General features: G+C 37.3%; 1 protein-coding gene across 1 annotated transcript; it reads left to right on the top strand.

Annotated features, from left to right (window-relative positions):
• The first annotated feature begins 27,082 nt into the window (after positions 1-27,082).
• Positions 27,083-66,386, top strand: PPP1R3A (protein phosphatase 1 regulatory subunit 3A). Its single transcript, NM_001082303.1, is given in 4 exon segments — positions 27,083-27,882; positions 61,272-61,330; positions 61,430-61,554; positions 63,495-66,386. Coding segments are annotated over 4 exon segments (3,330 nt in total). The 5' UTR covers positions 27,083-27,094; the 3' UTR covers positions 65,853-66,386.
• Positions 66,387-72,089: the final 5,703 nt, after the last annotated feature.

Raw genomic sequence — 72,089 nt, 5'->3', positions numbered from 1 at the left:
CATTCCTCAAATGCATGCAACACTTGGGATTGGGACATAGGAAGCTGAACCGGGAACTCAATCCAGATCTCCAACATGGGTGGCAGGGATCCAGATACTTGAGCTATTACTGCTGCCTATAGGGGTCTGCATTAGCCAGAATCAGGAATGGAATGCAGGTATTCCAGTTGGGACACAGGTGTCCCAGTTTCATTTTAATGTTTAGGCCAAATACCTACTTCTGGTATGGGTAAATGACCTAAAAAATATATGGAATGTAGCTGGCGCCGTGGCTCATTAGGCTAATCCTCCGCCTTGCAGCGCCGGCACACCGGGTTCTAGTCCCGGTCGGGGCGCCGGATTCTGTCCCCATTGCCCCTCTTCCAGGCCAGCTCTCTGCTGTGGCCAGGGAGTGCAGTGGAGGATGGCCCAAGTGCTTGGGTCCTGCACCCCATGGGAGACCAGGATAAGTACCTGGCTCCTGCCATCAGATCAGCGCGGTGCGCCGGCCGCAGCACACCGGCCGTGGTGGCCATTGGAGGGTGAACCAATGGCAGGGGAAGACTTTTCTCTCTGTCTCTCTCTCTCTCACTGTCCACTCTGCCTGTCAAAAAATAAAAAAAAAATATGGAATGTTATCAACTAAAATTTTGGAGAAGTAAAAAAAAATTTGCATAGTGATAAACTTTAAGGAAGTAAAGGAAAGACCTATAATTACTAAAAGATATTTGTCTAATTCAGAATAGAGAAGTCAAACAAATTATATTTTCCATGACAGATGGTAGTCCCCTTGAGGGATGGAAAACCTAAAAATTTGCAGAATCAAATTTCATAAAATGGAAGTTTGAGAAGGTTCAATCAATACCGCCTGTCCCAACACACAGGCACACCTATGCACATAGGCATACATGTACATACACTGGCATATATGTGCATACACACTGAATTCAATACAAATGCTCAATGACAGCAGAATACATTGCATTTGCTGGGTCACTATTACAGAAATTATAAAAGTCATTAGAGATCTTCTAATTGATTTATGACAGTGAAATTTTGTTATGAGAGAACATAACTGGGAGTCGTATCCTTATTGAGTGGGAGCTGGATTTAAGAAACAATTTATGCTTAATTTTTCTGGATGAATTGATAACTAAGTTTATCATTTTTATTCATTTATTTTAAAGGCACGTGCACACACACACATGCAGAGGGAGAGAGAGAGAAAGAAAAATCTCCTACCTGCTGGGTCACTTCCCAAATGCCTCAATATCCTGAGCTGGGGCAGGTGGAAGCCTGGCTTGAACTCAGTTTGGATCGTTTATGCAGGTGGTAGGAATGCAAGGACTTAGCCATCACCTGCTATCTCTTAAGGTGCGCATTAGAAGGAAACTGGATTTGAGAGCAGAGCCAGGTCTCAAACCCAGGTACTCTGACATGCAATGCAAGCATTCCAAGTGGCATCTTTTCTGATCTTCCCCAAATGCATGCCCTTAGTCACATGTGTAAATTCCAGAAGTTGTGAGGGTCATCTTTTTCCCTCCTTCTCTCCCTCTCTCCCTCTCTTCCTCTCTCCCTCTCTTTCTCTCCTTTCAAACAAAAGATTAAACATTAAAACATAACTCCAGAAGTGTAGAAGTGATAGTATCAGACCTTCCACATCCTATCTCTACTCATTAGACCTAGGGTCTTTTGTTTATAGGTTATTTTGTTGTGGTTTGGGAGTACAGGTGAAAGTTTGTTCAGGATTAGCTGATGTAATTTAGGGGGAGAAATAGGGAATTGACAGTTTATGGTCTTTACTAGAATAAGATATAATAATTATAATAATTCCTAAAAATTATCTTTCTCTTTACCCTTTCAAGCACAAATCAAACACCACCAACTACTATCTTTAAAGGAAAGTTACAGAAATAGAAGAAAATTTTATTTCATGGATATAATGCTTTACAAAATTGTAATTTAAAAATTATTAACACAAAAAGAACAGATTTTATGCATTTCAACAGTACAGGTCCAAGAAGACAGCCATACTTACCTCACTCCCCTGTTCTCCAATCCATCTCCTTCCCTCTCTCTATCAGTTTTTATAAAGCCATAATTTTAATACACTTTATATTCATAGACTTAATTCACCACTAATCATAATATTCAACAAGTAGACAGTAGGAAGACCAAGGAGCATAAAAAGGACTAAAAATGACAATCATATCCCAAAATGACTATTTCATCCTTACACATTTTTTGGTATTTTATTTTAACTGCCATATATCAGAGAAAACATATACATTGGTCTGAGACTGGCTTATTTCACTAAGCATAAAAGTTTTCAACTGCATCAATTTTGTTTAAAACACGGGATTGCATTCTTTTTTATGGCTGAGTAGTATTCCATAGTGTACATATATCGTATTTTCTTTATCCAGTCATCAGATAATGGGCATCTGGGTTGATTACATATCTTAGCTGTCATGAATTGAGCTGCAATAAACATGGGGGCAGAATTAACTCTTTCATATGCTGGTTTCATTTTGTTTAAGTAAATTCCCAGGAGTGAGGTGGCCTGGTCATATAGGAGACCTGTTTTCAGTTCTCTGAGGAATCTGTACTTCTTCCATAATGGTTGTACTAGTATACATTCCCACTAGCAATGAATTAGAGTACTTCTTTCCCCACATCTTCACCATCATTTTTTAAAATTTTAGGGTGATAGCCATGCTTGCTGGGGTGAGGTGATACCTCATTATGGTTTTTATTTGCATTTCCCTGATGGTTAATGATCCTGAGCATGTTTTTTTCAATAACATAATGTTTTACAAGTTTAAGCATTAAATTATCTTATCTTTAATTTCAGTATAGGCATTGCTAATTTTTGAAAAGTTATCTTGAGACACCAGCGGGGAGAGGAGGGACGCCCAGGGCTCCGAGTCCACACATCGGCGCTGGAAGGGGAGGTGAGCTCAGTAACAGGAGACATTGGCGGGGAAACGGCAGACAGAATTTCAGAGGGAAGCGGGCTTTGAAGCGGGAAAGTTCACCAGACTGACTACAGGAGAGAAGGAAAAAAAAAAAAGGTTGGGGGGGTACTGGTACAGACAAGTTTCTCTCTCCTCCAACCTTGCAAAGGCAAGCAAGAGACAAAGAGCAAGCCCCACTTGGGATATACATAATAAAAGGGGAGAGTTAAGGTTACAATTCAGTAGCCTAGGCAACCCAGTGGGAGTCCGCAGGAGAAACCAAACCTGCACAGACTCTTTGGGTAGAAGCCAGAGATCGGAAGCTAAATACCATCAATTCTGCTCAGCCTTGCAGTATTACTTACCTCCTGAATAAAAAATAAAATAAAATAAATAAATGAATAAATAAATAAATAAAGAGAGATTTACCACGCATAACCTGAGGGTGTCACCTTTGCACATCCGTAACCCTGAAGAACCAAGCAGAGCTCTCAGGCCACACCCATCTCAAGCCTCCAAGGCTCCTCCAACAGCAGGCAGTCCACTTAACACAGACATAGTATTAAAAAAAAAAAAAAAAAACACCTCATAGTGAGGGAAAAAGAATTAACCATGCCAAGCAATAAACACAGAAATTGAGGGAACAAGATCAACGATGACACTATGATGCCTCCAAATAAACAAAACACCCCAAGCCAAGATTATGAAAATGATGAGACAGAAGAAATGCAAGATACGGACTTCAAAAAATTTATGATAAGAACATTTAGAAGTTTTCAAAAGCAAATCCTTGAACTACAGAAATCCTTATTAGACAGGATTGAAAATCTCTCTCGTGAAAATGAAATTTTAAGGAAGAATCAAAATGAAACGCAGAAACTAGTAGAACAGGAAAGTGTGATAGTGAAGAGAAATCAAAATGAAATGAAGAGCTCAATAGATCAAATGACAAACACATTAGAGAGCCTTAAATGGGTGAAGCAGAAGAGAGAATATCGGACTTAGAAGACAGAGAACAGGAAAGGATACAGTCAAACCAAAGAAAAGAAGAGGAAATTAGAAATCTAAAAAATATTGTTGGGATTCTACAGGATACTATTAAAAAAACCAACATTCGGGTTCTAGGAGTTCCTGAAGGCATGGAGAGAGAGAAAGGATTAGAAGGCCTTTTTAGTGAGATACTAGCAGAGAACTTTCCGGGTTTGGAGAAGGACAGAGATATCCTAGTACAGGAAGCTCATAGAACCCCCAGTAAACATGACCAAAAGAGATCCTCACCACGACACGTGGTAATTAAACTCACCACAGTGAAACATAAAGAAAAGATCCTAAAATGTGCAAGAGAGAAACGTCAGATTACTCTCAGAGGATCTCCAATTAGACTCACAGCAGACTTCTCATCAGAAACACTACAGGCTAGGAGGGAATGGCGAGACACAGCACAGGTGCTAAGAGAGAAAAATTGCCAGCCCAGAATATTATATCCTGCTAAGCTCTCATTTGTGAATGAAGGTGAAATAAAGACCTTTCATAGCAAACAGAAATTGAAAGACTTTGCTGCCACTCGTCCAGCCCTGCAAAAGATACTTAAAGATGTGCTACACTCAGAAACACAGAAACACAGCCATAAATATGAAAGAAGGTAAGGGAAGAACACCTACCAGTAAAAGAACATGGGAAGCTCAAAGCATATACTAGAAAATATCTCCGGGAAAATGGCAGGGCAAAGTCACTATGTATCAATAGTCACATTAAACGTTAATAGACTTAACTCTTCAGTTAAAAGACACCGATTGGCTGACTGGCTTAAGGAACAGCACCCAATTATTTGTTGCCTACAAGAAACACATCTCTCTAACAAAGATGCATGCAGACTGAAAGTGAAAGGTTGGAAAAAGATATTCCACGCCAACAAAAAACAAAAAAAAAAGCAGGTGTAGCCATATTAATATCAGACAAAATAAACTTTAATACAAAAACTGTTAAGAGGGGCACTATATAATGATTAAGGGTTCAATTCAACAGGAAGATGTAACTATTATAAATGTATATGCACCTAATTACAGGGCACCGGTCTATTTAAAAGATATGTTAAGGGACTTAAAGGGAGACTTAGATTCCAATACAATAGTACTGGGGGACTTCAATACTCCACTCTCAGAAATAGATAGATCATCCGGACAGAAAATCAACAAGGAAACAGCAGATTTAATCGACACTATTGCCCAAATGGATCAAATAGATATCTACAGAACTTTCAATCCTACATCTAAAGACTTTACATTCTTCTCAGCAGTGCATGGAACCTTCTCTAGGATTGATCACATACTAGGTCATAAAGCAAGTCTCAGCAAATTTAAAAGAATTAGAATCATACCATGCAGCTTCTCTGACCACAGCGGAATGAAGCTGGAAATTAGCAACTCAGGAAATCCCAGAAAGTATGCAAACACATGGAGACTGAACAACATGCTCCTGAATGAACACTGGGTTATTCAAGAAATCAAAAGAGAAATCAGAAACTTTCTGGAAGTAAATGAGGATAACAACAGAACATATCAAAACTTATGGGATACAGCAAAAGCAGTATTGAGAGGCAAATTTATAGCAATAGGGGCCTATATTAAGAAATTGGAAAGACACCAAATAAATGAGCTTTCAGTGCATCTCAAGGACCTAGAAAAACTGCAGCAAACCAGACCCAAATCTAGTAGGAGAAGAGAAATAATTACAATCAAAGAAAAAATTAACAGGATTGAATAAAAAAAAACATTACAAAAAATCAGCCAAGCGAAGAGCTGGTTTTTTGAAAAAAATAAACAAAATTAACACCCCATTGGCCCAACTAACTAAAAAAAGAAGAGAAAAGACCCAAATCAATAAAATCAGAGATGAAAAAGGAAACATAACAACAGACACCACAGAAATAAAAAGAATCATCAGAAATTACTACAAGGACTTGTATGCCAGCAAACAAGAAAATCTATCAGAAATGGATAGATTCCTGGACACATGCAGTCTACCTAAATTGAACCAGGAAGACATCGAAAACCTAAACAGACCCATAACTGAGACAGAAATTGAAACAGTAATAAAGGCCCTCCCAACAAAGGAAAGCCCAGGACCAGATGGATTCACTGCTGAATTCTACCAGACATTTAAAGAAGAACTAATTCCATTTCTTCTCAAACTATTCAGAACAATCGAAAAAGATGGAATGCTCCAAAATTCTTTCTATGAAGCCAGCATCACCTTAATCCCTAAGCCAGAGAAAGATGCAGCACTGAAAGAGAATTATAGACCAATATCCCTGATGAACATAGATGCAAAAATCCTCAATAAAATTCTGGCCAATAGAATACAACAACACATCAGGAAAATCATCCACCCAGACCAAGTGGGATTTATCCCTGGTATGCAGGGATGGTTCAACATTCGCAAATCAATCAATGTGATTCACCACATTAACAGACTGCAGAAGAAAAACCATATGATTATCTCAATAGGTGCAGAGAAAGCATTCAATAAAATTCAACACCCTTTCATGATGAAAGCTCTAAGCAAATTGGGTATAGAAGGAACATTCCTCAATATAATCAAAGCAATTTATGAAAAACCCACGGCCAGCATCCTATTGAATGGGGAAAAGTTGGAAGCATTTCCACTGAGATCTGGTACCAGACAGGGATGCCCACTCTCACCACTGCTATTTAACATAGTTCTGGAAGTTTTAGCCAGAGCCATCAGACAAGAAAAAGAAATTAAAGGAATACAAATTGAGAAGGAAGAAGTCAAACTATCCCTCTTTGCAGATGATATGATTCTTTACTTAGAGGATCCAAAGAACTCTACTCAGAGACTATTAGAACTCATATAGAGGAGTTTGGCAAAGTGGCAGGATATAAAATCAATGCACAAAAATCAACAGCCTTTGTATACACAAGCAATGCCATGGGTGAGAAAGAACTTCTAAGATCAATCCCATTCACAATAGCTACAAAAACAATCAAATACCTTGGAATAAACTTAACCAAGGACGTTAAAGATCTCTACGATGAGAATTACAAAATCTTAAAGAAAGAAATAGAAGAGGATACCAAGAAATGGAAAAATCTTCCATGTTCATGGATTGGAAGAATCAACATCATCAAAATGTCCATTCTCCCAAAAGCAATTTAGAGATTAAATGCAATCCCAATCAAGATACAAAGACATTTTTCTCAGATCTAGAAAAAATGATGCTGAAATTCATATGGAGGCACAAGAGACCTCGAATAGCTAAAGCAATCTTGTACAACAAAAACAAAGCCAGAGGCATCACAATACCAGATTTCAGGACATACTACAGGGCAGTTGTAATCAAAACAGCATGGTACTGGTACAGAAACAGATGGATAGACCAATGGAACAGAATTGAAACACCAGAAATCAACCCAAACATTTACAGCCAACTTATATTTGATCAAGGATCTAAAACCAATTCCTGGAGCAAGGACAGTCTATTCAATAAATGGTGCTGGGAAAACTGGATTTCCACGTGCAGAAGCATGAAGCAAGACCCCTACCTTACACCTTACACAAAAATCCACTCAACATGGGTTAAAGACCTAAACCTACGACCTGACACCATCAAGTTATTAGAGAACATTGGAGAAACCCTTCAAGATATTGGCACAGGCAAAGAGTTTCTGGAAAAGACCTGGGAGGCACAGGCAGTCAAAGCCAAAATCAACTACTGGGATTGCATCAAATTGAGAAGTTTCTGTACTGCAAAAGAAACAGTCAGGAGAGTGAAGAGACAACCGACAGAATGGGAAAAAATATTTGCAAACTATGCAACAGATAAAGGGTTAATAACAGAATCTACAAAGAGATCAAGAAACTCCACAAAAACAAAACCAACAACCCACTTAAGAGATGGGCCAAGGACCTCAATAGACATTTTTCAAAAGAGGAAATCCAAATGGCCAACAGGCACATGAAAAAATGTTCAAGGTCATTAGCAATCAGGGAAATGCAAATCAAAACCACAATGAGGTTTCACCTCACCCCGGTTAGAATGGCTCACATACAGAAATCTACCAATAACAGATGCTGGCGAGGATGTGGGGAAAAAGGGACACTAACCCACTGTTGGTGGGAATGCAAACTGGTCAAGTCACTATGGAAGTCAGTCTGGAGATTCCTCAGAAACCTGAATATAACCCTACCGTTTGACCCAGCCATCCCACTCCTTGGGATTTACCCTAAGGAATTTAAATTGGCAAACAAAAAAATGGTCTGCACCCTAATGTTTATCGCAGCACAATTCACAATAGCCAAGACCTGGAACCAACCTAAATGCCCATCAACGGTAGACTGGATAAAGAAATTATGGGATATGTACTCTTTAGAATACTATACCGCAGTTAGAAACAACAAAATCCAGTCATTTGCAACAAAATGGAGGAATCTGGAACACATCATGCTGAGTGAAATAAGCCAGTCCCAAAGGGACAAATACCATATGTTCTCCCTGATCGGTGACAACTGACTGAACACCAAAAAGGAAACCTGTTGAAGTGAAATGGACACTATGAGAAACGGTGACTTGATCAGCATAGCCCTGACTGTTAATGAACAACTTAATACATTATCCCTCTTAGTAGTTTTTTTTGTCTGTTCTACTTAATATGACTGGTTTAATTCTATAATTAATACACAGTTATTCTTAAGTGTTGAAATTTAACTGAAATGTGATCCCTGTTAAACATAAGAGTGGGAATAAGAGAGGGAAGAGATGTACAATTTGGGACATGCTCAGGCTGACTTGCCCCAAATGGTAGAGTTAGAAACATACCAGGGGACTCCAATTCAATCCCATCAAGGTGGCATGTACCAATGCCATCTCACTATTCCAAGTGATCAATTTCAGTTCACAATTGATCATAATGAAAGGACTAAGAGTCAAAGGGAGCACATAAACAAGTCTAGTACCTGGTAATACTAACCAATAGAATACATAAAGGGGAGAGTGATCCAACATGGGAAGCGAGATACTCAGCAGACTCATAGAATGGAAGATGTCCTAAACAGCACTCTGGCCTCAGAATCAGCCCTAAAGGCATTCGGATCTGGCTGAAAAGCCCATGAGAGTATTTCAAGCATGGAAAGCCAAGACACTCTGGCAAAACAAAACAAAACAAAACAAAACAACAACAACAAAAAAACACCTAAATGAAAGATCTCTGTGAGTGAGATCCCAATGGAAAGAATGGGTCTTCAAAGAAGGAGGTACCTTTCTCTGAAGGGAGGAGAGAACCTCCACTTTGACTATGACCTTGTCTAAACAAGATAAGAGTCAGAGAACTCAAGGGGCTTCCATAGCCTTGGAAACTCATGACTGGAGCATAGGGAAATTACTGATGCCATAAACAGGAGTGTCAATTTGTAAAGTCAACAACAGGAGTCACTGTGCACTTACTCCTCATGTAGGATCTCTGTCCTTAGCGTGCTGTGCATTGTGATTTAATGCTATAACTAGTACTCAAGCGGTATTTTTCACTTTGTGTTTCTGTGTGGGAGCAAACTGTTGAAATCTTTACTTAATGTATGCTAAACTGATCTTCTGTAAAAAAAAAAAAAGAAGAAATTATCAATTCCCAACTTGACTCTCACTGGGATTAAACATGACAATAGGTCTGATCTTATTTCATCATCATTTAAAAAATCATCTATTATTTTTCACTTTATGTTTCTGTGTGGGAGCAAACTGTTGAAATCTTTACTTAATGTATGCTAAACTGATCTTCTGTATATAAAGAGAATCGAAAATGAATCTTGATGTGAATGGAAAGGGAGAGGGAGTGGGAAAGGGGAGGGTTGCGGGTGGGAGGGGCGTTATGGGGGGGAAGCCATTGTAATCCATAAGCTGTACTTTGGAAATTTATATTCATTAAATAAAAGTTAAAAAAGATAAATAAATAAGATCAGAGTGATCAATTTAATATGTAGTTAATTTAAACTAATTACTGCTACTCTATCAAATACATAAATATTTTGCCAAAATGACTATCAAATAATAAAAATAAATATCTGAATTTCAAAAAAAAAAAAGAAAAGTTATCTTTTTGAAATGCAAAGCAACACAGAGATAGATAGATGACAGACAGAGATCTTCCATCCACTGGTCCACTCCCCAGATGCCTGAAAACAGCCTGGGACTGGACCAGGACAAAGCCAAGACCCAGGAACTCATTCTTTCTCCCAGTGATTCAAGTCTTTGAACCATCATGTGTTTCCTCCCAGGGTGTGCATTAGTGGGAAACTGGGTCAAAAGTGGAGATGGGATTGGATCCCAGGCATTCTAATATGGAATGTGAACATATTGAGTGGCAGTTTAACCTGCTGTGCCATAATACCTGTTCTACTTTTGTTAACTGAACACTTGCTATGTTCGTAACATTATGCTTAACCTTTAAAATGTGATTTATTGTTCATAATAGTCCTGTTATCACCTTTCTCTTACAAATGAATAAAGTGAGGAAACTTTAGAACAAATACTCCCCTAGGGTTACAAAGCTGCTAATGTATGAACCATAGCCTGAACAGAATTTTTTTTGCCTTGAATGCTCTTTCCATATTCCCTATATTTTTCAGTGGATTTGAATTTATTGTACAGGAATGATAGACAAAAGGTACTAAACTCTGGGATTAATGCTCTTCTCTTATTACCTGTCTGTGATCGAGTCAAGGTCCTCTCTCCTTTTAATATCTACAACTTAAACAAAAAGGAGATTTTAGCTATGTTCCTAATTGCCCTATAAATATGTTCTATTTTATTTTTTTCAAATACTTTCTCTCTTGCAACCACCTAAAAGATAACATCTTTTCATTTTTTTATTATATCAGCATGTTTCTTTGTAATCAACTGTGAAACAATTTTTCTTGGCATTCAATCTCATAGATTATCCATTACACAATCACTAGAAGTTCATACAGATGAGGCAGTTTGAAACTATTATGTGTAAAAGTCAATAAAGAATTGAAATTTTAAAATTATATTCTATTTAATAACATTTTTCATAACAAAGCAGAGTGCTGTAACTAATATGAAAGCTGGGTGAAATAGATGATTTGGGCTGGCACCATGGCTCACTAGGCTAATCCTCCACCTGCGGCGCTGGCATCCCTTGGTTCTAGTCCTGGTTGGGGCACCGGATTCTATCCTGGTTGCTCCTCTTCCAGTCCAGCTTTCTGCTGTGGCCCGGGGAGTGCAGTGGAGGATGGCCCAGGTGCTTGGGCCCTGCACCTCCATGGGAGACCTGGAGGAAGCACCTGGCTTCAGGCTTCTGATCGATGCAGCACGCCAGCCACAACGCTTTGGACGTAGTGGCCACCTGTGGGGTGAGCCAACGGAAAAAGGAAGAATTTTCTCTCTGTCTCTCTCTCTCTCACTGTCTAACTCTGCCTGTCAAAAAAAAAAAAAAAGAAATAGATAATTTGACAAGAGCAATATCATCCTACAATTATGTTCAGACAAGTAAGTCCACAAACACAGAGAAAGGACAGAGAATCTAACTTCTACTTCCTTTTATAATGTCATAGGTTGTGGCAGGTTAATAAACCTTTCAAGAAAACTAGAAAAGACAGAAGCGTGGTTATTAGAAATGGATGATGAAATCCCTATGATCAGTAAATTCAAGAAAGTAGTGCAAAATGGAGAATTTCATCAGAAAATTTAATTTTTTAATCTAAGAATCATGTGCAACCTCATCACTATTTAATTGTCATACATTTCCCTAACTCCAAAAAGAAACCCTGAGATCATTAGCAGCCACTTTCTATTCTCCCCTTCCTTCATTCCCTGAAAAACCACTATGCAGTTTATGTCTTAGTATGTGTGCCTATTCTGGACATTTCATATAAATGGAACAATATAACATGTGGCCTTTTCCATCCAACTTCTTTTCCTCGGCATAATGTTGTTAAAGTTCCTTCATGCTAGAATGTGCATTATTCCTAATCCATTGCTAAATTGCATTTACTTGTATACATTCAACCACACTTTGTTTATCTACTCATCAGAGGACTCATGTTTGAGTTCATTCCAGTTTAGGATTATTGTGAATATGCTGTGATATGCATCATGGATGAATTCTTGTGTGGAGATTTTCTATTTCTCTTATGCATTAGATCCAAAGTGAAATTTCTGGCTCATGTGATAACTTATTTTTTAAAAAGATTCATTTAATTTATTTGAAAGACAGAGCTACAGAGAGGTTGAGACAAAAGGAGAGGTCTTCCATCTGCTGCGCCACTCCCTAGATGGCTGCAATGGCTGAAGTTGTGCCAGTCCGAAGCCAGGAGCCAGGAGCTTCTTCCAGGTCTCCCACGTGGGTGCAGGGACCCAAGGACTTGAGTCATCTTTTACTGCTTTCCCAGGCCATAACAGAGAGCTGGATACGAAGAGGAGCAGCCAGGACTAGAACCGGTGCCATATGGGAAGCCAGCGCTTCAGGCCAAGGCTTTAACCCACTGTGCCACAGCACCAGCCCCTATATGGTAACTATGTAACTATTTGGGGAATATCCAAACTGTTGACATTCCTACCAGCAATGCATGAGCCTTCTCAGTTCTCTGAAACCTCATTCTCACTGGTTTCTAACTCCTGAAGTGTGTGGAGTGGGAATTCATTGTGGTCTTGATTCACATACCTTAATTATTGAAAGTCGAGCACATCTTTGTTTATTTATTGGCCATTCATAAATCTTTAGAGACCATCTATTCAAAGTTTTTGCTCATCTTTGAATTGGTTCATTTATGTTTGGGCCAATGAGTTGTAAGTGGTCTTTACAGATTCTAGGTATATGTTCTTTGGTATCTGCAAATATTTTCCCTAATTTCATAGGGGATACTTTTGTTTTCTTCATAGTGTCTCTTACATCACAAAAGTTGTAAATTTTGTTGAAGTCTAGTTTATTTTTTTGTTACTTGTGGTCTTGCTGTTATATCTAAGCAAATAGTTTAATCCAAACATAAACATTTATGGATATTGTTCTTTCTAAAAGTTTTATAGTTTGAGCTCTTACATTTGTGTTTTTGTTTCTATTTTGAGTTAAATTTTTATATATGTTAAGAGGTAAATCCGACTTAATTTCTCTGCCTGTGGATATCTGGGTTAACTAAAACTAAATGCCACACTTAATGTTGAAAACTTTTGAAGTGTTTGACATGTAGACTAGACTTTAGACAAGAGTACTTGTTTACATACACTACTATTGATCATTGTAGTAGAATATCTTGTTAGTGCAATAAAATGAGGAAAATATCCAAACAGTATAAAGATGAGAAACTAAGAAACTCATTATTCATATATGACATGCCATTGTAGATGTAAGACACAATGCACTGTAAATACTGAAATTAATAAGTGAATTTAGTAAGATCACTGAATTCAAAATCAGTATACAAAAATCAATTAGATTTTCATATTCCAACAAAAGGAAAAATAGAGAATGTTGGTTTAAAAGTATACTGTTTGCACCAACATAACAAATTAAATATCAAGAAATGGATCAAATAATAGGTGTTCAAGGGCCCCACACTGCAGACTACAAAATTTTATTGAAAGTAGCAACAATAAGCAAAGTGTGGAGGGATAACAACGTAAACAAATTGGAAAGCTCAATAATGTAAATATGTGAATTTTCTCAAGATAAAAATTCTCTTCAAATATTCTATAGACTCAGTATATTCTGAATAAAATAATAGTAGATTTTTCTGGTAAAAATTAACAGCATGGGATCTGGTGTTATGGCTCAGAAGGCTGGGTTGCCATGCGCATTGCCAGCATCCCATATGGGCACCAGTTTGAGTCTGACTGCTCTGCTTCCATTCCAGCTTCCTGCTAATGCACTTGGGAAGGCAGTGAAAGATGGCCCAAGTCCTTGGGCCCCAATACCCACGTGGGAGACTCAGAAGAGGCTCCTGGCTCTGCCCTGACCTAGCCCTGGCCTTTGAAGCCATTTGGGGAGTGTACCAGCAGATACATAGAAGATTCATTCTCTCTCTCTCTCTCTTTCTCTCACTCTCTCTAACTTTCAAATAGATAAATAAATCTTTTTAAAAATTAACAGCATGATTCTCAAATTTTAAAGGTTAGTAAATGATCCAAGAAATATTGAAAATGAAAAAAAAAATCCGGGACTAACTTCACAGGATATGAAAACTTACTATAATGCTACAGTAACTTTTTTTTTTGAGATTTATTTACTTCACAACAGAGTTACAGAGAGGCAGATACAGAGAGAGAGAGAGAGAGAGAGAGAGATCTTCCATCCACTGGTTCTTTCCCCAAATAACTGCAACAGCTAGAGCTGTGCTGAACTGAAGCCAGGAGCCTCTTCCAGGTCTCCCAAGCTGGTGCAGGGGCCCAAGGACTTGGGACATCTTCCACAGCTTTCCCAGGCCACAGCAGAGAGCTTGATCGGAAGTAGAGTAGCTGGTACTCAAACCGGCGCCCACATGAGATGCTGGCATTGTAGATGGTTGCCTCACACATCATACCCACAAATCAATTCCATATCAACTGTAATCTAAATGTGAAAGGTAAATCAGAATGGATTCACACCAAAAACTTGGCAAATGGACTATATTTAAAATAAATACACTTTTCACCCAGATGCTGCTAAAGGGGAAGAAGGAAGCTCTTGCCCCTCCTAAAGCTGAAGCCAAAGCAAAGGCTTTGAAACGCAAGAAGGTGGTGCTGAAAGGTGTCCACAGCCACAAAAAAAAAAAAAAAAAAAAATCTGCATATCACCCATGTTCCAGTGGCCCAAGACGCTATGCCTCCAACAGGAACCAAAATATCCGTGGAAGAGCACCACCCCACCCCGCCGGAGAAAAAACTTGACCACCATGCCATCATCAGGTTCCCCCGTCCACTGAGTCTGCCATGAAGAAGATAGAAGACAACATCACACTGGTGTTCATTGTGGATGTCAAGGCCAATAAGCACCAGATCAAACAAGCGGTGAAGGAACTCTATGACATTGCTGTGGCCGAAGTCAACACCAGATGAAGTCAGACCAGACGGAGAGGAGAAGGCATATGTTCAGCTGGCTCCTGATTATGATGCTTTGGATATTGCCAACAAAATTGGGGTCATCTGAACTGAGTCCAGCTGGCTAATTCTAAATATATGCTTTTCACTATTAAAAATAAAATAAATACTATTTATCAAAAGACATTACAATAAGAGAAGATGAAAGGAAGTCACATAATGGATGAAATAATACACAGACTGCTGTACACACATGTATTCATGACTTAAACTGAATTATCTACCATCTATCATCTGAGATGAATGTTCACTTTGCTAAGAGACATCCGAAAGGCCAAAAAATGAAAAGGTACTTAACTTTGTTAGACACCAGGAAAACTCAAGTTGGGAATCACAAGGAAGAACCATAATACACTTAGCAGAGTGACAACTAAAAATCCAACAATATCAACTGCTTACAAGCATATGAAGCAACTCCAATTCTAAAACATTGCTGTTTGGGTTTGTAAAATTGTTCTGCCACATCAGGAAACGTTTGATGGAATCTACTAAAGCTGAATGCACACAAATTCATGATCTGGCAAATTCACACCTTGGCACAATCCTGAAAGAAACACATATTTCTATAAATTAAACTGTCTTTGGGGTGATTCAAACTAAGAAATACAACAAACAAAAAACAGATGTCTATTACCAGCAGAATGAATGTTATGATCTATTTTATAGATGGATCTCATAAAAAGTAACAAGAAGCTAGACACCAAAGAGTGATTCAACTTATATTAAGTAGAAAAACCGATAAAACTAATATTTTCTATTTATTATGGATGTAAAGATAGTAGTTACCTTTAGAGGTAGCTATTGGGCCATATTTTTTCCTGGAGTGATGGTAATGTGTATTTTGAAGTATCTTGGGGTTTGATGGCTTAAGTTCACATTGGAAAAAAATTCACTGAGTTGCATAGTTATGATTTATGAGCTCTTTCCTATGAACATACTATTTAAAAACTTTTACTTCAGTCAGCACAATAAATTTTTATGGATGCTTCATTGACAAATAAACTCAAGAGAATATCAAATGTTTATTCTAAAACAAAAATGAATAAAGTAATGTGAATCAAAATGTAGCACAAAATAAAAGCTTTCCGGGCCGGCGCCATGGCTCAATAGGCTACTCCTCTGCCTGCGGCGCCGGCACACCAGGTTCTAGTCCCAGTCGGGGCACCGGATTCTGTCCCGGTTGCCCCTCTTCCAGTCCAGCTCTCTGCTATGGCCCGGGAAGGCAGTGGAGGATGGCCCAAGTGCTTGGGCCCTGCACCCCATGGGAGACCAGGAGAAGCACCTGGCTCCTGGCTTTGGATCAACGCAGTGCACCGGCCACAGCGCGCTGGCCTTGGCGGCCATTGGAGGGTGAACCAACGGCAAAAGGAAGACCTTTCTCTCTGTCTCTCTCTCTCTCTCACTGTCCACTCTGCCTGTCAAAATAAATAAATAAATAAATAAATAAATAAAAGCTTTCCATTGAATTTTTCCAAGATAAAATATTCTGCTCTATGTAACAGTGATTTTCTAGAAATGGATGCATCCAAGCTGAAGATTGAAGCATTCCTATCAATATATCTTAAACGGGAGTCTTTCAAGGGTAGATCTTGGACAAAATGACTTCCAAGCAATTTTCAACTCTAGGACAATATAATGTTAACTTGTAGCCACACAGTACAAACTCCTGGTTATATCACATGATTTGCCAAACTGTTCATGAGTCAGAAAATCATTTAAATTTTCTGATTCCACTTAACAAAAATGTACTTGCATTTCTATTTTCAACCACTTTATGTTTTAGTATTTAAAAAAATTTATGACTAAGTCACTGGTATAAGCAAGATTATTTCTTGATTTTTTAAAAAAAATTTGCTGTCTTCTTAAGGAAAACCCAAAATAATTTAGAGATAATTGATGACTCTATTGGTGAAAGATAAGTTGCCATAGAAAAATTTAGGATGATGCTAAATTTATCTATTCACTGTACCAGGAAGTGCCTTATGAAAAAATAAGCAAGTTCTATTTATTCCTCACCTAAATATTCATATTAGATATTCATAATGTGTATATGTATTCATATAAACATTGTCATGTATTTTCACTTTACATAAAAACACATTTTTATAGTAAATACTGATTCAGTTTCGGATAAACTAAAATTTTAGGTGCATAAAAGAACAGACTGGCATATATTTTGCATTTAATTCATTAGATCGACTCCTTTTGATGGTCAAATAATTATTTTCAGAGACCAGTAACAATAATCACTTATATATTCTTTAAATTTTGGAACCTAAGATACAATTTTTATATACATTTTATGGTATAATATAGACATGGAAAACTTTAACAAAATTTTGGAGGATTTTCGAACTGTTTTCCTTCTACAAACCCTGTTGATTGCAAACTTCAATCCCAAATTACAAACCTCTGACCTGATAAAGTAATCAAAATAAATAGCAGTGTGTTACCGATCGTTAAACATTGCTAGGCATCCTTCCTTGCATGGTAAATTTAGCTGATTCTTTAAATTGCTGCAGAGACATTAAGTATTCCTTACCATCCAAAACTGTGCCAGGCACTTGCCTAAAGCACATGCAAAATCTTTGAAACTTTTGGAGAAACCCAGTTATTGCTGATTTTTTACCCATATTAAATAACTTAAATGACAGAAGAGCCACAAAAAGTTAAGTCACATATCTTACTTACCACACCATAAGCAAAGTGGCAAAAATGTAATTTTTTCATGCTAGTTATGCATGCTCCCATAATAAAATCCTACAAACTCTTAATTTTCCAAAATCAAATTTTATTTCCCCCACACCTTATGTTGTTTCATCTAGTATTATTTATTGACTTCAATGACACCAAGGAAGTACTAGTATGGAATGGGGAGGAAGGAAAACATTTGCAAGACATTTGCAACTAGAGTGATGGTGAGAAAAGACATACACCTGTAGAACAAAGTAAGAAACAACTAAAGCAACTGTTTTCTTCTGCTCTTGTTTAGATTTATACATAATAGAGAATCACCAATTGCAATCATTAGTATTTACTCTGTTTACCGTGGAAACTATATGGCCAGAACAAAGAATACAGTGTTCAATTTAATAAAATATTTTGACAGATGGAGAATTTGGTACATTTTCCACATGTAAATAATCATTTGTGATGATTTGTTAGCTACTTCAGTTTCTTATATTATAACCATGCATTTTTACTATAGAATTACAGAAATTGCAACAAAAGATATCATTAATAGAATACTAGGAAGATGAAGACATATGTGAAATTCATTCATTCTACCTACCACCCATTCATTCATTCATTCATCCATCCTTTCAATTACATAATGTGGAGTGCATGAGGATATAATTGCAGATGCAACAGATATTTTTTCTCATGGGTTTTTTCACAAAAAAATACACAATGGCTGCACTAGATGTGATTAAAATTATCTTTTTCCTTGTGAATTTTAATTAATTAATGTTATTTGTTTCAAAGGAAAAGAGAGAGACAGAAAAACTGAAAGAGATCTTCCATTTGTTAATTCACTCTCCAAATGCCTGGGATAGCTGGGGCTGGACCATACCTAAGCCAGGAGCCAGGAACTGAATCAGGTCTGCTGTGTGGCTGGCAGGGACCCAATTATTTGAGCCATCACCTGTTGTCTCTAAGGGTGTGTATTAGCAGGAAGCTGGATCAGAAGTAGAGATGAGACTTGATCCTAGGCATTCTGATGTGGGATTTTACCATCTCAAGTGGTAAGATAACCATTGTACCAAATGTCTGCCACTTCTTTATAAATTTTTAATCATCGTAATTTGAACTGATATTTATAATCTCATTGTTTCAAAAGCTTTTAATGAATTAACGCAATTGATCCTTCTTATCACCATTTCAGGTAGGAACTCCTATTAGTCCTGCTTCACAGATGGGGAAATAAATGCACAAAAAGGCAAAGCAATGACCTCTGGCCACTCAGCTAATAAACAGTAGCAGCAGGATTACAGATATGCAGTACATCTCCAGACACTGTGTTCTCAAACTCCACAGCCGTGTTGTCTCTCAATAACAGACGTATGTTAACAAAATCAACAATATTGCAAGAATAACAATAAAACAGTTTTTAAAATGCTTTTAATTGATTTGTCACTATCAACAATGGCCTGCAGACATGTTCTAGTTTAATCCTCACAACGACTAAATAAATCAAGCATGATTGTACTCATTCATAAAATGACCAAGATCAATCAGCTAAAAAAAAAGGAAACAGGTATATTTTATTTTAAACACCCATACTTTATCAAACTTCTCCCAATTAAATAATTTGAAACATATGAATAAAATAAAAACCACGAATGTGTCCAAAAATGAATCCAAATAAGCAGTCTAAAATTTATTAGAGGTTATAATTTCAAGTATTATGTTAGAATTTAAAACAATATTTTGATAATTTATATTAATATTAATAGAAAAATCCTTGAATTTTCTTTTCCTTAATTCGATAAAGCAGTGATTTCAGGCAAGCTATATCATACCAAGGGATATTGCATTCTGGCTTGGACTTCAAACTCTTTCTTGACTGATACCATCACCTTAAGTCAAAGGGTCAGGTGAAAAATTACCAGAGCATTGTTGGTTAGATTTCTAACACTGGAGTCCCTGCAGTTGAATACTTAATACAATTAACAAAGTAAATAGCAGCTACAAGAGTCAATATTTTTGCAGGATTTAGAGTCCAAAGTTATTTGAAATGGGGACAGATAGGCCCTGGCTGCTGATAAAGCACTTAAAAAATCTGCCTTTAAAAGGAAAATCTAATCTAACATGATAATGAGAAGCATATGGGAAGAATCCATGAAATCAAGCTTATAAGGGTTATTCCCAAGATACTGAAATGGATGAGTAAGACTGCAAGGACAAGGAAGCGACATACATCACAATGGAGAATTCCCATTGTTGCGTACCTCTCCACTAGGTGAGAACAGATTCTCTATCTTATATTTATTTTTGCAGACTTAGTTGCTAACACAGTGCCTGACATGGAGTAAAATGCCAATAGAGATTTGCTTTACAATTAAATGACAATTTTGTTGTATTTACAAACGTTTCGGTTTTGAAGAGATCACAATTAAAATCCACACATTTTGGCTAACAGTTGAGTGGTTTCCCAGGTCATACAGTTTCTTCATGATAAACATGACTATAGAATTCTGGCCTCCTTACTCATAATACAGTGTGATTGGCTATACCTTTAATATCTATAAGTACATACTGTGAGTATGTATTTTATGGGTCAACAAACAATTTAAAAGATATTATCAGATGACATATATATATATATTAAGTTTATAATGCGTTTTCCTTTTATTGATAACACTTGCAACACTCACAATTCACAGTAAGAACCCTATTGACAATGCAGATTTCAATTTCCTTCCATGTCATAGAACTCGTGTTTATATGCTAGGCATCACCAGACCTCTACATTGCTATAACTCTGCTTTATATTGATGTACCTTTATTTTGGCCAAAGGAATTTAACAGTCCATATAATATGTGCATAAATAGGAATAAAATAAAATGTTAACAGTCCATATGAAGTAAGCATTTGGTGCTTGAGTATTATATTAGTTTTTCTCTAATGCTGCCCTCAATGGCAAAACTCTTCTGTAATAACATGATATATACTGAATCATTAAATGTTCCAAGGAAGTTTGCCACTGGTGGGCATTTGGCTCAGTGATAAAGCACAACTTGGGACAACTGCAAGCCCATATTGGAGTGCCTGGGTTTGCAGCACAGATCTGCTTCTGACTAGTGTCCTGTTATTGTGCACGCTGAGAAGCAGCAAGTGATGGTCCAAGTGTGTGAGTCCCTGTTACCCACAGTAAAGACCCAGATTGGTATCCTGGCTCCAGGTGCTGGTCTGGTTCAGCTCCAGTTGTTGTGGGTACTTGGAGAGTGAACCATCAGATAGAGAATCTCTGTCTCTATATCTCTTTTTCTTTCTCTCTCTCCTTTTCAAATAAATAAATAAATGATTTACCTTTACCTGGAAACGCCTATACTTTCTACTGACTTATCTGTGCATGCTCTATTGTGAACAATTCTGAAAGATTTTTTTCAATAATTTTCATCTGATGAAGAAATTTGTATCTCATATTATATCTGAAGTGTGTCCCTTAAGTAATTGTCTTTTAAAATGCAAAGAAGATATATTAGCTCTAAAGAGATTACATAATTAATTTTTATAACTTAGATCAGTCATTCCCAAACAGAAATACAGCAGAGTCTCTGAGGGAGAGAAAGTACAGTATAGGATATTATATTCATCAAAAGGGGCATAGGTTGAAAAGAGTGGAAAGACCTTGTCACAAAGAAAAATTGTCAGGACCCCCCTGGAGAGCTTTCATCAAATGGAAAAGAAAAAGTTCACCAAAGTTAATTGATTAAGAAAATAAACTAAATCTAGAACAAATGAATTTTAATGACTATTTTCAAAGATTGATTAATTTGTTAATTATGAATTCTAAAACAAAATGATGGCATATGTGTCATTTAATGTAGAGAATACAAGACTGAAAGCAAGAGAGAACTGAGTTCAAGTCCACACTCTTCCTGAATTATAAGGTCTTTTGCTGTTCTGGAGGATTTTTATGTGAAAATACTAGACTTGAGGGTTGCTAATTGTCTTTAAAAGTTCTGCTGCTCTACAATTCTACTGAACTTTAGTTCCATTAAAAAAAATGATTTATTTAATTATTTGAAAGGCAGAGATACAGAGCCAAGGAGAGAGATCGAGAGAGAGAGAGAGAGAGAGAGAGAGAGAGAGAATCTTCCATCTACTGGTTCACTTGCCAAATGGCTGCAAAGGCCAGGCCTGTGTCAGACCTAAGCCAGGAGCTAGGAGTTTCATCCGGGAGTCCCACGTGGATGCAGGGGCCCGAGTACTTGGACCATCCTCTGCTGATTTTCCCAAGCCATTAGCAGGGAGTTGGATTAGCAGTGGAGTAGCTGGGACTTGAACCAGCACCTATATGGGATGCTGATAGTGTAGGCAGAGTGCCAGCCTCATAATGCCATTTTTTTTGGTAAAGATGTTTTATAGTTGGGGCCAGCACTGTGGTGTAGTGGGTAAAGCAGCTGCCTGCAGTGCCAGCACCCCATATGGGTACTCTCAGCTGTTCCACTTCTCATCTAGCTCCCCGCTAATACGCCTGAGAAAACAGCAGAAAATGGTCCAAGTGCTTGGGCCCTTGCTCCCACATGGGAGACCTGGAAGAAGCTCCTGGTTCTTGGCTTGGGATCAGCTCAGCTCTAGCCATTGTGGCTATTTGGAGAGTGAACCAGTGGAAGAAAGATATTCTTTCTCTCTCTCTCCCTCCCTCTCTTTCTCTATAACTCTGCCTTTCAAATAAATCAATAAATCTTTAAAATATTTTATAGTATCCATGGTAAAAAGAGCATATATGCTTCAGGTATGATAGCTATCATTGTTTCCATATCTAGAATGCCAGTGACTTACTGCACATCCAACAGGCCAACTGACTGTGAAGTTTCACCAGATCTGTGTGCCAGAATTATTCTGTAGATCAGATAGTGCATCTGTGCCTATGCAGTTTGAACACTTACAGTGATTTTGACACATATTTCATTAAGAATCACTCTTCCACATACTCTTTTTTCATGTTTCTGGAGTTTAGGTTGCAAAGAACTAAGCTAATTAGGGAAAGAAATGTAAAGTTATGACTAATATCAAAGAAGATAATTTATTTCTTACACATTTGTTGATAAACTTCTTTCTTATTTGTAATTTCCACCAACTAAGAGCCTACAGACCTTAAACATTTTGACTTTTTTTGCAAAACTCAGTGACAATGAAAGATCAGGTAAAAGAAATTCAGTTGACAATGAGATGGATTACATATAAACAGGGACATGCACACATATTTTAAGTTATATAAGTATGTCAATATATATGTATATATGTGTACAGATTATATTAGAGAATGGTAATTAAGTAACAAATATGTTATGTAAATGCATATCACATATATATGGTCTAATCTCTGATATTTTCTGTTTGCTACTTCAAATTTGCCCATTACCCTTCTTTCCTTTTTGCACCCTGTTCTCTGCTCCAGGATTTGAGTGAGCTAGGTCCCCATGGCCTCTGGCCGATCCTGGTGGGATATTAGTGAAAGAGGAAGAATGAATCCTTTTGTATGTATTATTGCTTCTGGATCACACCTGGCAAGGTGTTTTTTGTTCCTTGACCGGGTTTCCAACCTGTAAATTTTTTACGGCATGACTTACTTCCAAGTTTTGATAATTTCTCTATTCCCTGACTCTGAGGAATGGTAACAGCTCTGTTGTCATTGGCCTCAGTCTGTCACACTAGTCCTTGTGGCTTTTCTGCATTTGTACTTCATAAATAAACTTGTGAATAACTCCCCCACCCCAGAATTATATTATTTGTATGTGCCATCTACTTCCTAAATACTGGGATCCTGACTGACACTGTTTTTATGGAAAAGGTAACTTTAAAGGATTTCTTTGCTTAACACAAAAAATAGTAGAATGGGTGAAGACTTGAACTGTAGCTTTTGAAAAAAAAAAAGTTCTCAGTTTGCTAAAACCAGTAATCTTAATCAGTTGAGTAAAATTGTGTTTATAGCCCGGTTGCAGTAGAGGCAACAGTCGAATGAGAAAATAGAATGCTGGTTTGATCTATGATACAGAAGTGAAGCAAGGAAATGAGAATTTTAACTAAATGCAAACACCAAGGCACAAAACTGAGCCTGCAAGTGTGTTTTCCCATGCTCCCGAGACTTGATCTGTGATATTGCCGTCACCTTGGGGCAACTCATTAATAGAAAAATAAAGAAAGGCTGGAAGGAGTTCATGGAGGAGTAACAAATTGATAAAAAGCACTGGAGGATTGACATGTGAGAAGGGATTAAAAGGATGAAATCGTTCTGCTTTAGCTAAGTGGTGACTAAGGGGGGATATGTCAATTGTCTACAATTATGTGAAGGTTATAAACTCCAAAAGAAAGACAGTGATTACTACAAATCAAGGGAACAGTGCTCTGTGTAAAGAGGCATATTTAAAAGCTAAAAGTTTAGATCAAATAACAGGACCATTTTCTAATGTAGAGCTATTTCATGTTTTGTAAAGATGTGTGTTACATACAATAGCCTTTAAAAAGCAAAACAAAAGAAACATTACAAATCATTTATTAATGTTATATGTAGGGATTTCTTTAGAGTTTATTCATCTATCTGTTTATCTAGCAAATCATCTATCTATTGTACCTTAGAAATAGCTTTTATAAAGACATGTGGGAATAAATGTGATTGCTACAATTACTGTAGGCTTTGTGATAGATATATTTAAAATATTCTACTTAATGGTTAATATTACATTTTATTTGATTTTTTAAAAAATAATTATTTTCTTTATTTGAAAGAGCTACAGAGAGGTAGAGACAGAGAGAAAGGTCTTCCATCCGCTGGCTCACACTCCAGATGGCCACAACAGACGGAGCTGAGCTGATCCGGAGCCAGGAGCCAGGAGCATCTTATGGGTCTCCCACATGGGTGCAGGGGCCCAAGGACCTGGGCCATCTTCTACTGCTTTCCCAGGCTACAACAGAGAGACGGATTGGAAGAGGAGCAGCCAGGACTTGAACTGGCCAGCACTTCAGGCCAGGGCATTAACCCACTGCACCACAGCGCCAGTCCCAGTATTGCATTTTAACAATTAAGGAAAGTTATGGTCAGAAAGTTTGAGCAGCATTCAGAAGGTCATCCAACCAGCAAGTGACAGAGCCAGGATATAGACTCAAAACCACTAGCTAGTTAAAATACTTTAGTCTAGTACTGCATCCCAAATTTTCACTATTCTATCACTGACATGACTATATACATTACTTTTATCAAGTACTTTGTTACTAATTTCCTTGAGTAGGTAATGATATATTTTAGGTACCTTGCCTTATTTCTACTTATGATGTCAAGAACGCAAAGAATAGCTATTTCCACAGCCATTTCCTATTCTCAAAGAATCCATGTGGTCAACACTCATTTTAGCTGGGTGGATCAGAAAAAGCTTATATAATTTATTTCCTTATCTTTATAGACATCACTTATTTCGCATATTGGAATATAATTTGTTTACTACTTTACACAAAGCAAATTATTGAGTAAGTTATAACATATTTATGAAGTTGTCATTTGAAAGAAGCAATGGTCTGGAGCTCTCTTTTTTAAAAAAAATTAGTCACCTTTCAGACTTTATATTTTAAAAATTTACTTTCTATTTAATTTGTAAAGCAATTATGACAGAGAGAAAGAAAGACAGAGAGTGAGCTCTCATCTTCTGGTTTGCTCCCCAAGTGGTGCCAGGATGAGGCTGAAGCTGGGACCCAGGAACTCCATACAGATCTCCTAGGTGGGTGGCAGGAACTCCACTACTTGAGCCACCACTGCTGCCTCCCAGGGTTCACATTATTAGGAAGATGGAGTAAAGAGCCAGAGCCAGAGTCAGAGCCAGGGACAGAATGCTTGGGTGTGGTATTCTAATTGACATCTTAACTGCAAGGCTAAATATCTGACTCTAGTTTTAAATTAATTTATAGATATTTTAACACATACAATGATAAGGTCTAACATATCAAACAGTACAGAAGACTATAAAATGAAATAAATTAAGAGCCCCCTTTCCCTGCAACCTGCAACCTCTGGGTTAGAGGTAAGTATTGCTATCATTTTCTTATATATATTTCCAGGAATACTCTATGCACATATTTGTGTACATTTTCTTTTTTCCATTTAGTCATTTATCTTGGTTATCTATCTATATCAAACACAATGCTAGTTGTCCTTTTTAATGACTCTAAACATTCTATTTCAAAAGTGCAACATCATTTATCCAGTCCCTTGTTGATTGACATTTAGTTTCTAGAGATATATTTGTAAGTAAAAAATTCTGCATGAACATATATTTATGTTTATCTTTGCTATTTTTCCACATTGATAGGATTTCTTTTTATCTAAGGCATTTCTTGGCCAAAGAATATGTGCATTTCAAATTTTGAACAGGTTTTTTCCAAATTGCCATGAGCTTCAAATTGACACAAAAAGCATGTGAGAATCTAAAGAAGCTATAAAATCTACAGGAGACCTCTGGTTTGGCAATTAGCCAAAGATGAAAATTTTATTCTAAGTGAATGTTCTACTCTCATCCAGGCTCATTTTTGCCTACTTATATTTTCAAGTCAATAGCACATGACATGTGTGTATTTTTCCAGGAACTAATGTAAATAATAAATCTGATTAAATATTCATTTGAAGACTTGGCTTGAGTTATTTTGACTACCTGGGAAATCTACCTCATTCTAATCTTACGTGTCTACATTGTGCCTTCTCTTAACAGTTTATTCCAAATGATATGTTCTCCATCTAAATCATGTTATCTTCCCCATAATTTTTAGCACCTCTATCTAACATTTTGTGTAAACATTTTACATTAGAAGCCCCCCAAAATGGGAGCTATCATTATTGGTAGGCTCTGGATCTCTCCAGTTCTATGACTGTTCTCATCCTCTCCTGTTGTCATTGCTTGCTCCAGGATTGATTTAGCTCAAAGGGGATATTCAGTATTTTGATAAGAAGTCTAAGTTTTCTTGTAAAAACTGCTTCAGGATTTTTTTTTTCATTTTCCTATAAATTAATTAATGTTTTTAGTCTGAAGGTTTGTTTAAAATTTTTAACACAAAAAAGTTATTCGAAAGTATCTCTTTGGAACCCAGGTCATAAACAAATACAACTTGAAAAACTGAGAGTTAAATCTGAAACATACTGGCGAGAGTAGCATAGTTGCTATCATATTAAAGGCCTTTGGAGGCAAGCTAGCATAGTTTACACGCCAGTGGGCCTATTTATAGATCTGACTCCTTTTTGCAATGTCAACTGTAACACTAGACTTAGTTTAAGCCTCAGTATCTCAAATATCAGCCTCTACTAGTTGTACAGTTCTCCCTTATTTGATACCAGAGAGCCCAATGGAGCCTTCTGAAGTACCTGGTCAGAACAGCAAAGATAATTTTTTAGAAGTTCCTAATTTGTCTGATTCTCTTTGTGAAGATGAAGAAGTTAAAGCTATTTTCAAACCTGGCTTCTCCCCTCAACCGAGCAGACGAGGTTCTGAATCTTCTGAAGAGGTCTACGTGCACACCGCATCCTCAGGTGGCAGAAGAGTTTCGTTTGCTGACAACTTTGGATTCAATCTTGTGTCTGTGAAAGAGTTTGATACCTGGGAATTACCGAGTGTGTCCACCACCTTTGAATTAGGAAAGGATGCTTTCCAGACAGAAGAATATGTTTTATCTCCACTGTTTGACTTGCCTGCCTCAAAGGAAGATCTTATGCAACAACTACAAGTTCAGAAAGCAATGCTGGAGTCAACTGAATATGTTCCTGGTTCTACAAGTATGAAGGGTATTATTCGAGTTTTGAATATTTCTTTTGAGAAGTTAGTATATGTGAGAATGTCCTTAGATGACTGGCAAACCCATTATGACATTTTGGCAGAATATGTTCCTAACTCGTGTGATGGTGAAACCGATCAGTTCTCCTTCAAGATTTCATTGGTTCCTCCTTATCAAAAAGATGGCAGTAAAGTTGAGTTTTGTATACGTTACGAAACTTCTGTTGGTACATTTTGGTCAAATAATAATGGCACAAATTATACATTGGTTTGTCAAAAGAAGGAACCTGAGCCAGAGCCTGGAAAACCATTGGAAGAAGCTCCTAGTAAACAAAAAAAAGGCTGCTTGAAGGTAAAATCAAGGTGAGGATATATGTTTCATTCTTTACAATTCATAATCTGAAAAGCTTTTCATAAGGCATCTGTATTTCACATCTTGTAAAAAATAGCCATTCTATTTAAAAATATACTGCATGCTATGTCAGAAACAATGGTGTCAGACTTTATCAAGGTCAATGCACTGCAAATTCTAACAGTGTGTTATCTCTTCTGCAAATGTGAGGAAAATATGAGTATAATGTAATAGATGGTGGGGAGCTACAATGTATGTATTTCTTGCCTAATGAGTTATAAATTGCTTAGGTTCAAACAATAGATTCTCACACATAAAATCTGTTTTGACATTTAAAGTATGTTTATTTCTAATATCTTTTTAATGTTCATGCTTCAAAATACTTTTCATTAGCATAAAACCTTATTTCAATATGTGTCTAATGCTCAGAAATTTGTTGACTTCCTACAAAAGCTTCGAGGAACTTCTTAAAAACTCACTAAAATCTACCAGGAATGTTTGTAGTGGCACATATTAAGTTAAGTCATAAGAGATGTGGCCTTAAAGATAAACAGAGATACATAAATATGTGAGCAGTATATGAATTTCAAAAAAATTTGCAATTATAGCCAAATTCAGCATTATAGAACACAAATTAGTATAATTTAGTAAATGCAAATGGAGCAAAATAAAACAAAGGCCCAAATAGACATATGTGTATTCACTACATAGATTAGAGATTTGGGATGTGACCCCCTCATTAGTAACCCTACTCTCCTGCTAATATGAAAAATAAAAATATTGGCATTCAGCTGTAGTTCAGAACTGGCTAATTTCCATGATACTAGGTTAGTAGATAAAACATTCAGAAACAGTCAGAGCCCTTCTGTTCCTCACCATGTCCCAAAGGGAAAGTCCACAGTGCTCCACCAGCCGGGGCGCAAATGTTTGATTGTCTTCTGAGTGGTCTCTCCTAGTCATTTCTAAACCCAGAGATATTAGTAACTACACCAGAACAGTATACAGTGATGAGAAGAGAACTGTATTAAGAATCAAGACACCTACATTCTAACTTTATGAACTATATTTAGTGAAAAAATTCAAGATATGACATTGGAACATTTTAACCTCTTTATGCTTTATGCTATATGTTTTAATGCATAAAATGAAAAATAATTGCTATTACATGTGCTATTTCAATACATTAATGAACTAAGTATAGCATAGGTGGAAGAAATTCAAACATATAAAACATTTGTATTTTTATTTTCCATTAAAGTTGTTTGAAAGATTAGCTTAGTTGATTGTGTGAATTATGCCAAATTTCTTGGTCAAAATCAAAATGGTCTCAGATTTTAACTGGGGTTATTAAGAGAAATAATATAATCATCCTTATATATACCAAGGTAATAACTTAGACGTTTATGAAATCACAGAAACATATTAGCTACACAGACAAAATAAGTTCAACACTATTTGAAAAACTAATTTATAGTCATAATCACATATATATTAAAAATATCCCAATTGAGATCCTTGTCAGTGACTATCTACAAATATGCTGCAACTTGCTCTATAGGTTAGACCAAACAGAATTTAGAAAAAGCCATGCTTTGTTATTAAAGATCTCATAAAAGTAGCAATGGATTTTTCCGCAAGTTAAAGACACAGCTTTAAAATTACAAGCGATGCATGCTTAAGCATGCCTTAGATAAGAGGGTTCTTTGATAGACCAAACTTAACTTGATATCAAGAGCAAGGAATGGGTCACTGATGGGCCCAAACTTCTCCTCCGTCACAATATTATTGGAGCTTCTCCTGGCTGAAGAACTGTATGGCTATATATATCCACATACACATTTGTATTCAGAACTGTAATCATTGGATTCACAGCGGACACCATTCAAGTTTTAATATCGCTTTGGGGAAAAACCTGAGAAGAACTAAACCACAAAATGGTCTAAAGGCCTGTAAAGTTTCCTAATGAGTTATAAAAATGGAAAAAATTTCTCTCCTTCAAAACCACAAATATATTTTCTGCACTTCTATAACTTAAAAATGACCAACATAATTCAAACCACATTTTGAAAAAAGTGTGCACCTCTGGAGGAGGCTTTTTGTGCTGAGTTTCAGTCCAACATGAATTTTTACATCTGATTTATATACCACTCAAAATGGAGTGTATAAAGGAAATCCTGACAGATCCTTAGAACAGCATGTGCCATAATAGAATATTTATACAGCTTTTCCATGATATAATTTATATGCAATGGGGTTTCAAATATTCCTAAAACTCACACAAGAGAGCATTATCAAATTTCTAAATGAATATTGCAGTTGGATTTCATTGTGAAGAATTTGGTTAGGGAAAAATAGCACATCTTATTAATGTTATTTTACAAAACGTGTACTTGGCTAAAATAAAAATGAATACTTATTTGATCAAAAAATATAGCTTCCAAAAAATCCTCCTCTCTCCAAATAGTTATACAATCCAAAAGTTTTTTTTTTTCTTTTTTGATCATTTTCACACTGCCTGTGTAGGCTAATTTGGAAGTGATTTCTTTTAGAAGATAAACACAGAAGAGAAATCGATGTGAATTTTTGCCTCATATGTGCAAGTAGATTAATAATAATATGCAGTATAAGTCAGAGGCAAAATGAGAATTAGGCTGTCCTAGTGCAGAAAGGGACCTATAACTTCAGTTCCTCTTACTACCAAATGTAATTTGCTATCAGAATCCTGAAAATGTTGTCTTCTCAAAGTGTCAGTAATCCCATAAATTGTGGGAACGCATTGAGTCAGGAAGGATTTCACCCACCCAAGCAGTACGTTTTCTCTATGGAGATTTTTCTTGGATCAGAGTTCGTACATCTTGTAATTGATGTGGGTTGTCCTTGACCATCCACTTTGGGCTGAAAGAAATATCTAGAGGAAGATGAAAGCAGAGTTTATAACTCATAGACATGTGACTAAGAGTGATCCAAAGGTATTTAATTGCACTACAAGTCCTACATCAGGGATACTTGTTAAGTTTCACGTATACAGCACCGGGGCACCGGGGTATGTGTTAGCAAACAAACTAAGCAGAATTCTGATCTATGCCCCATGCATTTTATTTAAAAATCTATGACAGAATGACTTACAAACCACATTAAGTGTACATAGATACATAGCTAAAAAGAGAATGCACTGTAAACTCCAAGTTAAAATTATGGGCTTCAGATTTGAACACATTTGAGTTTGAGTCAAAGTTCCACCATATACTGGCTGTGTGAACTTTTGTAAGTTATACTTAGTTTCCTTATCTACTAGTTGGGGATATTAAAGGCACTATATCTTGGGGTTGTTTGAAATTTACGTGTGGTAGTAACTAGAGAAGTTGGCTATAGTGTCTGACACATCATATGTTATCCATTATAAAATGTTAACTTTTGTAAAAAGACAATGTTATCTCTAGCTTAAAGTATTTCTGAACAATTATAAGTGAGGCTAGAGCTCCCTCAATGTCTCTCTCCTCTTTCCTTTCAGGGCTCATAAATGTCAGTTTTGGAGTACCATTCCTTTTTCTCTTGCAGGATTTTAATCAGCAAGAAAAATTAATTAAACTGTAAATTTTCTTCAGATATATGTCACCTTATATCTGAAATCTTAAAGCTGGAATAGAACTTAGTGATTGTTAAAATTTCCACACATGATAGGTGAAATGGTGAAGGATAATTCTGGAAGGGGCAAACAGATAGCATTAATTTTGGCATAGAACAGGCATACATATTAACTCCAATAAAACACATGCTCAGTAGCTTTGTGGCTACGGATGTGCTACTTCTCAAAGCCTCAAATTGTTCACTTGTAATATAGGGTCATGATGCCTGGTCTTGTGATGATTTAACTAAATTAATACAAGATGGTATCTTTAAATCTCCCACTAAAGAGTTGGACACATATAAAATAGTCATCAATGGCTAACTATCATAATTGGCATTTTCATGATCAAATCTCATTCAACTAACTTGTTTCTTAATTCTATAGACCTGTATTTCTTCAGACATCATAGGTTTCCTTGATCAGCTTCAAAGTTCATTTTACAAGCATTGAACAAGGACCCATGTGTCAGTCCTGTGTTTTTAGGTGGCAATGTGCCACTGAGAATCATGGAGACAGGGGTCCTGTGAAGACAAGGAGAGGAGGTCCCAAAGGAAAAGGCCTAACAGGGTAAAGAGCAATGTTGGAGAGAGAAGGCACCACATCCAGGCTCAGAACCTCAGGGTATGCAATGGAAGTGAAATCAGAACTACTTATATTGTAGTTTTTCCAGCTAAAATCTGTAACTGACCTTGAGTACTGGCTATAGAAGTGGCCTTCTCAGTGCCTTTGTGTTTTTTTTTTTTTCCTTTCCCACTTTTACCTGCTAATGCTCTGCTCCTCACTATAGAGTACACAGATTGCCTTCACTTTGTCTTGCATTTTTATTAAGCAAAACCAATTTATTATTTTAAGGAAAGAAACAGCATGGTATAGGTATTGGATGGTATTTATAATTTGGCCAGGTAAAGGATCTGAAGTTCTGAATAACATTAATGCCAAAGGAGAAAACCAATTAGTCCTCAATTTTTGTACCTAAGGAATAGAAGCACATTCAGGAATGGGAGAGAGTGAAATCTTTTCTAAAGCATGATTTGAAGAATACGGATAATTTACCTTTCAGGATGGCAAAATCATTAAGCATTGGGAAAATGGGGCATAAGATAAGATAGGCCCGAGTCGCATGTTCTCATCAGAGCCATTGGATTGTGAGACTTCTTTTGTTTAAATGTACAATATAATCTGGAGTTCTAGAAATAGCTCAAAGAGGTGTAAATAGCTCCATGTGGCCTTTGGGACCTAATTCATTCCAAAGCTACCTCATTGTGAGTGCACCCTAATTGTGGAAGCTGTGTTTGTTTAGGGGGAGAGACCTCTGGCAAGGCTCAATAGAAACATAAAACACAGATGCACTGGGTCCATCAAAGGACCCAGCCAGCTGGTTGACAACGGAGAGCCAACTAGCTTCAGGTTCCCTTGGAGATCTACCAGGGCATCGTGCTTCATGGTCTTGTGGAAATCCACACCTCCACAAGCCTAGATTTTCCCAAAGTGATTTTGAAACTTTTCTAAGAGAAGAGGCACGAGAGGTTCTCACCAATCAGGATTTCTCTGCAGCCCAAGCTGAAAAGAACCACTGTGGAAACCATGTCTGGAACAGATCCGTTGGTAGGCTAACTTCCCCACCTGAAGCCCATCTGCAACCTGTAAAGCAGGGCAAGGCCAACGAACTCTGGGCCAAAAATACTCCAGCCAAAAAACGAAGGCACCAGAGTGACATGGCTGACTTGGTTTTCACCTTCTCTGATTCTGCTGGCTGTGACTCTTGTCCCTGTTCCAAGTTTGCAGCCCAAACCACAACAGCAATAATGTAAGGGAAGTGATCTCAAGGGCAGACACTTGAGGTGGGCCTGATTGTCCAATGTCCTGTCAGACTTTAATGGTCCTCTATACTCTAGCATTTCATTTTGTAACCTTGCTTGAAATCTCTATGTGTGTGTGTACACGTGTAAATATACATTATCTCCCTTCCCCTCCCCTTAAATGTAGATCCGTTGGTAGGCTAACTTCCCCACCTGAAGCCCTCCAGGAGAGCAGGGCCCATCTACATCTTGGACCCATTGAGGTCAGTTGCACAGAGAGGCTTTGGATTTGAATTGACAATGGAAATGGATGATTTTCAGAAGCAGAGAGCACAAGGCCAACTTGAGTGTGTATCTGTGTTAAGGGATCTATAAAGTATGAGGACTTTGAAGATCTGGAGTATATATGTATGGGGGTGAGAATAGATCTCTAAAACAGCACATGAGAATGGAAATGGCAAGAGCTTTAAAGCAATGAAACTCCAAGCTTTAATTCTAATTATTAAGTTTTGGGAAGTTGAATAAATCATATTTTGCATCCAATTTAATCAGGAGTAAAATAAGAACAATAATTTTTACTTGGGAGTCCCGCTATAATAAATACGTTAGCTAACATACATAATCATGTAACCTAGTTGCTGGCATTTTTAGATATTCAAAATGTTAGTGTTGATGGCACTGGTGAGAAAGTCCACATTTTACCATATTGGATGATTTAGCTTTTTGCCCAGGGTTGATGCAGGAATGCTTGCTCCCTTCACTATCTTTCCTGTTGCCAGGACCCAAACTAATAAGAACAGTGTCAAAATTAGCTGTGTAATGCGTTCAATAAACTTTTGGGTATCAACTTGGGAGAATAACAATTACACTTCTATAGGAAAAATGATTTTCAAATACTAGTAACTATGAAAAACTTTGGTACATCACTGTTTTATAAATATGGTATGAAGTATTTTTAAAATAAATCATAACATATTTTTCTTAATAAAATTATTCTTATGACAATTCTTTCGAACTAAATAACTGAATTGGCTGTATACAATTGACTGTATCATACTCTTTTATTTTTACAATGATTTATTTATGTAATGATTTTCTTCTAAAATATATGCTATGTACAATTGTGTTTCAGTCATTCTTCTGTGTTTTTTTTAAGATTTTAAGGGTTTTTTTTTTTAAAGATTTATTTATTTATTTGAAAGTCAGAGTTACACAGAGAGAGAAGAAGATGCAGAGGGGTGGGGAGTCTTCCATTCACTGGTTCATTTCCAAATTGGCCACAACAGCTGGATCTGCACCCATCCGAAGTCAGGAGCCATGAGTGTCTTCCGAGTCTCCCATGCCGATGCAGGGACCCAAGGGCTTGGGCCATCTTCAACTGCTTTCCCAGGCCATAGCAGAGAGCTGGATTGGAAGTGTAGCAGCTGGGACCCTCACTGGCACCCTTATGGAGTGCCGGCACTGCAGGCAGTGGTTTTACCTGCTATGCCACAGCCCTCGCCCCAAGATTTTAAGATTTATTTTTATTTTATTTGAAAGGCAGAGTTACAGAGGGAGGGGGCTAGAGAAAGAGAGAGAGAGAGAAGCAGAGGGAGAGGTCGTCCATTTGTTGGTTCACTCCCCAAATGGCTGCAATGCCAGGGCTGGGCCAGGCTAAAGCTAGGAGCCAAGAGCTTTTTCCAGGTCTCCCATGTGGGTAAGTGGCCCAAGCACTTGGGCCCTCCTCTGCTGCTTTTCTGGGTGCATTAGTAGGTAGCTGGATCACAAGTAGACCAGCCAGGACTCAAACCAGGGTCCATATGGATGACAGAAGGCAGCTTAACCCATTATGTCTCAACCCTGGTCCCCATTCCTCTGCTTTAAAGCATTCTGTACTTTGCACCACCACATGATAAAGGAAAATTGATTCTTCAATCCTATCAAAAAAAAAAAAAAAAAGACTGCTGTAGGATTCTTGACAACATTTTAAATGCTGAATAATTAAGAATAATAGAGTATTTTCAAGATACTTAATTTTATAACGAAATTTCTTCAAAGAATGTAATTCTACAAGCTAATTTACAAGATGTCAAAAAGAGATTTTTGAATAAATTTGTTAAAATCAAGAGATTAGCTAAAACTTAAATGTGCTTAAATATAGCCTTTTGTAGAAAAGGCTAATATTATATCTACTAGCAGAAATCATATGAATATATAATTAATTTCTTGACTGTGTGTGTGTGTACAATTTTAAGAGCTATTTCATCTAGTCAATGAATATAGGTAGAGGACTGGTACATCCAATTCAATTGATAACTTATTTAGGAAATTAAACACGGATACCCATGTAATACCTCCAACTACACTCCATTCTTGATGCACCGCTTTTTCTGTTGAAAAAATACATGCATGTATATGTGTGTGCTTTCTGTTTAACCTGAATCTCTTTGGTGTCTGTTGAGTGTATGCATGTGTATGTAATACATATATTTAAGACATTCTTCAGATAGTTCATATTTTGGCTTGCCGTTTATATTATCTGTGTTAGTAATGTTTCATTTAATGATAACTGGCAAAACAAGTCAAGATTTTAGACAATGGCAGTTATTATAGTTTCAGGTATTTGTTAACAAATCTTATAATAATAAAATTTATTTAGTCCAACAGGTTTCCTATTTCTATTACTGATACTGCCGAGTTTGCTTTTGACCTCTCGTGTTTCATACACTGGCTTCTGCAGCTATTAAAGAGCAGTATCGATGCGTCAATAACTTACGGGGTTTAACAATCCTATGTTAAGAGATTCCAATTTGGATGTAAACATGGACATATATATGCATATATATTTTAAATATATTGGCTTAATATAGTATATATTTTAGTACAACTATACATATTTTAAAATATATTTGAAATTATTTTTTACATTTCACAAGGCCTTATATTTCTTTTTGGCATAGAGTAACGTATTTTTTGATGAAATTTTTTCTTACTTTTTTATGTTAATATGATCTTTCTTTTTTTTTGACAGGCAGAGTTAGATAGTGAGAGAGAGAGACAGAGAGAAAGATCTTCCTTCCATTGGTTCACCCCCGAAATGGCCGCTACGGCCAGCGTGCTGCATCCAGCACACTGCGCCAATCCAAAGCCAGGAGCCGGGTGCTTCCTCCTGGTCTCCCATGCGGGTGCAGGGCCCAAGCACTTGGGCCATCCTCCACTGCCTTCCCGGGCCAAATTAATATGATCTTAATACAAAGAAAAGATTCAGTGTAGATCACAGATAGATACAAATTAAGAATATGATATTCCCTCCCTCTTCCTGTCTTCCTTGCTACCTTCCTCCCTTCCTTCCCATCTTTAATTTTTGAGATAACATATTTTTTAACTTACATTACAAAGGCTTAATGCTCTATTAAATAAAGAATCCAACAAAGAAAAAGAGCCTAGTTCAATAGAAATATAGGCAAAGGCTATAAATAATAATCAACTGAAAAGATAAACATTTCACTCTTACATAGTAACTTTTAAAGCAATTGCACATCATTAAATCAATAGTAATATGACATTCTTAACTGTTGGTCTGACAAACACATACAGAAAAGTTTGAAAAAACTACTTTTGCAGCAATACTGATACACACAGACATGTCATTTTTGTTGCTTTATTTGTTTATTTATTTTTCAGTGTTAGCTGCTCTATAAAAGGGAGTATATGGAGTATTTGTTGTTCTGTGTCTGGATTATTTCTCTCAACATTTTGTCCTATAGTTGCATCCACTTTGCTGTATATAGTGGAATTCTATTCTTTTTTATAGCTGAATAATATTCTAATGTGTATATATACTACATTTTCTTTATCCATTCATCTAATGATGGACATGTTGGTTGATTCCATATTCTGTTGTATGGTTGATTCTATACCAGTGACCTCAAGGTTGAGGTATAGATTTTGGTTAACATGATAAACATTGATAATACAGCTTTATGTTCTTCAGCTTCTGCATTGATAGGAAATGAAAAAGAAAAAAAATCAATGATCAGAAAAATGAATAAAGAATGTTATTTATTTGACAAATGTTTTGAATATGTGTTATATGACAGGTACCATTCTAAGCATTATGAGTACATTGATGAAAAAAATGACAATCTTTGTATTCATGTAGCTTACAGTCTAATGGAAGGAAAACTAATAATAAAGAATATAAAATGAGAATAAGAAAATTTGTATTAAGAGATCATACATGCAAGTGAGAAAATAAAATTCAGAGAAACGTTATGTCAGATAAAGAAAATTCTCTCTTTGCTTCCCTATATGAAGAAAGCACTTCATTGAGAAGGTGACATTTCATCAGGAAATTAAAAAGTCAGCCACAAGAGAGGTGTAGGAATAGAAGTCTATGCTGAAGGAACTATTCAAGTCATGTACTCTAGGGAATGACAGGAGTGTTTGATGGGTGGCAAGGAGGTCATGTGAGTGAGGGTGAGCGTGGAAGGTGATGAGTTCAGGGAGATTGCAGGGAGCCAACGGTGGATAGCATTGGAGTTCCCTGTAGTTCCTTAACTCTCATTCTGAAAGTAAATAAGGAAAGCCACTGAAGCATTTTAATCAAAAGAAGGGCAGGATATAACTTGTGTTTTAGGAAGGATGATGCTAGCTGCTCCATGGGAATAGACTGTAAGGGGAGGGCAAGATAAAAGCAGAGAAAACTGTCTCAGTAGTCCAGGAAGAGATGATATGACTGTGCCCAAGGTGGTAGCAATGGAGGGAGTGCTAAATTAAGTGACAAATGGCTTATTTTGAAGGTAGAGAGAAGATTTTTCTCATGAGCTGAATATGGGTTCTGAGAGAATGACAGTAGCCAAGAATGATGTGAATATTGTTACTGAGCTCCAAGAAGAATGGGTTTTTCATAAAATGATGTGAAGATGGCTGAAGATACAGGTGAGCAGGGGGAATTCATAAGCTCAGTCTTCAATCTATTCCACTTGAAATGTCTTTTAGAAATCCAACTGAACAGTTGGAGAGGTAGTTAGACATACAAGCCTGGAGTTTGGGAAAGATAAAAGTTTAAGAGCCATTAGCCAGTGGGAGAGGGCATTGGGATGCAGTGGGTTGAGCTGGCATGTGGAATGCCTGTATCCCATTTCAGAGTGCCCGGTTGTATCCTGGCTGTTCTGCTTCCAATCTGGCTTCCTGTTAATGCCCCACTCACATGGGAGAACCAGATGGAGTTTTGGGCTGCTGACTTCATCCTGGTTCAATCTCTGCTGTTATGGCCATTTGGGAGATGAACCACCAGATAGAAGTCCTCTTTGTGTCTTTCTCCCTCTCTCAGTCTCTTTTCCCTCTCCCTCTGTCATTCATTTCGAGTAAATAGGCAGGTTGTTGTTTTTAAAAGCATCATTAACCAGAAAATAAATATAAAAATGTAAAGTCTACATGTGGGGATCACCAAGAGCATAATATTCATTAAGAAGCAAGAAAATCAAGGGCTGATCTCTGGGGGGGGGGGGGTCTCAGCATTAACAAATACGGGAAATATAAGGAAGCAGATCTGGTGATTAAAATTAGGAGCCAAGTTAAACAACAGCTTGCTATTATACAAAAGTTATCATCAAAACTGCATCTACATGGACTAGTGTAGTGGTACACTGGGTTAGGGCACTGACTGCAGCACCAGCATCCACTATTAGAACACAATTTCAGTCCTGGCCATTTGGCCATTTGGCCATTTGGGGAGTGAACCAACAGATGGAAGATCTCAGTCTCTGTCTCTCTTTGTCACTCTGCCTTTCAAATAAAATAAAGTAAATCTTAAAAAACATCTTGAATCTACAGAACTAATTCAATTGCCAAAAACCTAAAAATCTCTCTCTTAGCAATAGTCTTAATTTTTTTTTTTTTTTTCAAAATGACTCCCTGCTTATGTTCTTCTCAACAACCCTCTGATATGGGTCAGGCTGGCTGGTTTGGTTATCTCCACCATGACAACTGCAAAATAATTAAACAGACTTACACAATTTTCCAAGGTCACAGAATAAGTATGTGAGTTTTGTTTATTTTATTAAGGCAGAGAGATAGAGTGATTTGGAGAGAGGTCTTTCATCCGCTGGTGTGTTCCCTCCCCAAGTATCTGCAGCAGCTGGGACTAGGCCAGGCTGAAGGCAGGAGCCCAGAGAGCAGTCCAGGTTTCCCAGGTGGATGGCATCAACCAAAGTACTTGAGCCATCATCTGTTGCCTCCCAGGGTGTGTGTTAGCAGGAACTTGGATTAGAAGCAGAGGAGCCGGCCGGCACTGTGGCTCAATAGGCTAATCCTCTGGCTGCGGCGCCAGCACACCAGGTTCTAGTCCCGGTCGGGGTGTCAGATTCTGTCCTGGTTGCTCCTCTTCCAGTCCAGCTCTCTGCTGTGGCCCGGGAGGGCAGTGGAGGATGGCCCAAGTGCTTGGGCCCTACACCCGCATGGGAGACCAGGAGGAAGCACCTGGCTCCTGGCTTCGGATCAGCGCGGTGCACCGGACGCAGCGGCCATTGGGGAGTGAAGTAACATAACAGAAGGAAGCCCTTTCTCTCTCTCTCTCTCTTTCTCTCTCACTGTTCACTCTGCCTGTCAAAAAAAAGAAAAAAAAAAAGAAAAAAAAAAAAGAAAAAAAAAAAGGGAAGAAGCAGAGGAGCTAAGACTCTAACCAGGCACTCTGAGATGCGATACAAACATCCTAAGTGGTGACAATCATTGTGCCAAATGGCTGCCTCAGGATGTGGGTTCTGAGGGGACTAGAAAATAGTGTTTTTGACATCACAGACACAGAATGCGATCTTTCCTCTACTGTCTGCTGTACAACCTCATCCACCCACAGCTAACACTTGCTCAGTTTGTTTTCTTGGGAAGTTAGTTCTCTCACAAAGCTCTGCGGCAGGGAAGGTTAGTTTTGCTTTTTAAATTATTTTCTAAAGAATGCTTAAAAATGAAAAAAGGCAAAACTCATGTTTTATTTCATAAATGTCTTTGCAATGTTTCCACTTACGCTATCAGATTGAATTTACTTGAGGATAAATTGTAGAAAAAAAACTTGCATTTTTCTCCTGTTAGTATAAATACATGTATATCTGGTGTGACCATTTTTTTTTTTTTCAAAAAAAGAAGAAATTATGTGGTGCGTGTGTATTTAGCTACAACTAGTTTTATTTACTCACCAATATATCATGATCACTGTCCTGGACCATTTTGTAGAGTTGGAGGATCTATTTTAGAATAGGGGTGGTATCCAGGTTTAGAAACAGAATGTTCAAGTGATGGGCCACCCTTATGTTTTTATTGGCATCTATTTTCAGATTTTGCCTCTCCTGTATGCTCTGGGGCTGATTTCTCACAGGGCCAAGTCCTACCCACATGATCTTAGAGAGTTCTGGAGAATGCAGGAATGGCACCAATGAACACATGCAATCAGCAATTTGTCTTTGACACTAAATCTCTCCCTTCTCTGGCTGCTTTCACGATTCAGATCCCCAGTCCTTTCTTGTAGAGTCATCTTTTCCACTGGAGGACCCAGTTGCTAATTCTGTTGGAGTTGCTGCATTTAATGTAATCAAAGAAGCTGTTCCACACTTGAGTTATCTTTAAAAAACTTTAAATTACTGCCACAACCATTGCTTTGTTTTTAAATATCTTAATTATCTTAGACATAGACTACTAGTAATGTATGTTTTGGATAAGTTTATGTAAATGGGTACTTAAGAGAAGAAAATATTTTCCATAAAATTAGCCCTGTATACATTATATACATACAAACAAAGCAAACCACTGAAAAGTGATGATGCCAAGTGTAATCTTGTTTGTGCCTTCACTTATAGCCCCATCAGGAAAAAGGAAAAGAGTAGAGTGTATGTGATTGTGGTATTTTTATGTGAAATATGCTTATACACATAATAAACTTCAAATACATTAAACTATCAGCATTGTCTATGAACTAGCATTTAAATCATTATGCTGCATGTTCTGCCTTTTTCAATAACTGTCCCATCACCTCTATTATTTTCAACTCAATAATCTAATTATTTCTTTTATGGGAGTTAGCTTACTCGTGGCCTTGGCAATACACTTTATGGTGCTTACATTTCAGTAATTGTTTGGGCAATTAGCCATATAGTATAGTCACTGGAAAACATTTTGCTTGTCCAGGTCTAAATCTTCAGAACTATGACCAATTTTATAACAAGCAATGGTTGTTAACCTAGAAATAATGAATATCTTTTATTCAAAACAACACCTGAGTTTTCTCACATTTAGAAAAGTAAATTTAAATTTAATTCTTATAATGAATAAAATTGCTTTATAGACTTAACAATAGCAGATATAAAATTTACATTAGTGCTGATCAGTTTTATAATGTATACCCCCTCTTTCTCCTTCTGTGAAAAATCCTAAAAGCAGAATATTTTCACTAGAGTACTCAATTTCTTTTTTTTTTATTTTTATTTTTTATTTTTTGACAGGCAGAGTGGACAGTGAGAGAGAGAGACAGAGAGAAAGGTCTTCCTTTGCCGTTTGTTCACCCTCCAATGGCCGCCGCGGCCGGCGCACCGTGCTGATCCGATGGCAGGAGCCAGGAGCCAGGTGCTTTTCCTGGTCTCCCATGGGGTGCAGGGCCCAAGCACCTGGGCCATCCTCCACTGCACTCCCTGGCCACAGCAAAGAGCTGGCCTGGAAGAGGGGCAATCGGGACAGAATCCAGCGCCCCAACCGGGACTAGAACCCGGTGTGCCGGCGCCGCTAGGTGGAGTACTCAATTTCACGTTACTCACAACTTCCAGAATATTTTGATTGAAGCACTCTTACTTCATACAGTCAAAGCCAGTGCTTCTCAAACTTAGCAGTCCATAGGAAAGGGGAAAACAAGAAGCCTGTTCCTAGGCCCCACTTACAAAGCTTCTAATTTGATAGGTCTGGGGCAAGTCCCAGGTACAGGTGTTTTTTAAAAAGCTCTCAAGGGCTTTTGGGGTGAGAATAGTGGTGTAAAGAAAGGTCAGAGTCACAGTTGTTCTGGGTCGCATCTTAAAGAATAGTAGTGAGTTGCAGATTCCACCATCAGAATAATGTTACGTAGGACACCGAGATATCACAGATAAGCTTGCAAAGTATTAAATATTTCACTCCTATGATCACATGGAGAAAGGCATATTATACAGCAAGGCAAAGTTAATTTATACTTAGAATCAAGTAAAATTTTAGAAATATTCTTTTTTCCTTTTCAAAACAGTAGTGGAAGTGGAAGGACACATTGTAATCAGTGATACATTATTACATTAGGGTGCAGTGTCTAGCATGAGCCTAACTCAACTTGAATGTGTACAGACTGTGGACTGTAGACTACAGGGATGGGGAGTATGGAAGCTGGAGCTTCATAGAGTCAGAATAAATAAATATTAATGAATTAATAAAAATGAATTTAAAGTATTAAAATTTTAATAAAACAAAACATTTATATTCATAAAATTGACAGTAAAATTAACAAAATTTAAAGGTTAATAAAATTAATAATAAATTAAAAATTAATAAATGCTGAATAATGCTGGTTAGGCTATTTGTGTTGTTACTGGCAGTTACTGGAGTCAGAATTCTATCTCTCCATGAGACCTGGAAACAGATACACTGCCTGTCCTGATTAAGTTTTAAAGAAATAGCTTCCAGATGCCTGAGAAAAACATTCCTGAAAGTGTCCTTCAACAAGTTCATGGAAAATGGATTTAAAAGATGAGTTTATTCTGGTGCACAAAAACTTCTGAAATCTGTGCAGGGGCCGATGCCGTGGCTCACTTGGTTAATCCTCTGCCTGTGGCACCGGCATCCCATATGCACACTGGGTTCTAGTCCCGGTTGATCCGCTTCCAGCCCAGCTCTCTGCTGTGGCCCAGGAGGGCAGTGGAGGATGGCCCGAGTGCTTGGGTCCCTGCACCCGCATGGGAGTCCAGGAGGAGGAACCTGGCTCCTGGCTTCGGATCGGGCCATGGCAGCCATTTGAGGGGTGAACCAGCAGGGGAGGACCTTTCCGTCGGTCTCTCTCTCTCACTGTCTAACTCTAGCTGTCAAATAAATAATTAAAAAAAAATCCCTGCCAAGCTTTTTCACAGTAAGCATTCTCTATGAATATTTTGAGGATCTTTCATATCCATAGGTTTCAAAATTTTTGCACCAAAATAAACTTACTTTTTTTTAAAAAAAAGTTTACTTATTTACTTATTTGAAAGAATTACAGAGAGAAAGGGAGAGACAGAAAGAGAGAGAGAGAGAGAGAGAGAGAGAGAGAGAGAGAGATCTTCCATCTGCTGGTTTACTCCCCAGATGGCTACAACAGCCAGGGCTGGGCCACGCAGAAGCCAGGAGACAGGAGCTTCTTCTGCCTCTCCCGCATTGAGTGCAGGAGCTCAAGACTTGGATCATTTTCCACTGCTTTCCCAGGCACGTTAGCAGGGAGCTGGATGGAAAATGAATCAACTGGGACAAGAAACAGTGCACATATGGGATGCTGATGCTGTAGACGGTAGCTTAACCTGCTGTGCCACAAAGCTGGCCCCAAAATAAACTTTGAATTAAATTTTCCACAACCTTTTTGAAAGCCTGTTGTGTTTGCACATCAAAGGGATAGATACAGGATTCAGAAATGTAAGATCCCCCTTTATATAAATGCCATAAGAAATGGATGTCATGATACTTACAGTTGTGACTTTAAAGTGTTGATTTATGTTTATCCTTCATTAGAAGGTAAGGTTTATGAGGGTAGAATTTGTTTAACCTTAGTTTGTGCTAGGGTTTTTAACTTCTAACCTAGTTCTTGGCACACATTAAATATTTATTGAATGAATACATGTTGAATTTTATCCAACAATATTCTGAATTAGCATCATGACCAATAGGAGAACTGAGTCCTTTTAAATCAACTAATAGAAATGTTCTTCAGAATGCTCCACATCACCCTGCATTGTCCTGTTACAATCGTAGGAGAGACCCTCATCTTCATCAAAATCACTACATCACAGCAGGATTTTGCTCTTGTATCTGACTCCTTCAACAATATCAGTATGTAGCCCAGCTTCCTCAACGAGTGGATTTGTATCCGGTTCCCAACTTGTCCTCTGCTAAGCACCATATTGCTGTTGTACTAATATCCAACTATCGTCTGTTTTAGTGAGCCTTCTCATTTCATCGTAGGATTCTGGAAATGAACTTTGCCCCATTTAATTAAGGAGCTATAAGTCTTCAGGTGGGAGAATCATCTTTGTATACATGAGCTCCCCTCAACCTTGTCCCTCCCCCCCCCAGAAGTAGGCTCCAGAAATGAGTGGTTGTCCGCACGGTGGCTGTTTAGTCGGGTTGGACTCTTTCCTTGATTCTGTCTGCTCTCTTGCATAATCTCTCAATCTGCTTACATTTTATGTTCTCTAGTCTAGAACCCAGGTAGGGCCAATAAATGTTGGATATTTTCTGGCATTTACTATTGAAATTAGCATTAGCCAAAAGACTAAGTATAACGAAGTACTTGTGATAATTATTTAAATAAATTATTTTCTATTTAAATATTTTAACCACATAATATCTACGTGTGATCTCTTCAAGGAAGTGAGGAGCTTAGTATGTAACTTAAAATTATATTGATGACTTGGTGAGAGACATAAATATTTTATGATAAACAAATACAGATGTCTGCAGAACTACACAGGGTTTATGGTTGGGTGCATGGAGTTTTTAACTTGGGTCTATTTTCCCTCAAAGTTGGTAAGTAAATGGTAGTGAAACATTATATGGTATTTTGGAATAGATTGGAGCAATATAGTGGCTAAAAAATGAATATCAGAAGTATGTAGGGGCCTATCCTTGGCATGGAAGATTAAGCCTTTGCCTACAGTGCTGGCATCCCATGTGGTTCATGTTCTGGCTTTTCCTCTTCTGATCCAGCTCTCTGCTAATGCACCTGGGAAAGCCCTGACAGATGGCCAAAGAGCTTGGGCCCCTACCCCTGTGTGGAAGCCCCAGAAGAAGCTCCCAGCTCCTGGCTTCATATAAGCTCAGCTTTGGCCATTGTAGCCATTTGGGGAGTGAACCAGCAGGTGGAAGACCTCTCTCTCTCTCTCTCTCTCTCTCTCTCTCTATCTCTATCTCTATCTCTATCTTTATCTCTATCTCTATCTCTTTTGAATAAATAAAATAAATCTTTAAAAAAAAAAGTACTTCTTTCACTTTGCTCTATCATTAGCCCAAAACTAGTTTGACATTGAAGAAATATACACAGTCAGATTTTTGTACTGAATTTTAAATGATTTCATCAAAATGGTTAAAGAATTTAAGCCTGTCTTTTTTAAAATTTATTTATTTATTTGACAGATAGAGTTAGACAGTGAGAGAGAGAGAGACAGAGAGAACGGTCTTCCTTCCGTTGGTTCACCCTCCAAATTGCCTCTACGGCTGGCACTGTGCCGATCCTAAGTCAGGAGCCAGGAGCTTCTTCCTGGTCTCCCACTCCGGTGTAGGTGCCCAAGCACTTGGGCCATCCTCCACTGCCCTCCCCGGCTACAGCAGACAGCTGGACTGGAAGAGGAGCAACCAAGACTAGAACCGGGTGCCCATATGGGATGTCGGCACCTCAGGCAGTGATTAGCCAAGTGAGCCACCACACCGGCCCCCTAAACCTGTCTTAAGTCAAAAAACATGGACTGAAGAGGAGGAGGCCTTTGAATGTGAAATGGTAGATTTTACACGAGCATAGGATCTTTTGTAAAGAAATCTGAGACGTAGGAAGGAAGGAAGAAAATAGTTCACAAAAGGTGTGGGTGAGGGGTTGGCAAAGAAAATGTGTAACCCAAAATATGGACACTTGAGAGGTATGCCTCTGTGCTTTGCTTTAATAATTTGCATATTAAGAAGCCACGATTCTTCCAGTTAATGAATCCCTAACTTGTCTCTGACACAGTAGACTGATATGTCCCTGGAGGAGTCATTATGGCCCATCATGTCAATGATCCACATATTAATGACTCTCTTACATGCTTATCAACAGGTAGCCTAATAGGCTTGCATTGAGTTCTTTTTCATTTGCTTTTTAAATGTATCCTCTCCTCCCTTCCTATTGTAATACTATTGTGAAGAATTGACAAAAAGGTGCATTAAGATGATTTTAATGTGTGACGTAAGTTCATAAAGGCATTAAGTTTAGAAATAATGCTTTAAGATGTATTGAAGTCTTCTGAGGAAACTTTCCAAATGTAGTAAGATCCACTCCCAGTTTGGTAATAGGATTCTTGCCTGGATTTTAATGCAAGCTATTCAGCTCATTTTGTCATATTTCTGTTTTCCCTGACATATTAATTTATTGTATGATTAACATAAGTAAAAGAACTAGTTGGAAAATATGCTTGTGAAACAGACTTTTTTGAAAATGGAATGGGTTGGGGCCAGTGCTATGGTGCAGCAGGTTAGGAGATGTTTTGGTGCTCTCGTCCCTTGAGTCTTGGCTGCTTCATTTCTGATCCAGCTCTCTGCTAATGCACCTGGGAGAGCAGGGAAAGATGCCCCCAGTACTGGGGCCTTGATTTCCCACCCCAGGGGAGACCCTGCTGGAGTTCCAGGCTCCTGGGTTCAGTCCAGCCCTGCCTGGATCCAGGCAGCCCTTTGGGGAGTGTGCCATCAAATGGAAGATCTCTCCCTCTCCACCTCCTCCTTCCCACTTTCTGCCTTTTGCTCTTTCTCTGTCACTCTGTCTTTCAAATGACTAAACATATCTTGAAAAAGAAAATGGGATGAATTCCAACAAGCTTCATATCAGAGGCTACTAAACATTTATTAAAACTTAAAAAGCAGTAACTGAGTAACATAGTATAAAAAATTAAAAATATAGGGGACATGCTGGACATATATTTGATAGCATAACAATCCAGAAATTTGTCTGTCAAGTACCTGTTAATTTTTTAATTAAAAACAATTTAAGGCAGTAACAGAAAGGCACTGAGTATCTTAATATTTCTATGTTTGTTTCTCATATTTTAGCTTTTGTTACTCCAAATTATGTTTAAGGTAAACTAGTGATTTTTACACACATAAAGCCTATGATAAATCATGAGAAATACTGAAGAATTGCACTTCCTCTACTTTTTTTGAATTAAACACCACTTTACCTAATTTACTCTTCGGACAAAGGGAGGAATATTGATTTATGTTTGAAATTCATTGTCAAAAACCAGGAATGGCACAGAAGTTGGATGGAAAAGTTGACAAAGTTTGGTACCTTGCTCCCCACAAAAAATAACAAAATGAACAACCAAGTGAGAACATCCTTTTCTTGAGGAGCAGTGGTGAGCACAAAGCTCAGGCTACAGTGAAGCTCTGACCCCACCTCTGCCAGTCCCAGTTTGGCAGATCTTTTTCCTGAAAGACGTCACTGCTGAAAGACTTGACATCCAAGTCTGAAAGTCTCATACCTCTCTCTATTCACCTTTACTCCGAATCCTCCCAAACATACCAATTTACATTTTAAATTACCTTTTCCTAAAAATGTTTTAAGCCAATATGTAACAAATGCTGTGGAGTTTGGGTGCCAGAACTCAGTATTTTATAGAGCAAATTGGCGTAGGTGATGGTTTCTGTGGGTTCCACAGAGAAATTATGTATTAATACGTTTTCTTTTTAACTGTAATTAACTGGCTTTTTGGTTATGACTCTAACAATGACTTTCTACACAGCCACAAACAAATTAACAAAATTATGAAGAAAATAATGCCTGAAATTTAATATTCTTAAGGAAAAATTCACATGGCAATATTTTGAACATTTTTAGAAGATGGATAAGGCTTTTAGTGATTGCTTTGTAGGGTAGTTGTGGAGAAGAGGAAGTTAGACATTTGAGGGAGCAGCTTTTAGCTGGACAATCACTAGTTTCTTGTCACCAACCCGCTTCATGAGTGACATTACTTCCTTTAAGAAGTCAATCAAAATAAGGACTTTAGAACAATAAGTTTAAGAATTTTTCCCTATCTCTCATGTATATGCTTTAGTTTTTCCAGTATCCATCACTTAAAAGCATTTACATTTCTCTCTCAATAGAATATAATTGGCAGAATGTGGCAGAGGAATCCCTTAAACCGGGTTTATCTCTAAGTCTTCTTCCACTTAAAATTCATAAATTCTGCTTGTAATTACATTTTATTCCAAAGCAACCGACAGGTTTTTTTTTTTTTTTTTTTGGTTCAGACTTGGCTGTCCAAGATTCTGCTTACTTATGCACTAGATCCTTATAATTTCGTGCTTTGTTAGAAAGTACACATCTCTACAGAACTGCACATGGTACTTGATCCAATCATAGAATTAAATATAAAAAGTTTTTTTTACCCTGATTCCTTTAGGGTGAGCTTGAAAAAATGTCACCCACCCCTTTGACAAGACAAAGCAGATTTGGACCTCTACTGCTCAAGTACTTCTTGGTAGGAAATGAAGAGTCAGAACATGAAGACACTCTGGAAGAGAGACATGCCAGATAATTCACTGGGATTGTATCTTTCAGTTGTGTTTTCCTCTGCTGTTGAACTTTCCTGCCTTAAGAAGGCAAAGTCCTATAATTTTCAAGTTTAAGCACCAAGGTTATGGGAAAATATTCTGATTTAGAAACTAAAATGGAGAAGAGTTTTAGGAATATAGTAATTCAATCTAATGCAAAATGTAAACTAATCAATAAAACCATCTGGTCACCTAGATAATGGGATGTTCTTAGGGACTTGAAAGCTTGAAGAGTTCGCTACAGTTTACTGATGGAGTCTGTCATTTGCTATGGTTTGTGATTTTTACATTTTAACAGTAATCAGGTAGTTTATAAATTAGAAATCATTTAATATATTTATTTATCTTCATCAGTTATGGATATTGGTAATGTTCTAATTGAAAAATTTTAGTTGGACATTAATAAAATAATGCGGAAATAAATCATTTCATAATGTATAATGGAAATGATATTATAACTCTGGCTCACCAATTATGCAGGTAACATTATGGTATTAAATTTGAGTTTACAATGCTGACTATGAAATTTTTGAGAATTTATCTTTAGCTATATTACAATTATGTTAACGTTGTTTCTATTGATCCTTCCAGCATTTATATCTTTTGAAAATAAACCAAGAATTCCAAATTAACTTTTTCTAAATTACATTCATAGAAAACATTTCTTAATTCTATAAATATATAACTCTGAAACTTGAAGGCATGTGTTTAATATCAAACTTGAAAAGAATGAATTGGTTCCAATTTGAGCAATAAAAGGTTTGATTAGTAGTGACTGCCTGGTGGAGTGAAAGAAGGGCCAAGGTATCTTAGCAAGGAAATTCTTTTATCTGTTATCAGTGCTGGAAAGGGAGGTCAGCAGGTGTGGATTGTACTTGTTCTCCTTAAGGAACCAGAGCCTTCCCTTTAAAGATAAGGAAAGGGATGCCCCCCCCCACACACACACACAAATTGCCCCTTTCCTTGCCAGTTATCTGTCCCCAGACTCGCTACGGAAGAGGAACACAAAGCCATTTTAAAAATTCTGATGCTTTTCTCCTCAAGTTTATTTCTTGCTTCTTTCTGTGCCTGTTAATGATGCAGAACTGCATTCATTTCCCTCCTTTCTGGCATTATCATCAAGGAACCAAACTTGATGCATCTTTTCATCCTAAATTCTTTCTGCATAATGCCTTCAAATTTTTCCCACCTTAGATCCTTCTATTCACAATTAGACATTTATCTCAATTGCTTCTCTTATGATAATATATTTCTTTTCTGTATTTTGTTTTATTCATGATCAAAAGAAGACTACTAGTACTTTAGCACCAAGGGAAAAAATATTAAACTGTCTAAGGTGGCTAACATAATAACAAACTTTATCTCTCACTAAGAATAATTCTTGATTTTCTTCATTCAGTTTTTTAATGAATATGAAAGGTAAGAATGGTAGAATGCCATTTTTACTGGAAATATCAACATAACAGTTATTTCTTTCTTTCTTGGGGGATGGGAGAAGCAGATGAAAGAGATCAAATGAGACCACAGCTTTGAAAAATAGATACTGGTCTGAACTTGAGCAGTATAACATTTATGTTTTAAGTGTTTATCATAGGATGAGAGGTGATGACCAAGAATCCTAGTTAAGTCCGCTTTAGATAGTTCTGAGCACTTTCAGGCAGGATTAAAGAGACACAAATACAAAATACATGACTTATTTTGGAAATTATCCTTTTTATGCCAACATTTTGACTTCTCTTGGAGAGTTACATATTGCTGAGACGACTTAATCCTGCCATTCGCCCTAACTGGTTGAATAATTCCCTCTCCTCAGACTTAAATTTTGTGGAACAGGTCTCTGAAAGATTTTGTTTATATTTTAAGAGACATAAAGGGTTTTAACACAATGGCATAATAGGACTGTAGGAAAAATCATATAATTACTTACACTAAAAGCTAGTACATTTTGACAGTGTTAAAATTACCCATAACTCCAAAAGCAGAACTGCAACATATCCAGAAACTATAGTGATATTAACCCGGTGCCTAAATCCTGACACTGAATAAACCAGTTGAGTAATAAAAAAAAAAGTGTGATTTAACATTCCAGTGAACACTGTATTTGGAGAGGATACCTGTAAGTAAAAGTTTACTTTTGGCCGGCACCGTGGCTCAATAGGTTAATCCTCCACCTGCGGCGCCGGCACAACGGGTTCTAGTGCCGGTCGGGGCGCCGGATTCTGTCCCAGTTGCCCCTCTTCCAGGCCAGCTCTCTGCTGTGGCCCAGGGGTGCAGTGGAGGATGGCCCAAGTGCTTGGGCCCTGCACCCGCATGGAAGACCAGGAGAAGCACCTGGCTCCTGGCTTCAGATCAGCGCGGTGTGCTGGCCGCAGCGCACCAGCCACGGTGGGCATTGGAGGGTGAACCAACGGCAAAGGAAGACCTTTCTCTCTGTCTCTCTCACTGTCCACTCTGCCTGTCCAAAAAAAAAAAGTTTACTTTCACTGAAAGTCAACTAATTTTGGGGTAGGAGGATGTTCTTCTGATAATAAGGGCATATTCAAAAAGGTTAAGCATGTATGTTACCAAGCACTGCAAATTTTACTCTTAAAATAGCTTGCAAATTAGATTATGAGAGTGCCATAAATATTAAAATATAGATATTTAGATACATATAAAATATAGGTAATATAGCATGAGAGTTTGTTTCTGTGGTAATAAAGAACAAGTGATTGCCATGGTATTATTTAGTATCTTTCATTAATAATAATAATAATAACAGACATTATACACAGTATGGCTTGAAAAATATGATTAATAATTGCTCAATATTTTGGAGAAAAATACAGCTTAAGGAAGTTAAATCTTGTCTGGCCCATATTAGTAATTGGCTTAGTAAGTGTGAAATAATGAAAGGACAGTTTGCATCCTATTGTCTCTATTCTTTCTCATTGCGAATTAATTCTCAATGGAAGGAACACTGGCATGGTGACCAAGATAATTGAATCTAGTTATAACTTTGTTATTTGCTATCTTGTGTTACTTCTGCCATATTGTTAAACTGGGATTTAATTTTTTTGTCTATAAAATGATGGAATGCCACCAATCAATTATGAAGTTCCCTACAGATTCCTGATCTTTATGCATCACAGGAATTTGGTCTGAAGAGTAAACTTTCTGTAAGTTGCATGGGGTGCAAGTGTAAAGAGTTTGTAGAACTCAAAATTCTGAACTAATAACAGCTGACTTGGAGACACAAATCGCTGTTTGCTTAAGAGCTGATTAAATAGGTTAAAAATACCTTTTAATTCCTTTGCCATTAATGTTTCATCATTTTATTGTCTAAGGCATGTAAGATTGGTCTACTCTTCAATGCATTTTGTATTTTCTGGGTATGCCTAAGAAGCATAAAGAATTGTCTTATTTTGCACATAGATTTGCAGCTGCCTTAGCAAAATGGGGTGTAACTTGCTGAAAAGTCTGTGGCATAAAGCAGCACTTCTTGTGGTGGGCATTTCATGCAGCAGTTAAATTGCAGCATGGAATGCCTACATTCCATATAGGAACACCTGATTCTAGTCCTGGTTCCTCTGCTTCCAGTCCAGCTTCCTACTGATGTGCACCCTGGGAGATAGCAGGTGGTGGCTCAAGTACCTGAGTCCCTGCCACCCAAGTGGGAGAAACAGATTGAACTTTTTTGCCTCTTGACTTCAGTGTGGTCCAGCCCTATCTGTAGGGTGCATCTCTCTCCATTTACTTCTCTCCATTTATCTGTCTCTCTGCTCTTGAAATAAGATGAAAATAACTAAAGTAATTAAATTTTATAAAGGAGCACTCTGTTCAACAATCTCAGAGTGTCAATATGCCTGTAGAGCTTTTTTTACACCTCCAATTAGACCAGAGTGTTTCCAAACACTACTGTACCTCAGCAAACTCTGAGGTTCCACTTAAAAATATAGATTCCAACTCTCTGCTCCATAGATGCTGATTCAGTGCAGCTATATTGAGGCCCCAGAAGCAGCATTTATACTTTCCAGGTCATTTTCATGTAGGGGAACCATAACCACATTTTTAGAGACACTGATTGAATTTAAGTTTGTATCTCTGGAACTAGCTGACTGCCAATTGGTGTTGGGGATGACAGTCTTTCATTTTTTCTAAAGTATATTTTGAGTTATATGACATGTTTAGAATAATTTTTTTACTAGTATGGTATTTGCTTATGATGCCTAAGCTTGCAATTGCTGCTGTCCTTTTCTCTAGCTAGTGCCACTTCTTGTGGAGGCTTCAGCATAGAGGCCAAGTCCTCTTGAAAGCAAGTTCACCTCCCTCTGCACCTTGCTCAGCACATACTTATTGCTGGGCATTTTGCTTTGTTTAAATGCTCACCTTCACAAGTAGACTGTGAGTGCCTCCAGGGAAGGAACTATTTTTGATTACGATGATCTTGTGCAACATCTGGAAGTGTGTGGATACTCAAATATTTGTAAGATGATGACTCAGTGAATGAATGTGGATCGCTATACATTTAAAATTACTATTATGTTAAGTAAGCTTAACTTCTGGCTAAAACCTTTCACTTCATTCTGTGTTCAGCACATATTTATTTAGTGTCTCCTTTTGTTTATCACAAAATTTTCAGTATTTGGTCTCATTTCTTTGAAGAGGGGGTACATTTACCTCTACTTGCAAAGATAATATAAGTCTTTGTGCAATGATAAATAATACAGTCATGATACAGATAAATGATGTGATCATGATACAGGTAATGATAAAATGATACAATCAGCGGTTTTCATTCATGAAGCACTGATTGTTATTTACCATTAGTCAAAGATCTTTGAAGCTTAACACATTCCCATCAGTGAAACTCATCTTCTTTTCTTTGTTCATTTTTCTAAATTCTTTCTCAAGTTATGACAGTTCCACCTTTTAAATTCTCAAATTAGAAGTGCTTGCATCATCCTTTATTTCTCCCCCATCATAAGTATTGTGTGAGATAGTAAAACGTGTTAAGTTCATACAAAAATAGCAGGAAGGGGCAATGTTGTGGTATAGCAGGTAAAGATGCTACCTGTGATGCCGACATCACATATAGGCGGCAGTTTGTGTTCCATCTGCTCCTCTTCTGATCCAACTCCCTGTTCATGGCCTGGGAAAACCAGTAGAAGATGGCCCAATTACTTCAGCCCATGCCACCCATGTGGGAGACCTGGATGAAACTCCTGGCTCTTGGCTTTGGCTTGGCCCAGCCCTGTATGTTGCAGCCATTTGGGGAGTGAAACAGAGGATGGAAGATCTCTTTCTCTGTTTTTCCCTCTCTCTCTGTAACTGTCTTTCTAATAAATAAATAAATATTTTTTTAAAAAATAGCAGGAAATAAGATAACTCGGTTTAGGACCAAGAAGTACATCTAAGGGAATGACTATTTCAACTGCCTATCATGCAGGGAGGGACAATCTGTGTAGCTAAATTCAATGGTCTTTATACACTCTAATACATTGGGGTCTATGTCAGTAGTGTGCAAATATGGCCTCACAGCAAAATCACTTAAAGAAATTCTTAGCATCAACATTCTCTATACTCCCTCCTTTTCTGCATGCACAGGTGTATTAATTAGGATTATAGGTAAGGTCAATGTTTCTGATATGAAAGTCAATTCTGGGAGCTATTGTTATATTGCAGTTATAGTCTTCATGTGAGAATGGGGAGCAGAGGTAGCAGGTCATTTGAACAATTAAGACGCTTAGAGTTTCTATGTAGACTTGACTTCTGCTTCCTTAGAAATGTCCAAAATTAGTGTAAAGTAGTCTGTCAAGAACTACTTAGAGTCAAGCTAAACAGAATGTGGATGAAGAGACAATTTATGTTTCCCAGTGAAGGATTAGGATAAAAACCAGAAACATCGGTATACTTTTATGCTCTAATAGCTAAGCATGTGTACTACAGATTAGGGAGGAAGGCTGAAAGAAGTGTCTACAAGGACACTTGAAAAGATTACCCATCTTGGACGACTTCAGAAACCACCCGGAGACTAATTCAAGATCTGATTTACTTGCAGAAGCCCTCAGTTGGCTACCAGACTTACCTCTCTCTGACCTGGGTCCTGGCAGCGGCAACAAAGCAGATTTCTAATTCTCACATATACCGCCAAGGTTAGGCAGAAGGAGGCAATGGAAAAACTATGTACAAGAACTTGACAATAAATCCTATTGATACTACTTCAAAAGTTATACTTTGAATGTGCTTCCTCTCTTTCCTCATCATTGTCATCCTTAACCATCATCATTTTGTCCCTACAAGGTTGTAGGAGCTTGTGACCTACCCCTCCTGCTGCACTGTGGCTCTCTCATCAGACTCTCCTTCACCTAATTTCCAGAGATAGGTCCTCGAAAGTTAATCCAACTATTTCTCTCTCCCATTTAGCTGCCCTGCTCCACAGGTTAAAAAGTACCTAAAGAATTCAGCCCCATTTTGCTTGGTTTGCCAAACACTTTATAATCAGATCCAGACTAATTCCAGTCCTTCTCTTGACATTCCAAACCCTCTAAAAAATCCCATCATTCTTGGATGTGGGTTTCTTTTAAAAAAAAAAAAAATTATTGGGGCCAGCGCCATGGCACAGTAGGTTAATGCTCCACCTGTGGGACTGGCATCCCATATGGGCACTGGTTCTAGTCCCAACTGCCCTTCTTCCAATCCAGCTCTCTACTATGGCCTGTGAAAGCAGTGGAAGATGGTCCAAGTGCTTGAGTCCCTGCATCCCCATGGAAGACTGGGAAGAGGCACCTGGCTCCTGGATTCTTGTGCAGCTCTTGCTGTTGCTGCCATCTGGGGAGTGAACCAACGGAAGGAAGACCATTCTCTCTGTCTCTCCCACTCACTGTCTGTAACTCTACCTCTCAAATAAATAAATAAAATCTTAAAAAGATAAAGTGAGAGAGAGAGAGAGAGAGAGAGAGAACCTTCTTTCTACTGGTTTACTCCTTAAATGGCTGCAATGGCTGGAGCTGGGCTGATCAGAAGCTAGGAGCCAGGAACTTCTTCCAGGTCTCCCATATAGGTGCAGGGGCCCAAGCATTTGGGCCATCTTCCACTGTTTTCCCTGGCACATTAGCAGACAGCTGGATTTGAAGTAGACTTGAACCAGCACTCACATGGGATGCTGGCACTGTGTTAGCCAAAGGGAAGACAGAAAAGACATTCCCTTGATTAAAAAAAAGATAAAGGAGAGATGAGAAGAATTAGAATGATCTTTCATTTATATCACAATCATACATAGTTTTGGTCCCTGTCATCATCAACCCTCAAGTTCTTCATTTTCCCTTTAAACTTTCTAATAGCATTTTATTAAATCTTCAAAACTAGGTGATCATTTATGTGACTGATATTTTCAATTTCAGGGTGGGATTTAATTTATGGACCTAATCTAGGACAGGGAACAATCCATTTGTTTTCTTTTTTCTTTTTTTTTTAGAAAAAGACTTTATTTATTTGAGAGGTAGAGTTTCAGAGAGAGGGAGAGACAGAGAGAGAGGTCTTCCATCCGCTGGTTCACTCTGCAAATGGCTGCAACAGACAGGGCTGTGCCAGACCAAAGCCAGGAACCAAGAGCTTCTTTTGGGTCTCTCATATAGATGCAGGAGCCAAGTATTTTTGCCATCTTCTACTGCTTTCCAAGGGAATAGCAGAGACCTGGATAGGAAGAGAAGCAGCCAGGACTAAAACTGGTGCCCATATAGGATGCTGGCACCACAGGCAGAGGCTTAGCCCACTATGCCACATTGCCAGCCCTCCATTTGTCTTCTTAATTCATATAAAACTTGAATTGAGCTAATTAGATATTTTTAATAATTTAATAAGCACCATAAACAATTACTCAAAACAATAGCTGATTTCTATTCATTTTCTTTCCATCTTTCCAGATTCTTCTTCCCTAAATTGCCCCTTCTGATGTAACTGTAATATAGAAAATTAAGTGCTCTCTGTTTGTTTTTTTTTTTTAAGATTTATTTATTTGGAAGGTGGAGATACAGAGAGAGAGAGACAGAGAAAGACAAAGAGAGAGAGAGGTATAATAATGCTGATTATACCGCTGTTTTACTTCCCCAATGGCTGCAACAGTCAGGGCTGGGCCAAGCCTAAGCCAGGAGCCAGGAGCTTCTTCTTCCAGATCTCCCATGTGGTTTCAAGGTCTCAAGAACTTGAGCCTTCCTCCACTGCCTTCTCAGGCACTTTAGCAGGGAGCTGGATCAGAAGTGGAGCAGCCGGGACTCTAACCAGTTTGGATTGCCAACATTGCAAGCAACAATTTTACCAGCTACGCCACAGCCCTAGCCCTGAGCTTTCTCTTAAAAAAAAAATTATTTTATTATTTGAAAGGCAGGGAGAGAGAGTGACAGGAAGGAAGGAAGGAAGGAAGGAAGGAAGGAAGGAAGGAAGGAAGGAAGGAAGAGAGAGAGAGAAAGAGCGAGCGAGCCAACACCGCGGCTCACTAGGCTAATCCTCCGCCTTGTGGCGCCTGCACACCGGGTTCTAGTCCTGGTCAGGGCACCGGATTCTGTCCCGGTTGCCCCTCTTCCAGGCCAGCTCTCTGCTGTGGCCAGGGAGGGCAGTGGAGGATGGCCCAAGTGCTTGGGCCCTGCACCCGCATGGGAGACCAAGAGAAGTACCTGGCTCCTGCCATCGGATCAGCGCGATGCGCCAGCTGCAGCGTGCCGGCTGCGGCGGCCATTGGAGGGTGAACCAACAGCAAAGGAAGACCTTTCTCTCTGTCTCTCTCTCTCACTGTCCACACTGCCTGTCAAAGAAAGAGAGAAAGAGAGAAAGAGAGAGAGGGAGGAAGGGAGGAAGGGAGGAAGGGAGGAAGGGAGGAAGGGAGGAAGGGAGGAAGGGAGGAAGGGAGGAAGGGAGGAAGGGAGGAAGGAAGGAAGGAAGGAAGGAAGGAAGGAAGGAAGGAAGGAAGGAAGGAAGGGAGAGATCTTCCATCTGCTGGTTCACTCTTCAAATGGCTGCAGTGGCCCAGTCATTTCCTGCTGAAGGCAGGATCCTGGAACTCCATCTGGGTCTCTCGTGTGGGTTTAGTGGTTCAAGTACTTGGACCATCATCTCCTTCTTTCCCATGTGCTTTAGAAGGGAGCTGTATTGGAAGTAATAAAACTAGGACTTTAAACCAGAACTCAAATATGGGATACCGGTATCACAAGCAGTGGCTTAACCAGTACACCACAATTCAGGCCCAATGCTCTTCTTTTTGTATACTTTTTATTATAGTCTTTGCATGCCTTTATATATACTTACATTTATATTACTTTAGTAGTTTTTAATTTAATTTAATACAATATTGCTAAGAGTTATCTATACTGTTGCGTATCTCTGTGGTATATTAACCTTGGGTGCTATGTAATATTCATGTTTGTGATATTCAAGTTTTGTATCCACTATTATGTTTATGGTCATTTCTTTATGTTCAAGATTTGAAGAGCTGATATTGATGCCAACATAAAAGTTCCTAGAACTATCTCAGTAGTATATGCAAGAATTTCATAGATCTATATACTCAATAGTAGATGTAGTGATCATTATAATTATATAAATATCAAATTTTAGGTGATTATTTCAGTCAAACTATTCTCTAAAAAGGTCTCCTCTATTTATTTTTCTACCAGCAATGTGAGAGAAAGCCTATGGCCCCAAATCATCTCCAACTCTTGGTGTTGATAGGTAAAAAAATTTTAATTTTTATTTATTTGAGAGGAAGCGAGAGAGAGAACTCTCATCTGCAGTTTTACTTCTCAACTGCTCACAATAGCCAAGGCTGGGCCAGGCTGAAGCCAGCAGAGGGAAACTCAATTCCAGTCTCCCAAATGGATGACTGGAATCCAGTTACCTGAGCAATCTCCACTGTTTCTCGGGTTCTGCACTGGCAGGATGCTGGAATCAGGAGTCAGAGCTGGGTATCAAACCCAGGCACTCTGATACCAAAAACGCCGGTGTCTCCACCAATAGAACAAACAACTCTTGGTGGACTTTTTCATTTTTATCAAGTAAATGGATGCTGAAGGGTATTTCTTTGTAGTCCTAGTTTTCAGTTTTATGTTCTCTAATAATGCTGATTATACCCTTTAAATGTCTATTAGCCATTGGGTTTTCTCTCCTAATGAAATGTTTGTGCTTTCTTACTGATTTCTAGTAATTCTAAAATAAATTCTTGATTCTTATTTGTGTTGGTATTTTTGTGCAGTGCAAACATCTTTTCCAGGTTTTTTTTTTTTTTTAAGATTTATTTATTTTACTTGAAAGTTAGAGTTACACACAGAGAGAGAAGGAGAGGCAGAGAGAGAGTCTTCCATTCACTGGTTCACTCCCCAATTGGCCACAACGGCCGGAGCTGAGCTAATCTGAAGCCAGGAGCCAGAAGCCTCTTCCGGGTCTCCCACATATGTGCAGGGGCCCAAGGGCTTGGGCCATCTACTGCTTTCCCAGGCCATAGCATAGAGCTGGATTTGGAAGTGGAGCAACCAGGACTAGACTCTCTTTAGAACTATATCTTCATAATTTGTTAAAATGTTTTTGGACTTTTGATTAGAATTAAGCTGAGTCTGTTGACCAATGTAGGAGAGAATTGGGATCTTCATACTTCTTCTACTATCTATGAAAATGGTATATTTCTTTTTTTCTAGATATTCTTTAATATTTCTTGATACAATTTTTATTCTCTTCCCTGTAAAAATCTTAAACATTTCCTATTAGTTTTTGCTCATAGGTATTTGATTTAAGATTTTAATTTCATTTATTTTTACCTTTTTTCCTTTTATTTACCCCTGAACCTAAAGTTGCCACCTGCATTTCTGAATTACAAATTTTTGTAAGATGCTGCCATAATGAAGCACAATCAGGCAAATAATCTTTTGTTCTCTTAGTGAGTTTAAAAAAGCAGGCTCCTGTCCTTTAGACTTAATCATTTATAAAATTTAAAGTATTCTAGAAAGTTGAATTAGAGAAATGATTGACAACATTTTGATTAGATAAAAACAGAAGACTAAATGCCTGTGATCTTTTTCTCTACAAATGAGATTTGTAGCATTTTTATGGGAACAAAGAGGAAGCAGGGACAATTAAGTGTTCTAAAATTATTTGTATATTTTAAACACATAGATATTATGTACATGGAAAAGGAAAGATGTGCCAACTTGCATGTAAATTTCATAAAGTAAATCTCAGCATAAAAATAAATCTTTCCATACCAATTGACTTCATTCAATGGCATGGACTTATAGATTAAGTCAGTACTAATTATGCAGACATTTTCTAATGAAATTATGCTTATATATTCATAGGAACATTATTTTCATTTATAGGTCCATTAAAGTTACCAAATATTTTCATAGTAAAGTTAAAAGTAAGCATCATAAATAAACACAGAATTGAATTATCTGCTTACATAGTCAATATGGAAGAAATCGTGCATGATTTATTTAAATAAAATTAATATTTTGGGGATCAAAATCTGCTGTATATTAAATACTAGATCATGACAAGATTATCAGTCATTGCCAACTTTCCAGGTTTCCTTTGTTGCAGAAAAATCACCGAGAAAGGTCACTAGAAGAAAATTCAGCAGAGATGGTACAAGTGGATGTTAATATTGGGCCAAATATTTCTGATAAGTTGACTTGTGATGTAACTCTACACACAGTGTTTTCTTTTCCCCACTAACAACATTTTTCACCCTAAGTGTCCTGTTCAAATCTACATTCTTGGGACTCCACAAATACACTTGCAAATGGATTACATTTGTCAGGAAATGGTATTTATCTTTTTCAATCACTATGCAGAATATGCTAGAAAAAGGGATGTAAGTTGAATCATTTCAAAGAAAATATATACTTGCATATGAGAGATCTGAAGTCTTGGTTATAAAATTGGCCTGTGGCAATACATATATAAAGTCTTTAACTGAATACAAATTTAGCTGCCTTTCAGGTTTTAGTTAACTTGATTTTTTTTCTTCCATTTCTGGAGAGAAAGTTAATGTCATGTCAGTTCAACTGAAATAATTTTGATTAAAATGAAGCAAAAAATTAATAATTGAAATATTAGAAATTTCCACAACCATAAGTGGACTCTCAGTTCATACTGTTCTCATTTGCAAAGATGAAAATCATGAATGAGAGAATAATGTATATTTACATGTATTTTTACTTTAGCTTCATAAGTTACAACATAAACAGCATAACCTTTTTTAGAAATATGGAATTTTGTGAATTACTTTAAAATTTTTTCTATGGTTGATAGTTGTTGCAAATTCTGAAAGACAAATTTTGCTTAAAATATACAATATAATGGAAGAAAATAAGGGGAATGTTGTATATGTTTATTTGATTTGTTATAGACTTGAATTCCCCCCTTTATAAAAGTACTTAAGACATTTAGTTCCAAAAGAAATATGTATAAGGTTTTGTTTTCATTTTAACAGTAAGGAAGAATCATCAGAAACATCAGAAGAAAATAACTTTGAAAATTCAAAGATTGCAGGTAGTATTTCTTATTTTATTTTTAAATAAAATTTGTCTCTTTTGTTAAATCCTACAATGAAAATAATCTTACATGGGAACAATTATATTAACCTTACAGATACCTATATCCCAACAATTGTTTGTTCTCATGAGGAAAAGGAAGACTTGAAAAGCAGTTATCAAAATGTAAAAGATGTAAACATGGAACATGATGAACATAATGAAAAAGAATTAGAGTTGATGGTAAGTGTTCTGGTTGCCACGGTATTAGAGAAGACGAATCCATTTAAGCTTCAAAGATGCTGCAATGCCTGTCTTTCAATAGCTCCAACTAATATAATTTGCAAATGTGAAAGCACAGCATATTCTGTCCTTGCATCTCCAGCTTGATCAACAAGCCACTTTGATTTCAGTATGTTGCTTCTGGTCTCTGCAGTGGTAAATTAATGGCATTCATTTCTTATCTCTTTACCAGCGGCTCTGAGTAATAGTTTGTAGGAATTGCAGGAGAGGTAGCCATACCCTGATGTGCATTTCTAATCTTTGTGACAACTGTACACTTAGCATAAACTCGTTTGTAAAATGAGAGAGTTGGGATTCGATGAGTGTTAGGGTCCTGTCCAACTCTGCAAGTCTATAATTCTTGTATTTAGCAGCAACATTTAAAAAAAAAAACTGACATCCATCCTTGTAAGAATGTCAAAGTTCTATATTATTGCAAAGTATTAAATTACCAAGTGCAAAGAAAATAGTCTGTGCTGTAATTTTAAACAGGAAACAATTCAGTACTGTACAATTTAATTTTAAATTTGTTATCATAAATTTCACATTTGTTGAACATAACAATCTATTTTGAATTTTGGGTGGAGTGGTTTAGATAGCATTTTTATCACAAAAGAAGAAATAAGAGTAAATGAGTCACATAATGCAATTTATCCTTTTCTGTATTTGACTGGAGTTCATATCATTGGGATACATGGATTCATAATCATCTAAGATTAAAATGGCATTTGCCTCTTCAAATGTCAATGCTGAAACAGAAAAGAAATAGAGCTCATCTCCTTCCCCACAGATTCTACCTTTTCTATAGTGATATGGTAGCTGCATCACTACAGTATGCAATTTACTTTGCTCCAACTTTAAGAAACTACAAAGTTGTCACCCATTGTGAGAATTCTCACCGGCTGAAAGTTAAAATCGCCATTTTTTAAAAAAAAAAAACACAGAATATAATGAAAGGGCCCAGAAAAATCACATACTTCACCAATACACCTCATTACAGTGAGCAGGCTCAAATATAAAAGTTTGTTTAGAAGTTACTGAGATTGTACGTCCAATAAATGAATAGGGAACTATAATTTAGATGCTAATTTGCTCCACACTGACATTAATGCATAAAACAATGAAGTTCTGTAATAGATGGAAATACAACCAAATCTGTGGAACCCACAGGCATTGGCTTACAAGACAGCTGTGCAGTTGACAAGTAACATGAGCCTTATGTGAGAAGAAGGGGAAAACGTAAGATTTGCATATAATTATTGAGATCATGCAAATGTCAGTTATGAGGAGAAAAAAAAAAAAAACACAGGCATCTCACTGTTAAATCCTGACAGTTGGCATCACTGAAGAGCTCAAATACATTTGAGTACCAGTTGGCAGAGGGTCATTAAAACAGAATTTGCAGAGACATTAACTCCCTCACTTTTCTTTGAGTGACGTTTTGCTATTAATAGTTTGCAGAGGCTTTGCAGAAAACATATTAATAAGAGAAACTGTAATGGGGGCACCTACAGCAAGTGTAAATGCAGCAAGGGGCACCCAGGAAGCTGCTCTCTAATTGATTAGCATGGAGCTATCAATGTGTATATCCAAAGTGAAGAGAAAGTGCAATGACAAGCAAGAATGGTTGAATAATACAATGTGATATTTGGAGCTGGAGGGAGAGTGATTAATTTGGGCCCCTTTTCTTACTAATCTCATTCTCAAGTCACAGCTTACAAGGATCCCCCCAAAACATCTGGCTTCCAGAGTTTGTGTGAAATCCACAAAATGAAATGAGTCAAGGAAATCTATCAGCTAATTATCTAGCCAAGTTAATGAAACCTATCTAATTCATTTTGTATATTTAGAAAAGATCCTATGGTCATTATTTGTTGTTGTTGTTGTTTTTATTCCAAAAGATAAATCAACGCTTAATAAGAACTAGATGTGCTGCTTCTGAATATGGAAAGAACACATTGTCATCAGATCCATCCAATATTCCAAATAAACCTGAGGAGTTACAGAAGAACCAAAGCCACAGTGAAGCATGCACTGACTTGTCCCAAAGGCTTTTGTCTCCAGGTTCATCAGCAGAAAGTTCCTTAAAGGGCGATTTTTACCACACTGAAAAATATTCCTCAGGAAATGAGTCCAGTCATCAGCCTTCAGATATGGGAGAAATCAAACCCTCATTGGGAGGTACTACCAGTGATGGATCAGTGCAATTACACATCAGTAGTAAAGAAATCCTGGATGATAACGCTAATCCAGCCCATGGGAGTGGCAGAGGGGAAATATCTTGCTCCTTCCCAGGTCAACTTAAGGCAAGTAACCTAAATAAAAAGTATGAAGGAGGAGCTGAGAACAGTGAAATGAAAGATTGCGAATGTTTACCAAGAGATGTCCACTTGAAAGCATCGGACTATTTCAAAAAATCAACAGAAAACAGACCCTCCGAGGAAGATTATGGGACTAGTAAGGATAATAAGGAAAAAAGAATACAGTTAGATGTTGATGAAAAAACAAGCAAAAATTTTCGATCAATCTTCTATGACCAAGAAAGAAATGTAGGCCACCTTGAAATAACTGTGGAAGGGATTGAAGCCAGTGACAGAGACTTAACTTCTCTGCCAACCAAAGATACCACAATTCCAACTTGGGCAATCATGGAAGATACATTTCACTCATCAAGGACACCTTTAGGTAGGGAAGAAGCTGTGTTAACAACCCCAGAACATGATCTCTCTTCTAGTGAAGGCACTATTTTAGGAGGGCTAACTGGAGGGGTTTGTTCACCAAGAAATGGAAATGTTTTGAAGAATGATTATCTTTTCCAAGTTGAAAAAAGAAAATCCGGTTGGATTAATCCTGAAGATCAGAATAAGGACACACAGCATCAACAAAGTTGGAATGTTCTGGAAAGTCAGGAAAAAGCAAGAGGGAGTAAGACAAATATAGCAGAGCAGATCAAAGAACAAGTAGACTGTGAAGACATGTGGGAAAAAAGAGATAACACAGGGAGTTTGAAAGCTACTCCTGCTGAAGCATTGTTTACCTGCCAAGAAGCAGAGCACTGTGAACTGTCTCCTCTAGCTGATCATGGTATTCCTGGGAAAGCAGAAGCAGGTACAGCTTATATAATTAAGACAACATCAGAAACTACCCCAGAAAGCATGTCTGCTGGAGAAAAAGCGATAATTGCTAAGCTACCTCAAGAGACAGCGCGAAGTGACAGGCCCATGGAGGTAAAGGAAACAGCGTTTGATCCACACGAAGGGAGAAATGATGATTCACATTATACCCTTTGTCAACGAGACACAGTCGGTGTAATCGATGACAACGGTGTTGAAAAGGAATCCCATTTAGATATTTGTAATGCTCGTCTAGATGAAATGCGGAAGGAGGAAGCCATGTCTATGCACAGCCCTGGGAAGATGCGTGACAGGGAGAAACTCGGCATTGGAAACATCACATCTGTAGAAGAATCCTCACAGGTCATTGCAAATAATGAAAAAGCAACTTCAAGGCTGGATTTACATTTGGAAATGCCATCAGCAGACAAAAAAATATTTCCAGAAAATAGAGATCTTGGGCAGGTTCAAGAATTATCAAAGAAAACCGACATAGATAACACTGTTCACTCTGCCTTTAACTCAGACACGAACAGAGCTTCTCGGGATGACTCTCTTCTTTCCAGTCACCATACAGAAACTTCAGTGCTGTCTTGTGAACAGGCAAATGCTGTAAAGAATACAGTTACTACCACTGCTCTCCAGACTTCTGCTACTGAGTCAGAATATAATTGTAGTCCAACAAGGGAAACCCAGGGTCAACCTGCATCTAAACCTGAAGAAGTTTCCAGAGGTTCAAGAAGAGTGACATCAGAGACTAGGAAAGAAAAATGCGTAGGCCAGATGTTCCAGTCAGGAGAATGCAATGTGGAAATGTCGCAAGGGCCAATGATTTTAGTCAGTGAATCTCGTGAGAACGTAGAAAGGGAAAGGCATGAAAATGAAGGACTGATTAACTCAGGTGACAAGGAATTTGAGAGCTCTGCTTCTTCTAGTCTACCTGTGCAGGAAACTCAAGATCAAAGCAATGAATCTCTTCTTTCAAAATACACCAACTCTAAAATACCTTATTTCCTTTTGTTTCTGATGTTTCTTGTAACCGTCTACCACTATGACCTCATGATAGGCTTGGCATTCTACCTTTTCTCATTGTATTGGCTATACTGGGAAGAGGGCAGACAAAAAGAGTCTGTCAAAAAGAAGTAACCTCAGCACTATTATTATTAAAAGATAAGCTGTTTAGCTCCAAACATTTGGATTGGTGAAGGAGACTATTCATTGTTCAAAGAGCCAGTGCAGTTTTTCTCTTGAAGGATCATTTAAAAAGGAATGCCTATGAAGTTTGCTCCTTCATATAAGTAATTATTCTATATAGGACCATTATGTTTGGATCATTAAATACCTATATGAATATGAGATCTGAAGCACGTCAAGTTGAAATTAGGTACAGCTGTTGCTCCTTAGCAGGCTATGAAGTTGCAATGCTTCACGTCTCTTCACTACTTAAAGTGCTATTTCTTGTGTTCATTTCTTTTGCAGTAAAGCTTCATTTTTTTCCCCCTGAGCACATCTTTCCCTCTATGGTTTTTAAAAATAGATAAAACATGGACAATGGCAGAAGATTTTCTTCCTTTTTTTTTGTCTTTTAGGATTGACAATGAAATTTTCATCTACCACTGTATCATTTATTAGCACATAATGATAGATCAACTATTTCAACTCATATTTCATAGTTTTAAGAGAACACCCATATATATTGAAAAGCTTAAATTTAAAGAAACATTATGTTCTGTTGAATAATAGTTTACATACACACACCCCTTATACCTCTTTGTACCTACAAAGTCAGGGCATTCAGAGGTCAAATCCAACAAAGACTGAAACAATAGGGAGATTATCTTTCAGTTCTACAAAATCTTGTGGGTGGTCTATCTTGAAGCAATGTTTTTGTCTTCTAAAGGAAGACTTAGCAGGCTGAACAATTTCAGTGGCAACTATTATTCAGAGTTGGAAATTTAAAAGTTCCACAAGCATTGTTTCAGAATGAATCTGTACTTATAAAACATAAGGTATTAATCATAATAGCTTTAAAACTTTTCCAAATGCACTATTTGTTCTGTGTGGTAGTATTTTTGTCTTCAGAAAAATTTTCAATTTTTTCTTGCTGTAAAACAATGAATTATATCCCAAGGTATATTTAGAAAACACATATTTAGTCTTTGGTGATATTCATTATATAATTATCAGGTTGTTAGTTGATAACTTAAATTTTAAGTAGGCAGATAGGAGTATGTGAAAATCTACTGAAGAAAAAAATAAAATACCCAGTATAACAGTGTCATAGGAAGCCATTAATAAATATGGCTAAATGTGTGAAATGATGGCATTTATCATTTCAGTTAAGTAGAAATGGTGTAAGGATTAGCATGCAATTTATTTCAACAGCTATTTATCGCATAATTACTGTATGTGAAATGCTGTGCTTTGTTTTATGGGAGAGCACTTTCTTTGATACTCTGCATAGCTACTCCTAGGATTAGGCACGAAATATGGTAACCTGTAAAGTTTAGCATAGGTTTGTAATGTGATGCTTTTGGCTATGCTGGGAGCATGGATGAAGGTCATACAAAGAAGCCTATTTGGACAATTGTTTGTGTTTTTTTTTTTTTTTTTTTTAACATTAACTTCCTTCCTAGAATAGGCAACATTGACCTTCAGAGAGAATAAGCTATCTGTTTATTTATCTGTAAAGGTAAATTCAGTGAGCAAAAATTTGCCTATAGATCCTCCACATATAGGAAATACACATTCATGACTAAACAAACATGCAACATTCAAACTGACTTTTTTCTGATAGTAGATGATTTTCTTAAGTTTCATTAGGTACGCAGCTATTGCCAAATCCTCTAATTGCATGATCCTCTCAAGTCTCATTGAAAACGAAGGCTTGACTTCAACTATTTTAGTTGATGAAATACAAACATCCTGAAGTAGAACTTAGAGCAAATATTTGATTGCTTGAGAAGGCATATTTTAGTCAAATACAAGTGGCATACTGTTAGCAGTACCTAGAAATTATCTCTAAAATTTCTGTTCTGATAATTTTATTGACAGTCTAAATCACAATGGAGTTGAGGTTAGAATTTCTTCAGTTCTTAATGGCTTAGTTTTTAAATTCTACCTTTAAGAGTTTTGGTCAATATTCCATATCTGACTACTGGAATGAAAACTGCATCACTTTATGAACACAGGTGCCTCAACTTGAATTATTCTCTTGAAAGACCAATGTAAGTTCTTTTATCTCTTTTGTTTGGTTTTTAGTCACATTAACTTACCAAACTTCTTATATATGTTTGTCATATGACAATAGAAGTTTCGAAGAATTTAAAATACTCCATTATATATTTCTTTGTGAGCAATGAATAAATAATTGATGATTGAATTGACTTTCCAAATATTACTTAAGGAGAATTTGAAGTAAAGTAATAAGAACTTGTTGCTAGGTGCAGAAAAGGATTTTTGCAGACTACTTTGGTCATGTCACTATGCTGAACTAGACAACTGGATCTCAGGAAGAACTGGTAGCTGCCAGTTGGTAAAGATTTGGCTATGGGACATCTTGGTAAAGGCAATCTTTGTAAGTATAACTGCCTGCATTGTGTCTCACCAAGTTTTGGTAAAGGGCCAAATGAGGGTATAGCAGGGGAGTTGGCAAAGATGAATTGTACATTTGCTTCTTATATTGCATAAAAATGTAATCTGGTAACCATCCCTTTTATCTTGCTAGGCTTCTGACCATTGGAACTGAGATGATAAAAACTAATTGGCAAATCAAGCAAGTATAGGTAGTAGAAGCAATTACCTTTAAAAATCCCATCTATATAATTGGTCAATATCACCACAGATTTCTCAAAATCAGAGGAAGCAAGTCAGTGAGGTGACATTCACTCTTCAGTGTGCAGCCGTGTTTCACTGCTGAACTACAGTGAATTTCAAAGAATATACATATTTATATCATCTATTTGTGAGAGAAACAGGATCATCTTTTATCACCATAAACCAGTTTGCTGCTTAAATGGAAAACTTAAAAATACCACACTAAATTTGGGAAAGTAAATATATTTTAATTTTCTGAAATACCATTCATAGTGCTTTATTAACAATGCTTTTCTGGGCATAAATATTATTTCAAATCACTAATGCTGTTGCCCTGGTTATTAAGCTTACTTTTTGAGTATAAAGAAAAGAGTAAACAATGCTGAACAAAACAAACAAGCAGCAGGACTAGTAGAAATAAAAAACTGAACTATAAAATGAGGATTTTCTTTTGTTAGTTGAATCCTGTCATAGCCAGCTGCCATGGAACAGAGGAATGGGATTGACTTTGATTCTGCAACAAGGGATGAAAAAAATATGACGGGCCATACTCTCCAGGCTTCTCCACATTTATACACCTATATGAAGAGAACAGTTAAAAAGGTTACTTTTTTCTATGTGATTAAATCTATTTGCATATGTGTTTGGTTTTCTAAAACAATCTATAACAAAAATTATGGTAATGTAATCTACTTTTCATCTTTTAATAATAGCTTTGGTCATTAATCCAGTTAGTTTTCATCACTTTGCCTAAACCTGTTTAAGTAGAAAATTAAATTTTTACTAAATTTTTTAAACCTGTATTTGAAAAATCACATGTTTTACAAGAATTGTCCTTTTAGTGCATTATAAGTTTATTAAACAAACAACTCTTCAAAATGCACACTATTTTTATTTTGTATCATTTCTATACTTGCTGAAAGCATATCTATATATAACACTCATTTTCAAATATGAAATAATACATTGTGTGATAATTTAATGAAAAATTCCCTCTTTTCCTATTTCAATTATGCTCCACATAGTCATATTTTGGTTAATGATGGATTGCATATATGATGGTGATCCCATAACGTTATAATGGACATGAAAAATTCCTATCACCCAGTGGCACTGTGGCTGTCGTAATATCATAGCACAAAGCACTCTGTGTGGTGATGCTGGTGTAAATAAACACAATACACTGCTAGTCGTATAAAAGCATAGTACATATGATTATTATAATACACAATATTTGATAATGATAATAAACTACTCTGATACTGGTTTATGTATTTACTATATTTTTCTTCATTTGGCACATAATTGTACTTCTTTATTGGATACCATGTGATATTTTAATACATACATACATAGTGCAATGTTTCCATCAGTCTAAGCATATCTATCTCTTCAAACATTAACATTTCTTTGTGTTCAAAATGTTAAAAATCCTTTCTTCTAGCTCTTGTTGAAATATACAGTTCATTATCATTATCTATCATCATTATAGTATGCAACAGAGTTCCAAAAATCCTTTCTGTTATCTCACTATTAAGAATTATTCAAAAAGTTTCTGCAAAAATGGAATTAAGGAGTGGGCATTTAATCTAATAGCAACCCACAAGAGAGTATTGGGTTTGATTCTCATTTCCATCTTTTAACTCCAGCTTCTTGCCAATGTGGACTCTAAGAAAGGGTGATGGCTCAGATAACCGGGTTCCTGCCACCCACATTTGAAAACTGGATTGCACTTTCTGCTCCTGGCTTCAGACTGGCCTAAATATGGCCTTGTGGGCATTTGGGGAATGAACCAGCCATTGGTAGCACTCTCTAAATATATCTATTTATTTCTCTCTGTGTTTCTCTTTCCCTGTCTCTCTATCTCTCAAATAATACATATGTATATTTAAAAATTTGAATGAAAAGTTAGATTTATTTTGATGGAGAATATTTTGAAATCCATGCATAGTTTTGTCATATATACATTTTTATGAACATTTTGAAGATCTTTCATATGAGTGGATTCAAAATTGTTTTACACTGAAATGAACTTAGCTTTTAATTCCATTTTCCATGAACTTTTTGAAGTACCTGCATAGCTTGGTACCTGTGAGTCAACATTTCTCTATCCTTTCCTTCCATCTACTTGCTCTTCCTTCTGGTAACCACAATTCCACTTTCAATTTCTATGAGATCAACTTTTTAAGTTTCCATATATGAGTCAGATAATGTGGTATTTGTCTTTATTTGTCTGACTTACTTCACTTAACATAATGTCCCCCAGTTCCCTCTGTGTGGTTCCAAATGACAAGACTTCAGCTTTCTTTTTTTTTTTTTTTATTATTGAATAATATCCCATTGTGCATATATGCCTTATTTTCTTTACCCACTCACCAGTTGATGAATAGTTAGGTTGGTTCCAATTTTTGGCTATTGTGACTACAGCTACAATAAATATAGAGTTGCGGATGTGTCTTGAATATATAAAATGTTTCTTTTAAAATATTTGGTTACATTATGTTAGCAGCAACTTCATCCTTCCTATGTTTACTGAGTCTCTTGATTGCATTGGTTACATTTGTGTTTGGTTTAATCTCATGTTTTGTTCTTCATGGCTCTAGGAACCATGATATCATATAGCTTGGATGTGTAGTAGGCTCAACCATCCAGGTCTGTGTAAGTATACTCTATGGTGTTTATATAATAATGAAATAACCTAACGGTAGGGGCCAGCGCCGTGGCTCACTTGGTTAATCCTCCGCCTGCGGTGCCTGCATCCCATATGGGTGCCGGGTTCTAGTCGCAGCTGTTCCTCTTCCAGTCCAGCTCTCTGCTGTGACCCGGGAAGGCAGTGGAGAATGGCCCAAGTGCTTGGGCCCCTGCACCTGCATGGGGGACCGGGAGGAAGCACCTGGCTTCTGGCTTCGGATAGGCGAGGTGCCGGCTGTAGCGGCCATTTCGGGGGTGAACCAATGGAAAAGGAAGACCTTTCTCTCTGTCTCTCTCTCTCTCACACTGTCTTGCTTTACCTGTCAATTAAATAATAAAAAAAGAGAAATCACCTAATGGCTTATATTTCAGAACATATCCCTGCGATTAAGTGACTGTATATTCATTTTTTAAAGTGGGTTATAGAAAAAGCATTTTTATCTGTCTGTGATGCCTTCAAGATCTGATACTGCAGCAGATTTCAATGCCTCATTACATTACTTGTCTTGGTTGGAAGTGGTCGTCTTCCATCTTTGAATACCTCCCAAACCAACCAGGCTGATTTCTCATTGTTCTATGCTTCAAGCTTCCTTATGGTAAAACAAATCTTGTTGTTCCTATAATATTCCAAGCTCGCCTGCTTCTCAGCGACTTTACTCACATATGCCTCTCTGTCCAAAAAACATTTCCAGTTATCTCTACTTCTCTCTTTCTATCCAATTCTGCACTTTTGATATACACTTTTGAGTACCCATCCATCCAAAGTATCTTATTATTTCAATTGGTGGGGTCTCTTACAACATTAATCTTCTTCCAAGTGCTGGACATTTGTCAAATTATGTTGACTGAATTAGTTGCTTTATCAGGACAAGGATA

The sequence above is a fragment of the Oryctolagus cuniculus genome, chromosome 3 (assembly GCF_964237555.1).
Source record: "Oryctolagus cuniculus chromosome 3, mOryCun1.1, whole genome shotgun sequence".
NCBI classification, from domain to species: domain Eukaryota; kingdom Metazoa; phylum Chordata; class Mammalia; order Lagomorpha; family Leporidae; genus Oryctolagus; species Oryctolagus cuniculus.
Note: the sequence above shows the minus strand (reverse complement) of the source record. Positions and strands in the feature narration are given on the sequence as shown.